This window comes from Astatotilapia calliptera, chromosome 11 (assembly GCF_964374335.1).
Source record: "Astatotilapia calliptera chromosome 11, fAstCal68.1, whole genome shotgun sequence".
NCBI classification, from domain to species: domain Eukaryota; kingdom Metazoa; phylum Chordata; class Actinopteri; order Cichliformes; family Cichlidae; genus Astatotilapia; species Astatotilapia calliptera.
The window spans coordinates 39,100,009-39,170,147 of NC_137432.1; the positions used below are offsets into that span (position 1 = coordinate 39,100,009).

General features: G+C 45.1%; 4 protein-coding genes and 1 long non-coding RNA gene across 11 annotated transcripts in view; 2 read left to right on the forward strand and 3 right to left on the reverse strand.

The window, feature by feature from the left end:
- Positions 1-4,223: 4,223 nt before the first annotated feature.
- decr1 (2,4-dienoyl CoA reductase 1, mitochondrial) lies at positions 4,224-18,147 on the reverse strand. 4 transcript variants are annotated; one of them, XM_026185689.2, is made up of 10 exons: positions 18,088-18,147; positions 6,403-6,602; positions 5,923-5,980; positions 5,758-5,844; positions 5,513-5,660; positions 5,241-5,340; positions 5,056-5,128; positions 4,819-4,965; positions 4,617-4,679; positions 4,224-4,516 (listed from the first exon to the last, which is right to left on the reverse strand). In XM_026185689.2, the coding sequence occupies exons 1-10, from the start codon at positions 18,130-18,132 to the stop codon at positions 4,457-4,459; spliced, it is 981 nt and encodes a 326-aa protein (XP_026041474.2). In that variant the 5' UTR covers positions 18,133-18,147; the 3' UTR covers positions 4,224-4,456. The 4 variants fall into 4 exon arrangements, with proteins under 4 accessions (XP_026041474.2, XP_080164330.1, XP_026041476.1 ...); XM_080308204.1 differs by lacking the exon at positions 18,088-18,147 and adding an exon at positions 17,123-17,350; XM_026185691.2 differs by lacking the exon at positions 18,088-18,147 and adding an exon at positions 16,939-17,119.
- On the forward strand, positions 17,043-19,349 carry pmvk (phosphomevalonate kinase). Its single transcript, XM_080308206.1, has 6 exons — positions 17,043-17,155; positions 17,451-17,767; positions 18,109-18,172; positions 18,565-18,717; positions 18,790-18,919; positions 19,000-19,349. The coding sequence occupies exons 2-6, from the start codon at positions 17,673-17,675 to the stop codon at positions 19,158-19,160; spliced, it is 603 nt and encodes a 200-aa protein (XP_080164332.1). The 5' UTR covers positions 17,043-17,155; positions 17,451-17,672; the 3' UTR covers positions 19,161-19,349.
- Positions 19,350-19,802: 453 nt separating this feature from the next.
- On the reverse strand, positions 19,803-37,537 carry LOC113032670 (uncharacterized). Of its 4 annotated transcripts, none has more exons than XM_026185696.2 (9): positions 37,223-37,537; positions 32,531-32,679; positions 24,218-24,351; positions 23,912-24,029; positions 22,855-22,925; positions 21,726-21,801; positions 21,511-21,573; positions 20,905-20,974; positions 19,803-20,593 (listed from the first exon to the last, which is right to left on the reverse strand). In XM_026185696.2, exons 2-9 carry the CDS (start codon positions 32,663-32,665, stop codon positions 20,511-20,513), a joined length of 750 nt encoding a protein of 249 aa, XP_026041481.1. In that variant the 5' UTR covers positions 32,666-32,679; positions 37,223-37,537; the 3' UTR covers positions 19,803-20,510. The 4 variants fall into 4 exon arrangements, with proteins under 4 accessions (XP_026041481.1, XP_026041480.1, XP_080164331.1 ...); XM_026185695.2 differs by lacking the exon at positions 21,726-21,801 and adding an exon at positions 22,488-22,563; XM_080308205.1 differs by having other exon boundaries at positions 32,531-32,676; positions 37,223-37,531.
- Positions 25,244-28,870, forward strand: LOC145431888 (uncharacterized). The gene is made up of 2 exons (XR_013912201.1): positions 25,244-25,388; positions 27,944-28,870. It is a non-coding gene; the product is annotated as an uncharacterized LOC145431888 (long non-coding RNA).
- A 5,274-nt stretch (positions 37,538-42,811) lies between the features above and the next one.
- The window catches only part of arhgef2b (rho/rac guanine nucleotide exchange factor (GEF) 2b), a 36,364-nt gene continuing 9,036 nt past the window's right edge, over positions 42,812-70,139 (reverse strand). Inside the window, exons 2-21 of the mRNA XM_026185688.2 lie at positions 58,687-58,849; positions 55,473-55,540; positions 53,840-53,903; positions 53,618-53,750; positions 52,579-52,682; positions 52,348-52,485; positions 51,763-52,013; positions 50,852-50,977; positions 50,585-50,702; positions 50,257-50,505; positions 50,099-50,178; positions 49,829-50,001; positions 49,025-49,305; positions 46,799-46,876; positions 46,646-46,701; positions 45,983-46,024; positions 45,288-45,338; positions 44,886-45,179; positions 44,482-44,638; positions 42,812-44,395 (exon numbers count right to left, since the gene is read on the reverse strand). Coding sequence (XP_026041473.1) covers positions 44,361-44,395; positions 44,482-44,638; positions 44,886-45,179; positions 45,288-45,338; positions 45,983-46,024; positions 46,646-46,701; positions 46,799-46,876; positions 49,025-49,305; positions 49,829-50,001; positions 50,099-50,178; positions 50,257-50,505; positions 50,585-50,702; positions 50,852-50,977; positions 51,763-52,013; positions 52,348-52,485; positions 52,579-52,682; positions 53,618-53,750; positions 53,840-53,903; positions 55,473-55,540; positions 58,687-58,849 — 2,661 coding nt within the window. The 3' untranslated portion in view covers positions 42,812-44,360. The remainder of the gene's footprint in view (positions 44,396-44,481; positions 44,639-44,885; positions 45,180-45,287; positions 45,339-45,982; positions 46,025-46,645; positions 46,702-46,798; positions 46,877-49,024; positions 49,306-49,828; positions 50,002-50,098; positions 50,179-50,256; positions 50,506-50,584; positions 50,703-50,851; positions 50,978-51,762; positions 52,014-52,347; positions 52,486-52,578; positions 52,683-53,617; positions 53,751-53,839; positions 53,904-55,472; positions 55,541-58,686; positions 58,850-70,139) is intronic.

Sequence of the window (70,139 nt, forward strand, 5' to 3'; positions counted from 1 at the left end):
CAGGGGGTCCTTCGTCCCTCTTTGGGGGGAAACTCCCACCGGGTTTAAATCTGGGACTCTCCACCATTTGATCCTAGAACTGAAGAAGCTTCTCGGATGAGAGGTGAAACGTCTTCAAGCAACTCAAAGAAGTCCAGACGCTTTTCTTTCCAAGCTCCTTAGACTACGAGGACCTGGATGACTGAGAACCTTCCCAGACCAATTGATGAAGGACTATTGATTACTGACTCAGGACGTACCACAATTCACGGATCATATTAACTTGGTGGACCGACACATCAAATTCACCAGGGAGGATATGAAAAGTGGCAGGTTAGCCTTCTTAGACTGAGATTTCCATCAGTAATGGGGGACATCTAAAAGCTGACGTGTACCGTAAACCTACATATACAGATCAGTATTTAAGGTTTGACTCTCATCATCCACTGTAGCATAAACTGGGCGTCATCAGGACGCTACAACACAGAGCGGACACCATCCCCACAGACACAGCGGCCAGGGAGGCAGAAGAACATCAAGAAGGCCCTGAGTAAATGTGGTTATCCCAGCTGGACTTTTGTCAAAGCTGGGAAGGCTCCTAAAGAAAGCTCCAGCCGATCCAGGAGAGAAGGACAAACTGTCATGGCCAAGGCCGCCTCGAAAGAGAAAGGATGCAAATGCTGGGCGCAGAACAGCACGTAGAAAGTTTCAGTGACAACGTTTGTTTTCTCAACAAGTGTACACAATCAGGAAACTGAAATGTGAGTTTAACAAGTACTAGATGCAACACCTAAACCTAAGGGGTTTATGCAGCCTGAGCTAAGTAAGCAATCTATCCTTATTCTTCTTCTTCTTTTTTATACTAAGTTAATATACTGTGTTGTGTTGTTTGTTACGTTGTGATGTGTCATATCGTGTCGTGTTGTGTTATATGTAGTGCCGACGTAGGACAGTTTTTCCAATTTCATTGTACTACTGTACTATGTATGACTGTGCAATGACAATAAAGAGTTATCTTATCTTATCTTATCTTATCTTATCTTTGTGTCGCACTGCTTACTTGCCGCGGATGGTCAGTAGTGGCGTGGAGGGGTGAGTGGTCCGGGTGAGTGGTCTGAAATCCAAAATCCCTGGCGTTGAGGCATGGAGGTAGGCAGGTGCATAGGGCGAGAAACCCATGAGACTGTCAGGACGTCCAGCGTCTGGATGGTTCAAGGTTCAAGGTTCTTCATTTGTCACATGCATAGTTATACAAGTATAACATACAGTGAAATGTAGCCTGACACGCTCCTCGACATGTGCAAAAATTGGGGGGGGGGGGGAGGGGTGTAGAGGAAGAACATTATATATATATATATATATATATATATATATATATATATATATATATATATATATATATATATATGTATATACTATATATATATATATATATATATAGTATATACACTGGGTTAATGTGCAGTAGTAGCAGCAAGCAGGTGAATTCTGTACATTAATATGAATAGACATCTGACTATTTTACAGGATAGACAATATAAACATATTTAAAGTTAAAGGAATTGAAATGTACATTGTGCCTTGGTTTAGTGTCTGGAAGAGAGTCCTGTCTCAGTCAATTATAGATGATGTCAGGATGGGTGTTCTTGAGTGGAGATTCGTGTCTGGCAACTTGGTGCGTGGCTGTGAAAGAGAGATACAGAATGAGATAAGGTAGTTTGCAAGTTGTGTACAAAATCACAGCGGTGGCCTGCGCTAACTAGGGTTAGCTGAGAATCTGGCGAAGAGAGGTCGTCTGCGCTGGCCTTATGAGTCCCCGGCTTAATTACCCACAGGTGCGAGCAATAAGCAGAACACAGCGGCTCCTCCCAGGGGTGGAGATGCCAGCTCGGAGGGAGAAACACTGGTACCCACCCAGACCATGACACAACCGCTGACTAAGTGAAAACCTGTAGGGATCCCGTACGTGTCAGGAGTATCGGAGCAGCTGAGACGCATTTTTTCTAAACACCAGGTCTCTGTGGCTTTTAAACCCTAAAACGCTGCGCTAAAAATTGGTCCACCCCAAGGATCGGGTCCCCCGACACAAACAAAGTAACATAGTGTACGCTGTTAAGTGCAGGAGGATTGGCAGGATTTATACATCGGGGGAACCAAACAACCTCTGGCTACAGCACAGAAGAGCCACCTCGTCAGGCCAGGACTCTGCAGTCTGTTTACACCTACAGGCCAGTGGACACTCTTTCAAGGATGAGGATGTAACATCCTGGACAGGGAGGAACGCTGGTTTGAGGGCGGAGTCAAGGAGGCCATTTGCGTGAAAAGGGAAAGACCATCTCTGAATCGAGGAGGGGCCTAAGGGTATGTCTATCACCATCTTACAATGCTGTGATTGTAGCCATTCCCCAACTTTCCTGGTTTACAGTGGTGTTCTGGTCTGTCCTGGTCTTTGTGGTCCCTGCTGATTGCCTCTTGGGGATAATGAAGAGACCCATGACTCTTGGTCTCTTTCAGTGCTTCTGTTGGTTTGTGTGAAGCATCAGGACGTGCTGTGAAATTGAAGCGTGTTCTTCTAAACTCTATGAACACTCCATCAGGAAAACTCTAGTGTGAGGAGAAAACCCCTAACATGTGACATCAGTGTAAATTAAACCTCATCATACAGGCTGATCAGCCTCATCAATGTCGATGCTAAATTACTATCCAAGCTATTAGTAAGGAGGCTTGAGGGCATTCTCCCACTTCTTATAAACCCTGATCAAACAGGCTTTATCCAAAATCGTTTCTCATCTACAATTAGACGACAATTAAATATTATACAATACTCGAATCAGACAAATTATAATATGTTATATCCTTAGATGCCGAAAAGGCATTTGACAGAATCGAGTGGACATACTTATTTAATGTATTAAAAAGATTTGGCTTAGGCGAGGGTTTTATTGGATGGATTAAAACTATTTACAAACTTCCAAAAGCTTGTGTCATAACTAATGGTGTACAATCAGCATTTCCACTGCAGAGCGGCACGAGGCAAGGTTGTCCCCCGTCCCCACTCCTCTTTGCATTAGCACTTGAACCTCTTAGTTGTCTGTGACAAAAAAAAATTACAAACGGAGATTAATAATAACCCAATTATTTATAATACAATAAGGGTTTGGAGGGAAATGCGTAAAAGATTGGGTAGAGAAGACTGCACTTCATTCTTGACTCCTTTACTGAGAAACAAAGAATTTGTTCCAGGAATGTCTCGCAGTATATGTTCGATGAGCAGCACAAAAATGAATTAATTAAGGGTAATTGGCGACTTGTTTCAAAACAACACACTGATGAACTTTGAGCAACTGTAGTCAAATTTTAATATTCCTAGAGACCATTTTTTGGGGTTTCTCAAGGTTTGTAATTTTGTTAAAAATTCCAAAATTCCACAGTCTTTAACATCGGTATTAACATAGGTAGATCCACTTTTACTTGCAACCGTTTGCGAGAAACCCAATACAAAATCCTACACTGCCTATACATAGCTCATAGCTATAGCTAATGTCTTGCATAAGATCACACCTCATATTTCCCCCTTCTGTAGTACATGTCAAAAAGAAACTGGCACTTTTTTTATTACTTTTGGGAATGCAAATTAATCAAAAGATTTTGGAGCTCCATATCTCAAGAACTAAGTAATATCTTTAAGAATCGGCTCCAAAGGGACCCCGGATATTTTCTCCTCAGCCTACCCTCAAAAGAATTAACATTAAATCACTTGCAGCGCAAACTATGTGATAAACTATTGGTGCTAAAGCTAGGAAATGTATTCTCATTAACTGGGTTAAGGATAAACCTCCCTCTTTGTGGCACAGGGAATTATTTAAAGTTGTTCCTCATGAAAGAACCGCTGCTGTTTTAGGAGGACATGAGGATCTGTTTCTCAATGTTTGGTCCCCTTTGCTTATTTATTTGCCAAATGATCTGTCCCAACTGTTGAGGGGGGGTGGCTGCTTTTAAGATGTCCTCAGGTAAATAGGAAGTCTTTTTTTGTTTCTTTCTTGTTTGTTTCTCTCTTCTTTCTGTTTTCTTTTCTTTTCTGTTTTTCCCCGATATGCGTATTTGCACAGGTATATGACTTTAATGCATGTGATTTCCTTTGGGGTTTTTTCTCTTGTCTGCTTTGTTATGTGTTTTTGCTTTTCCTGATCATGAATAAAAACTGTTAAAAGTAAAAACGCAAAAACAAAAAAGAAACTCAGACCTCAGAAGATGACCTTTTTTATTATCAAACTGTCCAAAGCATTTACACTGAGTATGTGCAAACAGTCATGTGACAGCCTCACCCCAGCTGTAAGCTAACAGGTTGGCTATTGAAGATCAGCTGATTGATCATTCATTCACTTATCTGAACTCCTGTCAGGTTTATAATTACATCGTCACTGCAGAGAGTGATTTGAATGACTGTGGTGGTCTTATGATGAGTGTCACTGTGCTTTCAGGATCCTTTGGTCTTTCTGATCATCGCCTCCAGTAGCTTCCACTGATCGGGAGTCACCTGAGACACAAAGAGTTGAACAAATGTTAATACAGTAAATAGGTGGAGCCACTGAATATTCAGGTGTGAAATTGGCAGAGGGACACAATGCGACACTCACACTGCGCAGTTCATTAAACTCTCCTGCGAGTGACACATACTCTCCTCCATCAAACCGAATCACCTGAAAACAAACATGCAGTTCCTGTTACATTCAGCAGGAAGTTCAATCTGACCAATTAGTGGCGCCTCGCAAATACACCTCATGAACCATCCAACCCTACAACTGTTTGACCTTTGACCCCAGGTCATTTTAAACTCACAGCTCCAGACATCCAGGAGGCATAGTTGCTGCTCACATAAGCCGCCAGGTTTGCGATCTCAGCTGGTGTGCCGAGTCGGCCCGTTGGGATGCGGTCGATCATGGCCTTCTCAAAGGCTCCAGTTGGGTCCAAACGGCTGAAGGCCCCCTGAAACCCCCCAAACAAGCCAAAAAACCTAAACAACAACAACAAACTGAAGATAACAAACACCAGCAGCTACAGTCACGTGGGTGGCACCTTTGTTCTGATTGGTCCAGGCTGGATGATGTTGAATCTGTGGCCATAGCGCCCCCATTCTGCTGCCAGAGACCTGAGACACAGCCACAACACTAATAATGCTAACCACAGGTGATGCTGTGAGACGTTCAAGGTCATCTAACCTTACAGAGTGACCTCCGAAATCAAAATGGAATTTAACCTACTTGTAGAGCGCCTCAACTCCGGCCTTTGCTGAAGCACTCGGGACCACAAAACCAGAACCAGACTCAGCATATATGGTGGTGATGGCAAGGAAGGATGCTCCTAAACAAACAACAATAAAAACCAGACCGCAACATACCTGATACACATGATCAGAGCGAGACAGTGAAAGACATCTGAACAGATTCTCGGAGAGAAGTCTCGAATGCCAAAAAAGGTGGCACTCTATGCCTAAAGAGCCAATCAACAGCTGGACAGCAAAAGGTTTCTCTACCTTTCTGGTTCTGGATCAGCCTCTTTCCGAGCTCCAAGGTGACAAACGCTGTCCCGTTCAGGACGATGTCGGTGATGGTCTTCCAGGCGTTTGGCGACAGACGTTCTGACGGACAGACAAAGTTTCCTGCAGCATTGTTGATTATTACCTGCACCAATCAGGATGGAAGGTTTGGGGTACGGGTCAGCCAATGAGGGGCCTCAGAGATCCAGAAAGAGGTGAGTGTTTGGTGTGTGTGTGCTTACATCAGGAAGTCCAGTCAGAGCCTCAATCTGATCAACACATTGAGAGACGGCCTGAGGATCTCTGACATCACACTGCACCGCATGCACCTGAGGACAAAGAGACAACTCGTTTGGACCAGGACAGATTACACAGAGTCTGTACTGGATCCAGATTCTGGTTCTGACCTTGTTTCCAGTTTGGCTGCTGATCTCCTCAGCTGTCCGCTGCAGGACGTCCAGCTTCCTGAAGCACAAACCAAGATGGAATCAGGGTTCAGACAGTGCTCGCGGCTGGTTTTGAGTTCTGGTGGCTGCTTGGTTTAAAGAGGAGATGGAGGAAGATCCGAATGTTGCTCTGATGAAAAAGGCACCGACTCATCTATAAAGTCAGGTTACTGAAGAGGAGAACTCAGAGGCTCTCTAGAGTTCTGGTCTAATGTATGAAAACAGGTTTTCCCTGCTATCAAAAATAACTGAGGTAAACCTCAGTGTGACGATTCTTAATAATGAGAGAGGAGAGGTTAAAGTTAACGGTGCGGTTTTAATGGGCCTCTCTTCACCTTCACCAGCTGGTTCTGTAGGATCTCTGCAAACATCGTGATGAAATCGACAGTTCCTGCGCTGACGATCAGATTTAAAACAGATTATGGTCATGTGACCTCTAACCTGCTGGCAATGATGCACTGCGCTCCCAGCTGCGACAGGGTGGCAGTCATGGCGCGCCCCAGCCCTGTCCCTCCTCCTGTGATTAAGGCCATACGGTTATTGAAGCTTCCCGAGGGCAGCATGGCGTCTTCAAGGGGCGGAAAAAAGTTGGCCTGCGACCCGGAGCGGAGACCTGTTGACCCGTGGAGCCTCGACTGGAGCTGCAAACACATACGATTAATCACTTCATCAATCCGGTAAAAGTAGTGATTGATTACATTGAGCATCAGTTAGCCTCTTTATTGATAGACTCTTCCAATTTGAACTCTCAAAATGTACCTGACAGGTGAGTCCTTCTAGTAAATAAGTGTGTAACTGAGTCGGGGCTTATTGAGCTCATTAATCTCCTGACAGGAAGTTCATCTAACCACCACCAATCGCATGCTTATTTACTCTGATGAAACTGATCAGTCTCATTGCTCTACGGAGTATCAGGGCCACGTTAAGAAAAACCTGTTAATAATCGTTTGGAGAATAAAGTGAAAATGTGCAGGTTACAGTAGTTGTGCGGCTGTTTCATATTGTGAAACCTGCTGTAAATCAATCTGAGGCGGACTAACTGTTATTTAAAATCCTCTGCAGGTTAGAGCAGGATAAACAGGTTAGTTTGCTGCACTGCGATGGTTTAAAGTAAAGAACACAGTTACATCAAGTGTAGCAGAGATTCATATGAATTTTAGCTGATGATGGTTGTATAGTGCAGGGGTCGGCAACCTTTCTGATGATGAGTGCCATCTAAAATTTCCTCAGAAGTCAATGTGCCATATGACTGCATTAGCAATAAATGTAATAACGCTTTATATGAACAGTTACACACTATATAGAACCACTTTATAGAATTATATTTGTTCGCAGATGTTGGCAGCTATCAGCGAATAGTTATCAGCTATTTTGAAACAAAAAAAGGATCAAAGGTTTTTATCCATAACATCAAATGAACTGTACAACAGAAAATCCAAATGCTATTTATGGTCTCCTCACAACAATGATAAGAAAAATAAACTGGGCCAATATGGCATGTTTGTTAATACAGAGTAGACTTGTAGTCAAGACCACCTAAACTGAGACAAAGACAAGACCAAGACAAAAAAAAAGTCTTTAAACTGCAGCCAGATGCTGCTTCGTTTACGGGTGTCGGGCATATTTATGTGTTTTTGCACTCGCATAGCCCTCCTCACCGCTGTCTACTGTCTCACTCATTTACTGAGAGGACAGACGCACGCTCCACTTGACTGTCGCATCTCTCACCCTCTCTGTATATTATCTTAGATCCTCGCATGTGACTGGCCACAATATGGAGGGATTGGAGCAAGGGGTGGGCGATATAAACAATATACGATAGAAACGATATAAATTTGGCCAACGATAGAGATTTTGACTATATCGCTCTATCGTGATAGCGCATGTTGATGATGTCATCAAGCTGCGCCTGTTTTGGTCGAAAGCATCGCAACGGCTGCAACCATTATCATCTGGAAATTATGGCGGGCGACAGTCATAGCAAAGAGATGAAGCACTTTTGAAATATGGGGAAAGCCAAAAACTGCGCTTCCTCCACTTCCGTAACATCGATTCATTAATGTTGAATTCTCTCGCAGCTGTTCTGTTCCCATGTTGTTGCAGTATATTAATAACTAACCTCGTATTGTGGATGAATAATCTCAGTTGTTCTCCTGACTGAAGTTTGGCCCGTGTATAGCATCCTGCTATGCGACTGCATTTGTCCCTGACCACCAGAATCCCTCACGTTAACTTTTATCGAGTGGGGAAAAAAGTTGGCTTCATCCTCCAGCTTCACTGTGCTAATGTTATGCTAACATAGCTGTGTCGCTAGCAATCACGTAGCACAACATTATATACCAGGTAGTCCAACTTCAGTAACCCTGCAAACGCCACTGCTGTTTAGTTTTCTGTCTTTATGTTAGAAGTGGCAGCAGAGCTGTACGTTTGAATTAGTTTCAAAAATCTCAGTCAGAACATGGTATGAAATGTTTAGGTGGAAGCTAGCGAGCTAACTTCCTGTTAACTTCTAACTCTGTGAAATTTAATGAATTCTGTTTTCATGGATGCCTGGATGTAAAACTTAATTGTTACACCTGGTAAAGCAGCAACGCTGATGATTTAATTAAAGATGAAAGAATTTAGACCGTTTTTAACTCTCAGTGTCTTTGACTTTGGGACCTGAAGGCGACGGAGTTTTGGACGCAGATTACTCCGCGAAGCTCCTCACTACGGCAGCCGTAATGCTCTGACGATCCATCAAGCAGTGCTGCTTACCAAAGTTACACTAAAACATTTTTAACAGATTTCTGCAGCCAAAATCGGTTCGAGGTCAGTAAGCACAACCAGAATTCATACATAAGGTACACTCTCGATTTTTGAGAGTGGGGGGGGGGGGGGTTAGAAATGACTGAAAGATTTATTAGGCTGTGTTTTGTTCTAAAAAGAATGACTTCATATAGGAAAAAAATATATATCACATATGAAGGGCACCTTAAACTAGTTTTTTAATTAAGCAGCAAGACAGTCTTTTAGTGCGCATGCGCCAACCAGCGTGCAGCCTGTTACAGTCGCTCCTGCTTTTTCTCTTAGTTTAGCTCTGTTTTCTTACGTATTCTTTTTTTCTGACTTGTATTTTCATCCGTTTATTATCTTTTACTCAATCATGTGGATTGAGAAAGTTTTTGTTCTTCTGGTGGCCGTGGAACTGTTACTTTTATCATGGAACGGGACCGCGGCACATCTCCTACACTCACGGACTGTTTACTCCAGAGATCAGCTGATCGCCCTGATGCCGGCCGGCTCGCTGGCCAGGCCCGCAGAAGTACCAGCTGAAATTTGGAGGAAAACACATCGGGGATGCAGAGGTCAAGGACAGAAGAGAAGAAAGAGACGGTGAGACAGCAGAGGCTCGAAGCGAGGAGGAGGTATAAACCGTGTCTGCCGTCTATCGTGATGGGAAATGTGCGATCGTTATCGAATAAAATCGACGAGCTCTCAGCACTGGTACGGAGTCAGAGGGAATACCGAGAGTGTAGCCTGATGTGTTTCACCGAATCATGGATGCACCAGGACATTCCCGATGAGAATGCTTCCGTGGAAGGCTTCCACACTGTTCGGGCGGACAGCGACAGCATCGCTAGCGGTAAGCGGAAAGGAGGTGGGCTTGCTGTAGTTAACAACCGGTGGTGTAACCCTGCCAACATAACAATCAAAGAAAGGATTTGTTGCCCGGACACTGAACTGTGTGCTGTTGGACTCAGGCCGTATTATTTACCCAGGGAATTCTCTCACGTCATCTTGGTGGCTGTTTATGTTCCTCCCTCTGCTAACCCCACAGCTGCATGTGACACTATCCACTCTGCCATAGCTCGGTTACAGACTCAGCACCCGAGTGCCTTTATTGTGATCTCGGGTGACTTCAACCATGTATCACTGGACAATACACCAACATTCAAACAATATGTGGACTGTCCCACCAGGGGAGAGAAAATTTTAGACCTACTGTATGCTAACGTCAAGGATGCATACAGCTCCTCCTCCCTCCCCCCACTTGGTAGGTCAGATCATAACCTGATTCACCTCACCCCCCGCTATGTGCCAATTGTGAGGAGGGAACCTGTGACCACCAGGACTGTTAGGAGGTGGTCAGAGGAGGCCTTAGCAGAACTACAGGGCTGTTTCGAGGTGACCGACTGGGAAACACTCTGTGAGCCTCACGCCGAGGACATCAATGGGCTTACTGAGTGTATCACAGACTACATAACTTTCTGCACCGACTCCATTGTTCCAGCTCAGACTGTTCATTGTTACCCAAATAACAAGCCGTGGGTGACTAAGGACATCAAAGCCCTCCTCAACAACAAGAAGAGGGCTTTCAGAGGGGGCAACAAAGAGGAGGTGAGGAAGGTCCAGGTGTTACTAAAGGACAAGATCAGAAAGGCTAAGGACAATTACAGGAGGAAGCTGGAGTGGAAACTCCAGCTTCCTCCTGGTGGTTGGATGCATCAGCAGGGATGATGAGACAGAGTACCGGGCTGTGGTCGACTCCTTTGTCACGTGGTGTGAGCAGAATCATCTGCAGCTCAACGTGGCAAAGACCAAGGAACTGATCGTGGACTTCAGGAAGACCAGGAAACACTTGACCCCTGTTTCAATCCAGGGGTTCAGTGTTGACATTGTGGAGGACTATAAATACCTTGGAGTACACATTGACAATAAACTGGACTGGGCTAAAAACACCACAGCACTTTACAGGAAGGGCCAGAGTCGTCTCTATTTTTTGAGGCGACTGAGGTCCTTCAACATCTGCCAGAAAATGCTGAGGATTTTCTACGAGTCTGTTGTGGCCAGTGCGATCCTCTATGCTGTTGCATGCTGGGGGAGCAGGCTGAGGGCAGCAGATGCCAACAGACTGGATAAACTGATCCGTAAGGCCAGTAATGTTGTGGGGATGGAGCTGGACTCCCTCAAGGTGGTGTCGGAGAGGCGGATGCTGTCCAAGATAAAGACAATGTTGGATAACACCTCCCACCCACTCCATGACATGCTGGTCAGTCACAGGAGCTCGTTCAGTGAGAGACTGAGATTACCGAAAAGCACCACTGAACGACACAGGAAATCTTTCCTGCCTGTGGCTCCCTGTACAACGCATCCACTTAACACACTGGTTACTGCAACAGCTACACCCTTCTTGCACATGTTCTTTTTCAGCTATTTATTAATAAGTGACTTTTATGTATATATATATGCCTGTATATATTGTGCTATTCTTAGTTAGTGTGTTGTCTGTCTTTGTTAATGTTTGTTTATAATGGAGCACTGTAACGAAAAATAATTTCCCCCAGGGATCAATAAAGTATTTTGATACTGATTGATTGAGAACACAGTCAGGGCTGTATCAAGACACGAGGACTAAACCCCAATTCAACCAGACCCAGAACTGATCTGGAATTAAAACAGGACTACAACAGTTCAAAATCAGGACTACTTAGGACTTAACCAAAACAGAACCAGAATCAAAACTAGACAATAGTAGCACTAAAAATAATCATAGACCTGCACTACACTTATTGTTTAATTATACCAAAGTCCACTATTTAGATTCAGAAACGTTTATATAATTATTTAGCCTTGTTGAGCAAACAAGCCTGCAAAACTTAATAAATATGAATTCGAAAAGAAACAAATGGCATCTAAAAAGGAAACACTAAGTACTGGATACATGTTCTGATGAGTTTTGGCAAACAACCATTTGACTAAATGGCCTGCATTTGTATAGCGCTTTCCTCAGTCCCTAAGGACCCCAAAGCGCTTTACACTACATTCAGTCATCGGGCTAGCGATTTTGCGAGCCCTGCAGGCTCTGTGTTTTGCCTTATATGCATCCACAGGTGTGCCACCAATTTACTCACATGGACTCTACTAACCTATCAGAAGCTTCTTCACTCACCCCGGTTCTATCAGCCGTCAGGGCTGGGGAGCAGGGGGGAGGTGCTGGCCGTCAGATTGGGGTCTGGGATGCGGGGCCTCCCTGCTACTGCAGATAAGGAGGTGGTCCGCTTGCCTCCACCCCAGAGAGAAGGGTTACATCTCCTGGGTCTAGGTGCGGCTTGCCCCTCTGGGGGCGGGGGTACCTGGACCTGGGATATAGAGTATGTTTGGGGAGTGCGACTGTTTGTGCAGTGTCTATTTGTGTCTGTCTACACGTTGGGTGAGTGCCGAGTATTTGGTTGTGTATATGGGGGTGGGAATGCACGTTTTATGTCTGCGTGTGCCTGTTCGTCTGTGTCTATATGTCAGCTTGGGTCTTAGACTTCACCTCTCTGGGAACATCTCAAGCTCTCCGAGGTACGGAGGCCTATCTCCGCTCACCACACTCCCTGCCAGTTGCTGATGCCCTTAGACGTTGGTGTGTTGGTGGTTCTTGGTGTCTGGGGCTGGGGGCTCATGTATGTACCGGCTCACTCCTGGTGGCCGATTGGCGGGGCCTGGCGCCTGTGGCCCGGCTGGGCCCCTTCCGGGGGGTGGGGTACAGCCTGAGGCCTGGTCCTCTCTGGCACAGCTGGCTGCCGGCAGAGCCCGCGGGCACGCCACTGCAACCCCCTCTGGCCTCTGCTCCGTAGCTGCTGGGTGACCTCTCCTTTGGGGCTATACTCAGCTCTTCCCAGGAGGGTGGCACGGTTCCCCCCCTTTGGTGGTCCTCCTCGGGTCCTCGTACTCTGGGGCCTCTGGATGTCTGGGGCCTGGAGCTCCTCCATACCTGCTTCATGCCCTGGGGGACGGGGCTATGGCTCCCCACACTTCCTAGCAGATCGTTACATGGAGAAACCTTTGGAATACAAGCATGCTGATCCACACAGGTGTGCACACAGGTGTACACCCGGGTGTTCACAGACGTGGACTACAGCTTTCTTGGCTGCTGCCTCAAAGCACATTGTGCGCTGTTTATCTTGCGTGCTGCACAATATCGTTTAATGTTTAGTATCTACTGATATCTACTGCTAGCTAGTTTATTGTGATGGTGCTGTTTTTTTATTATGTTGCTCTTTGTTGTTTGCTTTCTCTTCTGTTTTTTTTCCTCCATACAGGTGATCCAGGCATTTTTTTTCTTTCTTCCCCCCCTTCTCACCGTCTCTTCTCCCCTTTGGTTTTCTTTCTCTCCCTCTCTTTCTTTCATTCTTTCTCCCTGTCCTATCCCCCAGTCATGTCTGTCCCGTTTGTAGCAACCAAAAATAAAATAAATTCATAATTATAATAAAGGTCAATCAAATGGACCAATATGGCAAGGCCATGATGATCCACTTGGTAAAATAAATCCGCTTGGCATCTTTCTTGGCCTTAAGACAACAATTCTGATGGCTAAAGATCCAAACGGGACACACAAAAAAAACAAACAAAAAAAACCAAAAAAAAAACAACAACTGCCAGCTAGCAACGTCCCTCTCACCGGTAGGTTAAGTTATTTTTAGCCAATTACAAGTTGAACCTGGTAGTTGGGGTTGTTAGCTAAGATACCATCATTAAGAAGCGGCACAACTAATGCATTTTCATTTCATTTTTTTTATTTTTTTTTATTTTATTTGTTTCACACATGGTTCAGCAGTATTTGATTTCCTTCACACAAGTCCTCATTCATATTAATATAGCACCGCACCCATAGGTGAAAAGGAGCAGGAAGAGGAATAAATTGTTATAAGCACCTGCCCCCTATCTGAACTCCAATCAATCTTACAAGTGGGCGCACTCTAACATTTATCTATATTTAACAATGCAAAACAAAACAACAAATGAATATAATCAACAATATACAATTCTACTAATATAAAATACTACAAAAATACTACTCTTGCACCGGTTTTCAGCCAACAGGTCCTTAGACAGGCAGCCAAAATCATCAATGACCCCTCTCACATTCTTCACCCTGCATTTCAGTGGCTCCCCTCCGGGCGGCGCCTCCGCTGCATTTCCTGCAGGACTAACTCCAGCTGATAAGACCATTCCCCACACCAGAAACATAAACTCTTCTTATACTACCGACAATTCATTCACTTATAGTCACTTACAGTTATTTACTGACCTTTCAGTCACTTTAATTTTAAAACTGTAAAATTTTAAAACTGTGTATATACTGTATATTCTGTGTATTTATTATCTCACTTTTATTACCTGATAAATAAAGTCTCTCTGATTCTGATTCTACTTGATGGCACAGAAGAACTGTTCCTTCCACATTTAGCCCAGTTATCGTTTTAAGCGTGTAACACATTTTAAAACGGTGTATATTTGTACAACTCTTAAGATTATCATGAAGAGAATTCCATGTTCTTATACCGCTAACCGTCAGACACATTTGCCTTTGTGAGGTCCTAGCAAACTGATGCCTCAAATAAAATTTCCTTCTACAATCCCCACTTCCTGAACACAATACAAATAAACTTTGTAACTTCAGAGGTAATGTATTATTTTTTGCCTTGAACATGATTAATAATGTTTGTAATTTCACTAAATCTTATAATTTCAACAAATTCGATTTTATAAACAGATTATTTGTATGTTCTCTATATTTAACATTATGAACCATTCGTACCACTTTCTTCTGTAACAAGTATACAGGTTTTATATTACTCGCATATGTATTCCCCCGCACTTCAGCACAGTAACTGAGATAGGGGGAAATTAGTGAGAAATATAAAATACTAGGGCTGAACGATATATCGCATTTGCGATAATATCGCGACATGATCAAGTGCAATTTTCTAACCGCAAAGGCTGCGATTATACTCTGGACATGTCCAAATTCATGGGCTGCATTCTCCTGAGGCCGCATTTGTAGACCGATTACGTCACAGCGACGCGCCGAAGGCTGTCCAAATTCGTAGACTCCTCCGAATGTAGCCGACAAATGCGTCCTCCTTTTCCCCGAATTTGAAGGATGGGTCGGGTGTGTCCTTCGTGGCCCACCATATCCCAGAATTCATAGCGCGGCCCAGCCAAACTCCAGTTTCCAACAATGGCGGCCGCTACTAAGTTTTAAAATTACTCTTATTAATCTTTCTGGGTCACAAAATAAACTTTTAACATATTTCCAGGCGAGAAACTAGTTGTGTAAACATCAAATATCTGCTCGGTTTATCAAGATATCGCATATTTGCAAAAGTGCTTCGACGTTTTCGGAGGCGTCTGTTACCCACCAGCTCGACAGCTAGCCGGGAGCTCGAGGGTTACTGATGCGGCCGAGAACGGCACAACTCCCGGCACATCATTTTCAGATCACCGCGGAGTTTCGCTGCTCGGGTTAAACGTAATATATAAGTCACTTAGACAACCTAAAAATGTTATTGTTGGGCTTTTTTCCGTGTTTTGTTTGTTCGTGAGTAAATCGGTTTGGCTGAGATTAAAGTTATTAGATTAGATAAAATAAAACTTTATTAATCCCCCGGGTGGGTTCCTCCTTGGTTTTCACACAGCTGACTAAACGTCAAACAGAAAACTTATTAAACAGAAGTATGAGACAGTCGAGAATTTACGCCAGTGTCTGGTTATATTTTAGATAGCAAGAAGCAGACGGCCGAGTTTATTAAACTCCACCGAGACAGCGGTGACGCTAATCAGAAGGCTAGACCGTCCAATTTCACGGCCGTTTACATCCGGCCTACCCAACCGTCTGAGGACCAGTGCGGCCTCTTCAGCTTTGCCTCTGCCACTTGAAGATGTCGTGGAGGCAGAGTTGAATAGTTACCTGTTGACCCCTGTCATTGACGGAGAGGATGATCCCTTAGCCTGGTGGAAGGTGCACAACATTCACTTTCCACGACTGTGCAAGATGGCCCGCAAATATCTGTGTGTGCCAGCCACAAGTGCCCCCTCAGAGCGTCTGTTCAGCACTGGAGGGAATATAGTGACCTGCACTCGCTCATCCTTAAAGCCAGCAAAAGTAGATATGCTGGTCTTCCTAGCAAAAAACCTGTGAGCTAGGATGATTATGGCTAGCTGAGCCATACTCATTGTGCACTTTAGTTTGTGCTGTGTTGCTGTTACTTACTGCAGATAATCAAGATGTTCAGCCAGTTTTAATTTAAAGGCGTGTTTGTGTGTGTGTTTATACAATTGCTATTATGTTTGCACTTTATGTGTAATGTTACTGACTGCAGAGATCAGTAAGATGTGTGCATTTTTTATTTATTAGTTTTATTTATTTAATATTATTTTTTAATTTAATGACTGTCTAGTACCGGTAGTTCACAGATGTCGAAAAACTGAGTGTGGTAAAGCCACTGATTTTTTTTATGTATATTTCTGCAATCTGCACATTGCACTGACTTTCATTTTAATGTTTACACCAGGGTTCCTTGTCAGCACTTTATGCTCAGATGTTTGTAAGCTAAAAATAAACTATTGTGTATGTTCAAATATACTGTTGTGATTGAAGAAGTTAAATAAAAATGTCAGTCATCAATTCATGCATCACCTCATGTCATCATAACAGAGGTCTGTCTTCCAGGAAAGAACAGTTTAAAATTAATGTAATATAGTATTGGCCATACTATATGATGTATTGCTTGTCTTTGTTTAATAATACAGAAGACAAAGACCTTAAAAAATAATCGCATATCGCATCGCAATCGCAATATTGGGGCAAAAAAATCGCAATTAGATTATTTTCCATAATCGTTCAGCCCTATAAAATACGCATTGCCTTATAATCTAATATCCTGACATATACAGTGTACTGTCAGTGCAGAGGATGAAATCAGCCAGGACAGCTCAGGAAACATCTGCTCACATCTGGCTGAATTCATGGGAACTTCTAATCAACCACTCAGCTGCCTGTGCGCTGAGGCACGCGCCTCAGGTGGACATGCGATAGCTGGGTGAGAGGTCAACACCCTAAAAAACGTATTTACTCTATCATCGCTCAAACAGTCCGCTTTCTGACGTCACAGACGCCCGAGTGAGGGCATCAACAAAATGCTGCATAATTAAAGTTTCCCTCACGCGCACAGCGGAGCTCCTTACGACTGCCGCGAGCCTCCCTGTTCTCCCCACGACACGCGCCGCCATCTTCGTCGGCTCACGAAGGCGTCATAATGGGTCGTACTAAGTAAAGCAGGAGCGGCAGGAACGTCAAAACGGAAAAGCTCCCAGTCCGGTTAATGCTCGGGAATCACTCGGGACTGACCTGGATAAGAATTTGTCCATTTCTGAGTTAAAGGTTGTATTAGATTTGGTTCTTGATGACGACGACGACTATTATTGATCGCCTGGTTTTGTTTTGTTTTAAAATAATAAAGTTTCTAGTTTTAAGCTAAAATCACCTCTAATCTGTTTTTTAAATTTCAATTTTCAAAGTTTGTTTTTTTAGCCTCGCTCTTTCTTTCTTTACGTTAGCAGTGACGACGCCCCCTCCTCCCTGCACAGTGGTTCAGTCCACATCTGACGACGATCATGTGTTACCGTAATATCGCTATTGCGTTACACAAACCGAGCTCCGTTTTGTCCACAAACAGCTTGACGCGTCGCAGATCGATGGCCAGTCGGTTTGGTATTGATAATTGATCTGATGAAGCTTCGGTGACTGATGACCTGCGCTCGCGGAGGACTTTGGTTTTGTTCCTTCCCGTCTACTGGGCCAGTTACGGCTCCGGTCCGTCATGGTCCGACCGGAAATCTGAACTGATAAACAGAAGCTGATCGATGCGCGCGGAGCTGAATGAGAGGATTGATCAGCAATGGAGGACCGGGTCTCCGAGCCCAGCCTGGTTCTGGTCTTCAGCGGGAAGAGGAAGTCCGGAAAAGATTACGTGACGGAGCTGATCCAGCAGAGGTAAACACACCTGGAATATTTCGTAATTTATGGAAAATTCAGCAACAAGAGACATTTGAATTTTCACAGCAGATTTCGGACCCAGTTTCAGCTCCACTACAGCTAAAACAGAAACCAGAGAAGAACAAACTGCACTTTTTGTATAAGATAACCCACCGCCACCACCATCATCATCATCATTATTATATCACGATCCAGTTTTTAAATCCGCCTTTCTTAATGTTAACCTTGTATTTGTAAATATTTGTTATTTGTGTTTCCGAGTGTTTGTTGTTTAAAACACAAACACCTGGAACACTTGAACACCTGTCCATGTTTACCTCACTGCGCTGACCGTGCAGGTTGGGCCCTGACGTCTGCTGCATCCTGCGCCTGTCTGGACCCCTAAAGGAGCAGTATGCTCAGGTGAGTCTCACCTGCTCCAGATGCACCTTCACACAAATCTCTGCACTTTACCTGGAGGTCATGAGTTTAGATCCCTGGCCAACTGGTTCTCCTGGATTAAGGTGGGTGACCGTCCAGGTCTCGGAGCTCCTTCAGGTTTGCTCAGGCTGATGACGATGGAGGATGTGCGAGTAGGGCAGCAGGTTTGATCTCCAGAAGGTTCCTGGGAACCACCTCATGGACCACATCCTCCAGCAGCAGTTTATATTCATACTCAGACATGTGTGAGGTGTCCAGGTGAACCAGCCCATTCGGGGGTCACACCTCATCATACCTGCCAGTTTGCTACTGTACCTGAAGCTGATAAACCACAGCCAGACACTATACCAAGAAGGCTGCTTCTGGTTCTGCAGGAACACGGTCTGGACCTGGACCAGTTGATGGGTCCTGGACCTTATAAGGAGCAGTATCGAGCTGACATGATTCACTGGGGAGAATCTCGCCGCCGCCAGGACCCCGGCTTCTTCTGTCGCCTGGCGAGCAGAGGAGCCTGCCAACCAGTGTGGGTAGGTGAGCGTGGATCATGTTGCTGTGATGTCATCCTTCAGACAGCTGAGCTGTGCTCTGTGATTGGTCAGTTGGTGAGCGACGCGCGGCGGCTCTCAGACCTGCAGTGGTTCCAGGCAGAGTTTCCTCAACAGACTCAAAGTGTCAGAGTTCAAAGTTCCGAGAAGACCAGGTCACAGAGGGGGTGGAGCTTCACTGCAGGTGAGATTGAATCCTCCTACTAACCGTTTGTTTCTCTCACCTTTTTCCGTCTCACCTGTCTGCCCATCTCGGTCTCTCAGGTGTCGACGATGCAGAGTCGGAGTGCGGTCTGGACAACGGAGTTGAATTTGATTGGATTGTAATTAATGAAGCCGACGCCCCCTCGTTGGACGAGCAGCTGCGTCCAATCTTGCAGCTCACTGAGGAAGCAGCTTCAACATCATCAGTAAATCAAAGCTGATCATCAGTGACTGATCAGGTGGTCCCGCCCACAGAACTAACACGTTGACCTAACCTGCAGCTCAGGTGTTTCAGAGCAGCTGCTGCAGGTGGTCTGGCATGTTTTTAAAGAAGGGAGGACGGCATGCTTTCAGCAGAATGAACTACAAAACTATTGTTCAGCTGATCAATAAAGTTTTATTTAACACCTGTTCAGGCCCTGTGTTGTTGTGTTTAGAAGTTTGTAGTCCCCCTCAGCTGTTGCTGGTGTACGAGCACCCTCTGCTGGTCTGAGCAGGTTAAATCAATGATTTCAATGAGAAAGATGACAGCCGAGGCTTCGTTCCAAACTCTGCAGTTCCTACTTTAGTCCAGCAGATGTTGAATGAACGTGGCTCTGCAGCTGGAAGACAACGCTGGTGTAGTAAAAGGAGCCATTTCACCGGCTCTCAGCACACGCCTGTTCCACAAGCCTGAAAGTTTACCCAAGTTTGCACTTTCAGTCACTAGAACGTGACCAGGTTTTAAGACTGAGCCTAAAACTGACCTGGTGTCAGTTTTTAAACTCTCCTGCGGACGTGTATTTGTACTGCAGTACAACTTCACAGCTGCCTCACCGTTTCAGAGGAAAATGAGTCGATCGATCAATAACCCCCAGACTCTGTTTGGTTCTACATACGGTACTTTTATTTTATAAAATCCTGTTTCACTTTCACGATTTATTACAATGAACTGTGACATCATCAGTGATGACAGCACCTGCCTCCAGGTAATCACTTTTCTTAACTTTGATTCTGTCCTAAGGTCAAAGAAAACAGGAGGCGTGTCTGGCTTGTGATTGGCCCCTTTGTTCACCATATTTGGCAGTTGAATGCCTCCGTTATTGGTCACTCCAGTAAGCCACACCCCAGAAGACAAAAACAATAATTAATTGGCTAACAGAAGATTGGCTTTCATCAATCAGTCATCAATATTTATTGTGGCAAAGTGAACTAAAGTAGGAACAACAAACCGTTAAGACAAACACGCCATTAGTCATTAGTTAACGAGGGGCGGGGCTGTTAGTCACTCATTATTACAAAAACATGACTGGGGTGGAGGCAAAGCAAACTGTGCAGAAAAAGTTCAAAGTAGGAATGTGAGAAAAGAGGGGGAGGGGCCAAAGGTGAGGGGAGGAGCCAGATTGGAGAGGAAATATCTCCCACACTCCTCTCATAGCAGGATCAGAGGATCTAGTTTTTGACCTCCAGCAAGCAGAGAAAAGGGGAGGGGCCAGTGACAAAAGGGGTTGAGCCAGAGGAAGAAAGGGAAGAGGAATATTTTGGCCACAGAGTTTCCTGACATCCACGTCAGGTAAGGCGGAGCCAGAGGTTCAGCAGGAGTTGAGCTCCTCCATGGTCTGGTTCAGGGTCGCCTGGAGCTCCAGGTTTGCGTTCTTGGCAGAAGTCAAAGCATCTGCAACACAGAGAGGAGGGGCCAACCAGTCAATGACCAATCACATCAATCACAGGCTGGTCTCTGAGGTCTTACAGTTTTACTTTGTGACCTCAGCTGGCAGCTGATAGTGTAGTGGTAAGACTATATGCCTTTGGAGCGGGAGTTGCAAGTTCGCCCTGTATTCAGTAAGGGTCCTGCTAGAAAACCATGCTAAAACCTGGAATGGCGCAGCTAAGTCTGCAGGCTGTCCGCAGCTCGGACACATGTTGTACTGTGTATGTGACAAATAACACTTGTTGTCTGTGATGAATATTGATCGTGGGCCTCACCTTCCAGACCGTCGATGGTTTTCTCCAGTTTGGCCACCGAGCGCTCAGCAAACTCAGCTCTGGTCTCAGCCTGAAACACAGGAAGTCGGATGACAAAAGGGAAATACACACGGGGGAGAATGTGAAAAGCTGGTCTGTTGCAGAACCCTGATTGGTCGCTCTGGTTTGTTGTTTTGTGCAGGATAAATAGTCAAACTGAAAACGCTCGTACGTCCTGGTTTTATACTTTCTTAAACCCTTTCAAGATATTTTTTGTTTAGTTTTTTTCAAAATAAAACATCACACTTTATGGTCACATTAATCTTGTTTAACTCATTCACTGCCAGCCATTGGCAGTGAATGGGTTAGACCCATTGACTCATTCACTGCAATTGACGGCTATAGACGTCAATGGCAGTGAATGAGTTAATATTCGTGACCTCAGACAAAGTCTCAGACCTTAATTATAAAATTGAAAATACATTACACACTTAGCCTTAAACCGACGATTGGCTGACTTTATTCAGATGCTTCCCTCCATGCAGCTGACAGCTTTTATTGTGAAAAGAAGAAACAAATCGAGTTTCTCCAACAGGTCGTGACGTCACAGGTGAACATGACACTCACCTCCTTCAGTCTGTTGCGCAGACTCTTGATCTCCTCCTCATACCTGTCCTCCTTCTGAGAGTACTGACACACAGAGACAGCAGCCAATCAGAGAGCAGGTACACACAGGTGAGCACACAGGTGTGAGGCTGAACCGTTTCTGGTTCCAGAGACTGCACCGGCTCCGTTCCCCGGCAGAATTACCTGTGCCATGAAGCCCCACCCCCTCCTCCTACCTTGTCGGCTTGGGCCTCCAGAGACTTTGCACTTGTGAACACAGTTTTCAGCTCCTCCTCCAACACCCGGGTCTTGCTGCAGGTCAAAGGTCACATCAGAGGACACAGTGTGTCAGACAGGCATGTGGGCAGGTAGGCTCAGGTGGTGTCAGGTATCAACTACGGTACCTTCCGACTAAAGCAGGATGCACTCAGCAGAACCTGGAAATGTTATGAGCCTGACCCAACTGTTCATACGGTCCCCATCTTTAATGTTCCCGCCTCAAGACTTAGACGGAGCAGCACACCTGCACAGGTGCTGCTCTGAGAGATTGCCAGGTACGGAACTGATGATGTATTCTGTCGCCAGGCAGACAGGTGCAAGGTGGAACACCATAAATGTGATCTGTAGGCTCCGCCCCTTTGTTTTCAAGTCATGAGGATGCCAACAAAGCCATTGATTTACATTTCTACCTCACCTGCTGCTTGACATCCTGTTATCAAGATGGCTGCCGAGTGACGAGAACTGCTTCTAGAAGGATTTTAATCAACCCGACACCACCTGAGCACCCTATGAGTTTGTGTGTGTGTCATCAGGTGTGTGCGCGCGCACTGTCAGGTGTCATTGAGCCTGCAGGTAGATTCATGCAGAGCAACAAGAGGAGGAGGGTGAGGAGGAGGAGCTGAAGCAGCAGATAAAGGTCAGAGATCATGGAGGCAGTGGGAGGTCAGGAGGAGGAGCTTCACTCGGTCAGCAGGTCCAGGTCACGTGACCCTCAGTACCTTATCCTCGGACGCCTGCAGACTCTTCAGCGAATGATCGAAGCTCCTCAGCTGCTCCTCCAACCTCCGAACCTTACTGTGAGACAGGTGGAGGCAGGTAGCAGGGCATGCAGACAGTTGCCGTAGAAACAGACAGGGAGAAAGAGGCGGAGCTGTTACAGAAGCAGTGTGGCATCACATCAATGTGATGTCAAAGTTACCAGGTGTGTCAAAGCAGCTTCATGCTGTTACAGAGGCAGGTATGTCCACTTCATTAGGAACACCTACCCGCTCGAAACTCACCTGTGTGGTCCCCGAGGTGTTCCTAATAAAGTGGCTCTGAAAGTGTGTGTGTGTGTGTGTGTGTGTGTGTGTGTGCGTGCAGAACCTCTCGGCCTGCTCCGCTCGTTCTTCAGCTCGCTCCAGCTCTCCTTCCACCATCACCAGTTTACGAGCCACCTGTCAATCAAACAGCACACTGCATTCCTGTGTACGACACCACTATGTACTACTAGGGCTGGGTCATATCATACCGTTCACGGTAATACCGATAGATGTATAATATGGCGATAGAATATGGGTAAAACGTGCATGCGCTGTGCCTTTGTTTACATGCGCACATGGCGGCGACGCAGAACGAGAAGAGTGAAAGCGGATCGTTGAATGAAACAATGAACCTGAACTGGTTTGTAAAAACGCTGCAGCTTCACTGGTGTGGAACTGGTTTAGCTTTCGTCCGTCAGATACACAACAAAGCACTATTTTTGGTAGCGCATGCTAGCGGGCCGTCGTTATTACCGCGTTGTTTGGAAAATACGGCGCACTTAAAATCATCCTTTGATTTGTCTGAAAGTCGACAGAGCCCCTTATAATCCCGTGTGCCTTATGTATGAACTCTGGTTGTGTTTACTGACCTCAAAACGATTTTATGTGCACGGCGCTCGAAAATCTGTCAGATGTTTCAGTACGACTTTGCTGAGCTACAAAGCCGCACCGCTTGATGGATTGTCGGAGCATTACGGCTGTCGTAGGCGGAGCCTCGCGGAGTGATACGTACTGTGCTTCAGCATAATGTTACCGTACTGTGTGTGTATGACCTCTTTTTAAGTGTTGTGGATGTTATACATGGTTATGCTGAGGATATGTCGGCCAGTTTCCACTGGAAATGCCTTTTGGTTAAACTGTCAGCGAGGAGTTTGCATTTGCACTGTTACATTTTATATAACTTTAATGCAGATAAAACAGCTGCTTGTTTCAGTGAAAATACTTTGATGTTTTTTTTGCACTAATAAAGTTGTGGAGTTGTAAAGTATTTTGTCTCGTGTCAATTATATCGTCAATTATATCGTTATCGCAGATTTTCAGATGTATATCGTGATAAATATTTTGGGTCATATCACCCTGCTCTAACTATGTGGTAATGCCAGTAGCAGCGTGTGCAGTACCTCCTCATACTTGCGGTCTGCCTCCTCAGCGATGGTTTTGGCCTCCCTCAGCTGCACCTCCAGCAGCTCCATCTTCTCCTCGTCCTTCAGAGCTCTGTTCTCAATCACCTTCATCCCCCTGATTGTGGACAAAGTTATGTGATCACATTTAACCTTTGACCTTCTCAGCACTGCTGCTGTGTAAAACAGCTACAAACAAATCCTACAAATCCTGCAGTGCTTCTCATAGTACTGCCACAGTATTACTGTGTATTATTACAAGCTGTAGTACTTTGCAGTATTTGTGGAATACAAGCGCCCTCTGACCTCTCGCTCTCGTCGGCTACCTTCTCAACCTCGTCCAGCTTGTGCAGCGCGGCGGCGAGTCTCTCCTGAGTGCGGTCCAGGTTCTCCTCGCTGAGCTGCAGACGTCGACCGAGAGACGTGACCTCGGCCTCCGCCTGCGGGGAGACAGACACAGGTCAGCTGACACATCGACCTCTAACCCCCCAGGGGCGCAAACATCCGGTCATTCCCCATCCTGTTCCTTCCTTTCACAATAAAATTCCTTTTCACACACACAGGTGCGCGCACACACAGTGACAGCTGCACATGAAATACTTAAAGCTAAAAATGTGTTTTTACTAGTTATGAAACATTGTTATTGTAGTAATAACAAGCTTGCTCTGGTTCAGGAGCACAAACAGGAAATGACACAGGAATCATCTGTTTTATAAATAATGTTTCTGATTTCATGATTCACAAACAAAAACAAAGCTTAACTGTAGTTTGTCTATTTACTCTTAAATTATGAAACTCGACTTTAATTCTGCTTAAAGTCGAGTTTCAGCAGCAGAACGCACAAGCAGACTGCGGCCTTTTTAATCCAGCACCTTTAATCTGGAGGTAACAGGAAGTGAAACGGGTCAGGTTTCCTGTACGCATCAGGTCACACAGCCAAGTGTGTGTTATCAGCAGCTTCATGCTGCCGTTTATCAGCGCGTCACGCCCTGATACACACACACACACACACACACACACACACACACACACACACACACACACTGTACTGCAGTACTCAGAGTACACACTCCGCTGACAGGAAGGGTACTGGATATTTACTGTAACAGGTAGAAATGAGGCTGTGCACACTGTGAGGGAGGAACCACATGTGAGCCACCTCCAGATGTGCGTGAGTCAACGCACCTATCAATCATAGGCATTTTCACAACACTTTGATAATCGGAGGAAATGATGTCGCTGCAGCACAACAACAGTAAGATAAATAACAGGATATTTGTGGAGTCCGGTGACGTAGGCGGTCAAGATGGCAGCTTGAATAGAGATTGACAGACCACGCGACTTTCGCACATTGCATGCTGGGAACTCGTGGCAAAACAATCCAAGTACCGCATCACATGCAAGCATTTGCAGCACCGCAAAACGTTCATTCTCCGGTTCCAATACCTTCTTGGTTTTTCTTTGCCGCCCAAAAAAGGTATGTACAAAACGAAGGAGAACAATGCCGGTCCGTACAAAGACAGACTCGACAAAAGGGCAAAGAAAAGATATGAGGAAAAAAAAAAAATCAAAGGAGTGAAAGGGTTAGACCCTTACGAGCACACAGAGTGGACAAAAGACGTTAGCATGCTGCCCAACTTTCACCACGCTCATATTTATAATTATACGGTTCTTGGAGTGAGTGCACTTGTCACGGACAAACGAGCGGCATTTAATCCCTGTAAACGGCTGCTGCACCAAAGGAAGATAAAGTTCTCCCTACTGTTCCCAGCGGTGCTGGTGCTGAAAAAGGGCACACGTGAGTTTACCGACACAAAAAAAAAAAAAAAAGCCCAGGACTACATTCTGTCTTTACTTTAAGGGAGATATTTACAGTCAGGGCTTGGATTTAAACACTACCCTTTTTCTTTTCCTTTTTTTTTCTTGCCCTAGCTTTAATTAACATGCTATACACGATATACTTTGCACCTCCTAACTGTTTAGTTTCAATATTATAGGGCTTCGCAGTTTTATTTGAGTTATTCAGTTGTGCTGCTTCTGAGGATACGAAGCTCACTAAGACTATTAAATTCCTGTAAGTTTTTCAGTTGTTATGAAGCCCTTTTCAGTTTGTTCAGCTAGCTAAGTCCCGGAATGACTGTTTTCCTCATATTACATTGATTTAATATGCTGCTGGCGACAGGTCCTGTTTATGACTGTTCGACTGGTTAGAGTCACGGACCATAAAGTTTATGTTTTGCTTTCTGGGGCTCATAGCCCACCTGAGGGTGACTAGTGTTCTCGGTTGCCCCAGACGTATCTGTTTAAATGTTTATCAGTTGGTATTTTTATTTACTTCCACCCCCCAATTTTTCTTACAGCCAGCCTTCCAAATATTGTCCACTCAGTACTGAACTCCTGGTTCTAATAATAAGTTACCCCACGGTTATATGTCCGACACGTATTGCATGATGGCGAATAAGCCACAAAGGGCCCTTACTTTAATGACCTGGAATGTAAAGGGCCTTAACCATCCAATCAAAAAAAAGAAATCATGACATTTATCAAATCAAAAAAAGTTGACATTGTCTTTCTTCACTTGTCTCCCCAAGAGTCAGATAAACTTTGCCGTGATTGGGTTGGTCAGGTATTCTTTTCGTGTGGCAGCAGTCAGAGTAGGGGTGTCGCAATTTTAATTCATAAGCAGTTACAGTTTAAATGCTCCCCGATGGTTAAGGATGAAGATGGGCGGACATTGATACTCTTGGCTGAGATTCAAGGCCATAGGATGATTTTAAGCAATATCTATGCACCAAACATCAACGACCCCACCGTTTTTGGAAACTTGGAATGCAAAATTTGTGATATGGGCGACTACCCAATCCTGATAGCAGGGGACTTCAATTTGGTCATGGATGATATACTGGATCGAAGCACTCCCTCACAGCGACACTCTAGATCAGCGTCGGTCGCTATAAAAATGTGTAGGACCTTGGGTTTGGTGGACGTATGGAGAGTATTCAACCCATCCACCAGAGATTACACCTTTTATTCTGCCCCCCACAACACTCTGTCAAGAATAGATTATTTTCTTGTGTCAAATTCTATCATGCCCTCAGCAATGTTCTGCTCTATTGGTAGAATACGCGTTTCTGACCACGCCTCTGAGCTCATTTGGTAGCCCCCCCAAGTCTCCCAGATGGAGGCTAAACTCAAGCCTTTTACATGATCCCAACTTTTTCCACTCCTTAAGAGAGCAGATCAATTCTTATATAGAAATTAACTTCTCTACAGCTCCCAGTGCAGGTGTAGCATGGGAAGCTTTGAAAGCCTTTATTAGAGGGTTCATCATCCAGCATGCCTCATATAAGAAGAGAACTGCTCTGACCAAGCAGATAGACCTGGAGAGGAAGATTGCCATAGCTGAAGCCGCTTTTAAGGCAGACATGAGCTCGGCAAATCTGACCCACCTAACTAGACTTAAATATGAGTTTAACTCAATTTTGACTCAGAAAATGGAGTTTTCTCTATTTCGGGCAGAAATGGATGGAGATAAACCTGGCAAACTACTTGCAAGATATATTAAACAAAAAGAAGCTCAGACTATCATAGCAGCAGTTAGAGCACAGGATGGCACTATGGTGTCAAAACCCTCTGAAGTGAATGAAGCCTTCAGAGATTTCTATATGCAACTCTACTCCTCTACTCTAGCTCCCCAACTGGGTCTAGAGAGTATTTTAAATTCAGGGAATTTAAAATAGAAAGTAGCTCGTCCACAGAAGGACTGGTAGCTCCCCTTACGATAAGGGTTCAGATCGCGCGAACAGGTGTGAAATGTGTGTGTTTAGTTTGTTTGTTTGTTTTAATCAATTTTAAATCGTGCTTTTTATTTGTTTTTGTTTCTAATGTCTCTGTAAAGCACTTTGAATCACCTTGTTGTTGAATTGTGCTATACAAATAAATTTGCCTTGCCTTGCCTTACTCAGAAATACAAGCAAACTCTCAGGAAATTAACAGTTTTCTCTCCCCCCTCAACCTCCCAACTCTCTCTAGGACACAGGTGGACTCCCTGGACGCCCCAATTTCAAAGGAAGAGATCTTAAGGGTAATCAAAAACCTTCCAATTGACAAGGACCCTGGGTTGGATGGGTTTACAGCCGAGTTTTACAGGAACTTTGCAGATGAGCTCTTCCCTTTACTCCTGCAAATGTTTGAGGAGGCCCTGGATAAGGGCAGCCTGCCACCAACACTGTCAGAGGCACTTATTTCGCTTGTCCTAAAGAAAAACAAAGACCCGCTTGACTGTAAGAGTTACAGACCAATAAGCTTGATCAATTGCAATTGCAAAATTTTAGCTAAGGTACTAGCAACCAGATTAGATGAGGTCATGACTTACTTAATACACCCCGACCAAGTTGGTTTTATTTGGACCACAGCTCTGCCGATAATATTAGACGCCTAATTGATATTATGTGGGCAACCCAGGATAAATCCTCTACGGGGGACTTTTCTCCAGCTATAGCCCTCTCCCTGGATGCAGAGAAAGCATTCGACAGGGTGGAGTGGCGTTTTCCTCTGCCCCCCTCTCACGGACAATAACCATATCCAACTTCTTAATAGCAATGAACTGGTCTGCATTGGTGCATCATATCTTTATTCTCTTCCCCCTCCTGCCCCCCCCCCCTCTTTCTTAAATAGATAACTATCATATCTGATATCATATCTCACAGTACAATAATATTGAATGGGTTGCATTGTTGTATTTTGTCATGTTTCTCAGGTCTTTGTCTGAATTTCTACGAACATTATTGCTAAGGATTGTCTTATTGCATTGGAGTCACACTGGGTTAAATATGTACACTTGGGTTTTAAGGGGTATTTATTATTTTCTTCTTTTTTTTGGGTTGTATGGAAGCCCCAAACGCAATTTCATTGTTCTTGACAATGACAATAAATAAATAAATACTAAAATACTAAAAATAGTAAAATACTTCTATTTTGTGTAATGGAAGCATTTGGCTTTTGCCCAAAATTCATAAGGTGGGTCAAACTTCTCTACAACAATCCAAGAGCATCAATACTAACGAACCGTATTGTATCACAGTCCTTCGACCTCCACGGAGGTACAAGACAGGACTGCCCACTGAGTCCTTTGCTTTTTGCTCTAGCTTTAGCTCTAGCTGCCTCTGGCAGCAACAATACGTAGAGACCCTGATTCTCCAGGTATCCAGGTCCACAATAATAATCACAAGTTGATGCTCTATGCTGATGACGGCCTGGTCCTAATATCGCAGCCAGAACGCTCTCTACCTGCTCTCTTAAGAATTATTAACCGGTTCTCTAATATATCAGGATATAGACTAAATTGGTCAAAGTCTGAAGCGCTCCCTCTGACAGCCTTCTGCCCCAAAACCCTGTTCCAGCCGGGGGATTTCAGCTGGCCTCAGACTGGTATTAAATACTTGGGCATTACATTCCCCCGTTTGTTATACAACATAGTTCAGGCTAATTTTGAAGCTCTATTGGACAAGTTCAGAACCGACATAATTAGATGGTCCCCTTTGTTCCTCACCCTTTGGGGTAAAGTTAACATCATCAAAATGAATTGTGCTCCAAAATTTAATTACCTACTACAAACACTCCCGCTAAAAATCCCATCAAAATATTTTCATCAATTTGACAGATTGTGCAACCAATTCATACGGAACAACAGACGCCCTAGAATAAAGCTTAAAAAGCTACAGCAGCCAGTGGAGTCGGGAGACCTGGGGGTCCCAGATTTACTGTTTTACCATTATGCTTTCAGTCTGAGACACATGGTTCACTGGCCCTCCCTCCAGAACGAGCCCCCCCATGGTTTAGTCTGGAGAGTACTTTGTGCTCACCACTCCCTCTGATGCACATTTTAACCACCAAGCTCCCACCAGATATACAAACCCACCCCATTCTTCCGGTTCTGCAGACGGTCTGGAAGAAGGTGGCCTTGCTATTAAATTTTAACTCCCACCTTCACACTGAGGCTTCCATATGGCTCAATCCCAAACTCTGCATTAATAAGTTTCCGTTTTTCTGGAGACTGTGGGTCCAGACTGGGATACTTGTTCTCGGAGACCTGTATCAGGGGAGTATTCTCAAGTCCTTCAACGACCTTAAAGCAGTTTTGGTTGCCACAGAGTCAGTTTTGGAGGTACTTGCAGCTCCGGCACTTATTGCTCAAAACTTTTGGTTCCCCCTAAACACCACCTCCAACTATTGAATATCTCAGCTACATCAAAAAAAATCTTTGGGGGAGGTCGTGAAGTCTCTAAATATTACTCAATGCTTGTTAAGGGCACGAGTAAAGGGCTACCCGCCCTCCAGTTAGCTTGGGAATCTGACCTTGGTGTGGCTTTTACAGATCAGGAATGGACTGCAATTTTGCAGAATAGTAAAAAGGTGTCCAGGGAACTTAGAAGGACACTAATCCAATTTAAATTACTACACCGAATTTACTGGTCGCCACACAGACTGTATAGGGCGAACCTCATGCAGATGTCAGACTGGGGTAGGCACATTGACCCATATGATTTTGGAGCTGTCCTAAAACCCAAATCTTTTGGACTGAGATACATGACTTTATCAAATCAACCATACGATGGGATATTCCTTTTTCACCAAGACTATTTGTTTTGGGGGACCCATCACTCCTTAAATATGCTCCGCCTAAGGCTGCTGTGGGTACAGACTGCATTGATGCTGGGGCGTAAACTCATTATTTCCCAGTGGAAGGCCCCTTCCACCCCACCTGTCTCTGTATGGCATATTCAACTAGGGAGACTTGCTGCACTTGGACAACTGTCATACAGGCTTCTGAATAAAGTGGAGAGTTTCCATCTGAAGTGGGATCCATATCTGTCCAGAATAAAACGAACAGACTAGAACTTGGAGTGGGACTGACATTGACATTCTGACGAAGCACCCTCAGGGATGTCAGGGTGTGGCATGCAGTAAGACCCACATAGTCAAAGGCTGGCTGTTTTTGTTTGTTTATCTCTTGCTTTGTTTGTCCCCCTCATTTTGGTTTTGTATTCTCTACTGTTCTGCTGCTATGCTGATGCTTTTTTTTTTATGTGATGTAATCTGTCTCTGCAGTGGACTGTAGTGTTCTCAAAGCACAATAAAATATTAATCACAAAAAAACAAAAACAGGATATTTGTAAATGTTTACAAACATAAGAGCTCAGTTATAAACATCCAGAATATTACAGAGGTGAAATATATCTGTGTTTAAAGAAGCAACAGGAACGTGTTCATCGAGCTTCATCACTTCCTGTTCACGCTGGCCGCCGGGTTAACGCATTCTCCTCCAGCATCATCAAACACGATCAGCATGTTGTCACGGACAGCTTAAACAGCCAATCAGAGTAAAAACAGCACCATGCTGAGCCAACCAAGTGGCTGGACCAAATATTCACAAAAACTCAGGCGACTGTGTCAGCGAGCCCACAAACTTAGAAAAGGTGAGCGCCCTCTGCTGCAGCCCTGCTGGAACTACACAGCTCGCCTGATCTCGCCCTGCTTCAAACACGCCGAGTTCGCTCTAAACTTCAGGCTGTACACCAATCAGAGCCAGCCGCATCAGGCACACTTCCTGTTTTGTGACTGAAGTCTGATTGCGAGTAATGGCATCACTTCCTGTCTGACGGCAGGTAAATGCAGTGCCACATAAGCCTTACCACAGAACCAAGTCCGCCAGAGCTTATCTTTATATTTTTACAGGCTGTGGAGCCATTTTTGGGAACATTTCAAGTTGCTATACATCAATACAACAGTTATAGCCCAGATTTTAATAACATGTATGCATTAAGTCCATAGTAACTACATAAATTGCAAAAAAGTGCAATGAACAAGAAAATTGAAAATTGTTTTTGATTTTTTTACATATATTTCTAGTTAGAGAAATTTTTATAATTGTTATATACTGCAGGAAAAACAAAAATAAATATTATAATGCAAATTTGCAAAAGATTCAGCATGTGCATCAAAACAAACTATTTCCAGCAGTGCAGTTTGAGTTGTAAGCATCCCAGAAACTATTCAGAAAAGCATAACACTAAATATGACTTTTAAAAACACCAGTATAGGCTTATAAGGCCCTGAAGCTAAAAAAACCGACATTTTCCACGAAAATGACATCACTTCCAGTCTCGGCCAGGTAATGGCGGACATGCGATTGTTCGCGCTGACGTCTATTCCAACGTAGGAAGTGTTTTGAACAGCTGAAAGCGTGTTTCTGGAACATTATGTTTTTGTTGCTGCAAGTGCTTTTTATGCAGTTTTTTCAAAGCGTTATGTGGAAGGAAACCGTGACCTAGGGCAAGCTGATGGCATAAGATGCAAGTACAACTCCTCCGGTTTCATACGCAAAAATTTTTTGCGCTAGCTTACATGGTTCCAGTTCTACAGAGATTTAAAAATAGTTACGCAAAACAGAGCGTGCCCACTCCGACCGGTTTTAAAGGGTTAAACCCACAATGACAAATGCACAGCAGTACAGGACTGTGGGAGCGCAGCCTCGTGCCATCTGACAGGAAACAGCTGTGAAATACGTGATGTCATCGCCTGTGACTTAAGGACATCGTTCGGGTGCGTGTGCCGTACCTCCTCCCGGGTCCTCTTCTCCTTCTCCACCTCCCTCTGCAGTCGCTCTGCCCGCTCATCGGCCTCCTCGGCCTGCTCCTGCAGGACTTTGATCTTTTTCTTCACTGCCTCGATGCTGTTCATGCCGCCACTCATCTTTTCTTCTTCTACTGCACAGAAAAAGTTTATTACACACTTTTCACAGTAAAACAGAGCGCCGCACATACCTATTCTGAAATAAACTATCAGCAGGAAGTCCGTTCAAATGACGTTTTGTAAGAATGAAATAATTACAGCTGTGGTCAGAGGGAGGCCCTCTATCACTGAGCCGGGGAGCGAACACAGCAAGCCGCGGTGTGATACACAACGTGGAGCTTTTCAGAGCTCTGTGTGTAAATACATGAATCCAAAAAAAAGGGGCAAGGGGAGCTCACTTCTACAACCTGTTAGCGGTCCGGACTTGTCCACGCCAGTAAACACGACTTTACAATAACGTAAACACAAACGCAGACCAAATGTCTCCGTTTAGAAATGATCCTGAAAAGAAAAACAAGAATAAGGCAGAATTTACACGTCAGTCGAAGCTCAGAGAAAAATCGAACATTGAGGCAAGAATTCAAACACTGAGCTCAACAGCTGGAAAGAAAGAAGCCAAACCTGAGCCATTTCAGGAAGAGCTCTGTGTTAGTGGCCTTTAAAACAAATGTCGCAGCGCCAGTCACTAACCCGGGTTAGAGTATCCAGCTGCTGAGGCTCAGTGACAAATAGAGCTGCATGTCATCAGGGGGGTTCAGAGTGGACTCAGATCATCATCCATTGGGCGTAAAACGTACAGCTTATTGCACCAGGAGCATCTGCTCTTATAGAACTATCATTAGCTTACAGCTTTAAGTGTTTAAGGTCTGTGCTAACTAAAAATAAAGACAAGATGATAGTTTATTAAATTTTAATGAAGTTTGCAGATTGTTTCAGTGGAGTTTAATAAACTCCTTGCTATCTAAAATATAAAATAACATATTCTCGAGCATCTCACACTTCTGATAATCAGCTGTCTGCTTGACGTTTATTCAGCTGTGTAAAAACTATAACTTTAATCTCAGCCAAACCGATTTACTCAGGAACAAATAAAATACTGAAAAAAGCCAAACAATAACATTTTTAAGTTATCTAAGTGACTCATATATCATGTTTAACCTGAGTAGCGAAAGACGGCGGTGGGTTTGAAAACGATTAGCCGGGAGTCCGGTGTTCTCACAGCTCTAGTGAGCCTAGCCCCCGGCTCGCTATCGAGCTAATGGGTAACAGACGTCTCCGAAAAGGTCGGAGCGCTTTTGAAAATATGTGGTGTCTTGATAAACTGAGCAGATATTTGAGGTTTACACAGCTACATTCTCACCTGAAAATATGTTAAACGTTTATTTTGTGACCCAGAAAGAATAATAAGAGTAACATTAAAACTAACTAGCTGCCACCATTGTTGGAAACTGAGCTGGGCGCTATGAATTCTGGGACACAGCTTCTTCTTCTTCGGGGTTTAACGGCAGCTGGCATCCTTGTACATGCAGTGCTGCCATCTCCTGTTTCAGTCCGTTATTACACTCTTAAATCCTGCTACTTATTCCTGCGTCTTTTGTGATCTTACAAAGCTTCAAACGACGCGTCGACTATTAAATCAGTCGTCGACGATTTTGATAGTCGACTAATCGTGACTAGTCGACTAATCGTGACTAGTCACGATTAGTCGACTAGTCACGATTAGTCGACTATCAAAATCGTCGACGACTGATTTAATAGTCGACGCGTCGATAGTCGACGTAATCGTGACTAGTCGACTAATCATGGCAGCCCTAGAGACCAGTCTTACTTGTTATCATCTATCGTCCACCTGGGCCTTACACAGAGTTTCTGTCTGATTTCTCAGACTTTTTATCTGATTTAGTTCTGAGCTCAGATAAAATAATTATTGTGGGTGATTTTAACATCCATGTAGATGCTAAAAATGACAGCCTCAACATGGCATTTAATCTGTTATTAGACTCAGTTAGCTTCTCTCAAATGTAAAAGAACCCACCAAGCTTGATGATGACACCATCAACATGCGCTATCGCAGTAGAGCGGTATAGTCAAAATCTCTACTGTTGGCCAAATTTATATCGATTCTACCGCCCACCCCTAGTTACAAATTATCTTCTTATTGACTCATCTCACAGAGGTCCTGCTAGACCTCAGTGCAGCGTTCGATACTGTCGACCATAATATCCTATTAGAGCGATTAGAACATGCTGTAGGTATTACAGTGGTTTGTATCATATCTATCTAATAGACTCCAGTTTGTGCATGTAAATGGAGAGTCCTCTTCACACACTGAGGTTAATTATGGAGTTCCACAGGGTTCAGTGCTAGGACCAATTCTGTTTACATTATACATGCTTCCCTTAGGCAGCATCATTAGAAGACATAGCATACATTTACACTGCTATGCAGATGACACCCAGCTCTATCTGTGCATGAAGCCAGATAACACACACCAATGAGTTACACTGCAGGAATGACTTAAAGACATAAAGACCTGGATGGCCGCTAACTTTCTGCTTCTTAATTCAGATCAAACTGAGGTTATTGTACTCGGCCCTGAAAAGCCTAGAAATATGGTATCTAACCAGATTCTTACTCTGGATGGCATTACCTTGGCCTCCAGTAACGCTGTGAGGAACCTTGGAGTCATTTTTGACCAGGACATGTCCTTCAACGCACATATTAAACAAATATGTAAGACTGCTTTCTTCCATTTGTGCAACATCTCTAAAATTAGAAATATCCTGTCTCAGAGTGACGCTGAAAAACTAGTTCATGCATTTATTACTTCCAGGCTGGACGACTGTAATTCATTATTATCAGGAAGTCCTAAAAACTCCCTGAAAAGCCTTCAGCTAATCCAAAATGCTGCAGCAAGAGTCCTGACAGGGACTAGAAAGAGAGAGCATACTTGAGCCTGATTCTGCCAGAGGTTTCTTCCTGTTAAAAGGGAGTTTTTCCTTCCCACCATCACCAAAGCCCTTGCTCATATAATTGTTTGGGCTTTCTCTGTTTTCCTCGCATTATTGAAGGGCCTTTACCATATATGGCACCTTGGGGCAACTGTTCTTGTGATTTGGCGCTATATAAATAAAACTGAGTTGCATTAAACCAACGTGTGTATTTTTGAGTGACCAAGCCGTACGGAAAGCAGTGATCAGGCGGTTCTCGAATGTGTAAGAAAGATTAGTGATATGGTGTGTTGCTGGTGATACGTGAATGGCTCGAACTCATGAAGAACCAAAACCTGCTTTTCCTGGAACGCGTCAACTCTGAAGCGACATGACTGTCAAGTTCTGACAGCCAATGGTAACATGGATGGGACATAGCATAACATAGGGCTGTGTGATATGACCAAACTCTCATATCCCGATATAAGACATCTATCGTCCCGATAACAACAACAACAACAATAATAATAATAATAATGGATTGCATTTATATAGCGCTTTTTCGGGATTCAAAGCACTTTACAATACCACTATTCATTCACTCTCACATTCATACACTGGTGGAGGCAGCTACAGTTGCAGCCACAGCTGCCCTGGGACAGACTGACAGAGGCGAGGCTGCCATATCGCGCCACCGGGCCCTCTGACCACCACCAGTAGGCGGTAGGTGAAGTGTCTTGCCCAAGGACACAACGACCGAGACTGTCCGAGCTGGGGCTCGCAACACCACAAAACAAACGATTGCGTAAAATGAAACGATAGACGTTTTTATATTGTCATCCGATATATATCGATATATCGAACAGCCCTAGTATAACAGCTTAGCTCAGACAGAAGGCGGCGTGGTTATTTCTGCTGTCAGATCCCAGTGGCATCCTGCAGCCCATAGAGAAACATGGGTTTCGCGCTCCTGAGATGAACGAAGAGGGCAGAGCAATCTCTGCTTTAGATCATCTCCACAGAACAGCGTCCTCTGGGAGGACCCGATATTTGGATTGGGTGTCAGCAACGAGTTGATCTCGGGGAATTTTCCTCGCAGTCAGCTGACACAAATCCGCTGAGATGGGTAGCCGCTGTTCCACCTGAGCACCAGTGGCTCTTTCTTGTGCTGCATCAGCCTCTTGATTCCCAACACCGCCAAGCTGAAGGCTGTAAGAACGACTGCTACACTTGAGCTCAGCTCAGAGATTCTTAGAGTACTCTGATTATTCTTAATAATCTGATTTCCACACACTGCTGGGCCTGAGCAATGACCCATCCTCCAAGTGTGATTAATGTACAGGGTCATCACCCGTATTTTTGACCACTGCTTAAATTGATCAAATCGGAAGTGTAGGTCAGAGTTGAAGCTTTGACCTGAAGAGACACGTTCAGGGGGCGGTTCTAGTTCTCTACCCCTATGATTGGCTTTTTAAAATAAAGTTGGTCTGAATAAAACTCAAACTTTAGTCCCTCCCTGTGCCCGCGCACCTCTCACGTGCTCAGGTCGTTTATCCATACCTCATCGATTATTACCGACTTTATCGGAAGCACGTTTTTCACACCTGACTTCCTCTTGTGTGCGCCACTGTTTGTTCCGTGTTAGCACGTTAGCGCCGGAAGCTAGCTGCGGACACCGCCCTGTTAGCGGCTAGTTCGTTAGCTCAGCTCAAGTGTGCTCGGCTTTACCCGTGTGTCCCCCACTTACCTGTCCGAATCCTTGGAAACAGTCACACCTGTAGCTCGCGCCCTTCTTCCGCTGCACTCACTTCCCGGTCAGCTAACTGTTAGCTGTTGGCGGCTAATGCCTCACTCTCCGTGAAGTTTGACGAACTGTGAATCGCGCTCCGTCTCAGCCTCCGCGGACTCGAGTGTCGTGTCGGTCCTCGTGCTCCCTGTTTGGGTGGTGGTCTCGATTTCTGGTCTAGGGTTCTGGTCGCGCTGAGTCTGGATTCCGGTTCCAGCCAACTCCCAACTCAGGAGACTTCGCCCTCTTCCGGGTTAAATTCGCTCCACGGGAAGTGATGTTGCACGATGTCCTCTTCAAAGTAAAAGTCCGAAAGAAGAAGCTGCCGAGTATCAAAGTTTAAAATCAGACTCCTGAGCTCTGTGAATACCTCCCGGACAGCTGACATTAACGCTCTCTATCAAAACTAAAGAAAGTGTATTAATTCTTTGTGCAAATATGACTGTTTTAAATGAATTAAAACGTACTTTTTACTTTTAATTCCTCTCAGACAAACTGCAGATTTAATAATGGATTGGATTTATATAGCGCTTTTCAAGGCACCCAAAGCGCTTTACAATGCCACTATTCATTCACTCTCCCATTCATACACTGGTGGAGGCAGCTACACTTGTAGCCACAGCTGCCCTGGAGCAGACTGACAGAAGCGAGGCTGCCATATCGCGCCATCGGCCCCTCTGGACAGATTTGCTTCAGTTTTACCGGTTTTAGTGACTTTCCTGAAACTGAATGGACTCTTCAATCTCTGGCTGTGTTCTGTTTTGTTTTTGGGTTTTTTTTTCCCTGAATAAGTTGTTTTTGAAACTCCTTAGCTGTTAATCCCCTCTCATTGTGATTGAATATTAAACCTTAGAAAGCATAATGACAATTTTTTTTTTAACAAACCAAACCAGAAATCTTCTCCAGCTTGTTCTTCTGATGTGTTATTGCAATTTGGCTCTAACTAAATCAATTAAATTAACAGCAGCAGCCACCTCGAGGTGGGAAGAAAGTGTAGAAGATCAGAGAGGAGTGACTCTGACAGGTGTGCACAGGTAGCTCCAGCGTGATGTTAAAGCAGACTGTGTGCTGGCCAGCAGGAAGACCCCCACTTTCGTGCTGTAACAGCAGCGATCTGTGGTCCTGGGACATTGATCAAGCCGCTCTTCTATGGAACCAGCTCCCTGTTCGGATTATACAATTTTCTTCCTGTTAAAAGGGAGTTTTTCCTTCCCACTGTTGCCAAGGGCTTGATCAAAGGTTGCCATTTGATTATTGGGTTTTCTCTGTATTATCATAGGGCAGTGTGCCAAACAGACAATGCTGGGGGCCAGAATTGGTCCGCAAAGGATTCGATTTGACCCACTGGACCAAGGGCGGATCTAGAGAAATTTTCTTAGGGTGGCATGAGGGTGGCAAAATCAAAGCCCTTTTTTTCAAACACACATGCAGGTGGTTACATATGGTTAAAATGATTCAAATGCAGTAAGTATACACGTTTTTCATAGAAATATAGTCCATAACTTAATTATTTTCTGTAGCCCCCATAATTAAACACTTTAGTGACATAAAACATGTGATGTTATGTACTGTATAGCCTGGATAATAAATAAAGATGTAACGCTGTAAGTATACGATCCAGAAAGCTACACCACATGGGGCGGTTCATTTACCAACACAAGTCTAACTTAAGTTTCACTGTTTATTGTTAGAAAAAAAGGTAAAATCGTTACAGCTTAAATTACACAAAATGTCAGAAATCTGCACTGTCATGCACAAAAATCTAAACCTAATTTTTCATGATTTGTTGGATTAACCCTCTGAGGCCCAAAATATAACCGGTCATTTTTGACTTCTTTTGATTTCACGTTTGTATTTCACCTTCAAATTGTGCCATTTTATTTTTTCCCCTCTTTGTTTGGTATCATTCTTTTCAGCTTGACCTCACGTGTCTGAATTTAGTTGTTTTTTCATTGACATACTGTGTTAACACAACTGATCTGAAATCACACAAACTTCAAATCCTAGTAGTATCTTTTTTACTGTAAACAAAAAAACAGACATGTTGAGTAAATTATTCTTATAACTTGAAATGTAAATATAAATTGTACATTTTGAAAACTTATGCACACATTTTGTAAACATATACAACTATTTATCTAAAAAATGCAGCCAATACACCTGCCGTTTTTTTATTTTTATTTTGTACAACCATTTAAAAATATTACTCAAACTAAAATCAGGTGTCGCAATAAGATGCCCCACAAATTATGTGTGACAGTAAAAAGAAATTGTTTGTCCACCACAAGACAGGAGAACAGCACAGGGATAAACCTGCAGGCCTGACAACAGGAGGTGTATCACTCCGCTGGTTTTCTACTTGGTGACAGTGCTGGGCCATATCATACCGTTCACGGTGATACCGGTGTAATGTTGGGCAACGATAAGAAAATGAAATATGGCGATAGAATATGAGTAAAACGCGCATGCGCAGTGCCTTTGTTTACATACGCACATGGCGGCGAAAAAAACAACTCCCTTTTAACAGGAAGAAACCTCCAGCAAAACCAGGCTCAGGGAGGGGCGGGGCCATCTGCTGTGATTGGTTGGGGTGAGAAAAGGAAGACAGGATAAAGACATGCTGTGGAAGAGAGACAGAGGTTAATAACAGATATGATTCAATGCAGAGAGGTCTGTTAACACATAGTGAGTGAGAAAGGTGACTGGAAAGGAAAAACTCAGTGCATCATGGGAATCCCCCAGCAGCCTACGTCTATTGCAGCATAACTAAGGGAGGATTCAGGGTCACCTGGTCCAGCCCTAACTATATGCTTTAGCAAAAAGGAAAGTTTGAAGCCTAATCTTAAAGTAGAGATAGTGTCTGTCTCCTGAATCCAAACTGGAAGCTGGTTCCACAGAAAAGGGGCCTGAAAACTGAAGGCTCTGCCTCCCATTCTACTTTTAAATACTCTAGGAACAACAAGTAGGCCTGCAGAGCGAGAGCGAAGTGCTCTAATAGGGTGATATGGTACTACAAGGCCATTAAGATCAGATGGGGCCTGATTATTTAAGACCTTGTATGTGAGGAGCAGGATTTTGAATTCTGGATTTAACAGGAAGCCAAAACAGGAGAAATCTGCTCTCTCTTTCTAGTCCCTGTCAGGACTCTTGCTGCAGCATTTTGGATTAACTGAAGGCTTTTCAGTGAGTTTTTTGGACTTCCTGATAATAATGAATTACAGTCGTCCAGCCTGGAAGTAATAAATGCATGAACTAGTTTTTCAGCATCACTCTGAGACAGGATATTTCTAACTTTAGAGATGTTGCACAAATGGAAGAAAGCAGTCTTACATATTTGTTTAATATGTGCGTTGAAGGACATGTCCTGGTCAAACATGACTCCAAGGTTCCTCACAGTGTTACTGGAGGCCAAGGTAATGCCATCCAGAGTAAGAATCTGGTTAGATACCATATTTCTAGGCTTTTCAGGGCCGAGTACAATAACCTCAGTTTGATCTGAATTAAGAAGCAGAAAGTTAGCGGCCATCCAGGTCTTTATGTCTTTAAGACATTCCTGCAGTGTAACTCATTATCTGGCTTCATGGACAGATAGAGCTGGGTGTCATCTGCATAGAAGTGTAAATGTATGCTATGTCTTCTAATGATGCTGCCTAAGGGAAGCATGTATAATGTAAACAGAATTGGTCCTAGCACTGAACCCTGTGGAACTCCATAATTAACCTCAGTGTGTGAAGAGGACTCTCCATTTACATGCACAAACTGGAGTCTATTAGATAGATATGATACAAACCACTGCAGCACAGTACCTGTAATACCTACAGCATGTTCTAATTGCTTCAAATAAGCCATTCCTCTGCAGATGATCAGTTAGCTGTTTGACAACTACTCTTTCAAGGATGTTTGATATGAAAGGAAGGTTGGAGATCGTGGCTCAAGAGTTGGCAGTTCGTCTTGTAATCAGAAGGTTGCCAGTTCGAGCCCCGGCTTGGACAGTCTCGGTCGTTGTGTCCTTGGGCAAGACACGTCACCTACCGCCTACTGGTGGTGGTCAGAGGGCCCGGTGGCGCCAGTGTCTGGCAGCCTCGCCTCTGTCAGTGCGCCCCAGGGCGGCTGTGGCTACAATGTAGCTGCCATCACCAGTGTGTGAATGTGTGTGTGAATGGATGGATGACTGGATGTGTAAAGCGCTTTGGGGTCCTTAGGGACTAGAAAAGCGCTATATAAATACAGGCCATTTACCATTGGCCTATAATTAGCTGAGACTGCTGGGTCTAGAGATGTTTTTTGAGTAAAGGTTTAAATACAGCTAGCTTGAAGGCCTGTGGTACATAGCCGATCATTAGAGATAGGTTGATCATATTTAAGATTGAAGCATTAATTAATGGCAGGACTTATTTGAGCAGTTTTGTAGGAATGGGGTCTAAAAGACACGTTGATGGTTTGGAGGAAGTAATTATTGAAGTTAACTCAGAAAGATCAATTGGAGGAAAAGAGTCTAACTTAACATCAATGGTACTAAGAGTAGCTGTAGATAATATTACATCTGTGGGATGATTATTGGTAATTTTTTCTCTAATGATAAAAATGTTATTTGTGAAGAAGTTCATGAAGTCATTACTAGTTAACGTTAAAGGGATGGTTGGCTCAACAGAGCTCTGACTGTTTGTCAGCCTGGCTACAGAGCTGAAGAGAAACCTGGGGTTGTTCTTATTTTCTTCAATCAGTGATGAATAGTAAGATGTTCTGGCTTTGCGGAGAGCTTTCTTAGGCAAGCTACAGTTGTAGCCACAGCTGCCCTGGGGCAGACTGACAGAAGCGAGGCTGCCATATCGCGCCATCGGCCCCTCTGGCCATCACCAGTAGGCGGTAGGTGAAGTGTCTTGCCCAAGGACACAACGACCGAGACTGTCCGAGCCGGGGCTCGAACCGGCAACCTTCCGGTTACAAGACGAACTGCCAACTCTTTGAGCCACGATCGCCCACGATGGACTAAGCCTCCATCTTTAAGGAAGATGCACGATGACAGTCAACGTCAAATGCTTACTCCAAGCCGGTAGCGTTAGTTACTTTAGGTGAAAGTGGATTGTTGGTTTTGAAGCCCGCTGATTGTGTGTTTGGTTTCAACCTCTCCCAGGAGATTGGCACGGAGAGGAGAATCAGGAAGCACCATTCAGACACGGAATTGCACGGACGAAGCTGCACTTGGGGATTAAGGAGGAGCACCTTTGGATTAGCACCTTTCACTGTTTTTTGGCACTACCTTTGGAAACGCACACTTTTTGGCCAGAGCGCCGCATTTTGGGGTCCTCTTTCTCCTGCACCCGTGACACTTGAGGCGACTGTTGTTGTAATTTGACACTATATAAATAAAACTGAATTGAATTGAATGTCAGCCATCTTTGTTTATTTTTAGTTTCAGGAAATAAATTTTCCAAATGAAGTTTGTGTCACTGTGTGCTTAGTTTATCAATTCATTCATTTCTGCATCAGTAATCAAAATCTGAAAGTCATGTTTCATCTGAAGCTAAAAGTAAAAACAAATACTCGAAGAGCAGCTGATTAGATTTATAAAGAGTACAGCAGGAATCACCTACACTCATCAGAGATCAATACAATTACTTCAGTCCATTGTTACTACAGTTAAAATACACTCAAAAGAAATGTTACAGCGGCACATCTGGATGTGAGGCGTGCATCCTGGCGAGCTTTTTTGCATAAACAGAAATGTTTTGGATCCCAAAGCTTCAGATAAAAAAAACATAACAAAACAGTGATGAATCACACTGTAGAAACTTCCCAGCGTTAAACCTGAACACAATCAGTTATTCAAAAACTTCAAAATCACATTCAGGTCCTGATGTTACAAATTCATTTTTTTGTGTTTCCAAAACCTATAGAACATCATGTGAACTCACAGGGGGTGGGACCACTGTCCATAAAACACCTGATCAGAGATGATCAATCACACATGATCAGGACAGAGGATACCCGCATTCTTCGGTAACGCTTTCTGCTTTATCAGCGCCAAACTACAGTTCCTCTACTGTCCAGCAGAGGCAGCAGTGAGTCAGTCCCAAAACCCTTACATGTTAAAATAAACATGCTTACAGCCTGATTCACAAACTGGTCTCTATAGATAACACTCTCCTGTCTGAACTGATTAGAGTTTGCATTATTAGGGGCATGGCCTCTTTGACTGATCGCAGACTTGTTAAACTTGCTGTAGTCCACCCCAATATGATCGCATGATTACATCATCACCGGCGTCTGTTGTTCTTTTTTGTAAATGAACAATTTTCTATGTCAAACACTGTTCCATCATCATCATCACCGGACGACACGAGGAGCTGACATCATCACCTCCATGCATCAAAAGAAACAAGCTGATTGGTCAATTCAACCAATGTCCTACACAAGTATAAGAGACACAGCCATGCTAACATGCTAATAGAAGGAGCTCTGTGCTCCTTAAAAACACACCTGACCTACAATCCAGCACTACGTGAGTCCCGACCCCCAAAACCCACATCTGACCACACCAACCTCCAATCCCTCCCCATAATCCCAGTCCTTTCAATGCTTACATACTGGTAATGGTTTCTGTAAATCAGACACCATTAAAATCAAAACTTTAAATATGAGATGGCTGCTGGTCCAAAGGCATTCTGGGTAATGTAGTGTGGTGTGTCTCAGATTCAAAGAATAAATAAAAATCTGTCTGCTTAAAACAAACTGTGAAAAATATCTGGATCAGACCAGATCCAGATCCAGGTCCAGCTCCAGATACGCATGCTCTGGTCCCATTTACAAACAACAAAGAAACAAAGAAACAAAAAACATCAAGGGCACAGATCAAACCAGTGATCTAATCACATGACCCAGTTTGTTTGAAGCGGAAAATAAGTTGCCAATTTAACCTCGCCCTTACCCTTTTGGCTCCAAGTTTTAGAAAATGTTCCAAGAACAAAAGTCTGATTTGGTCTAAAAACTGTAAAACAGGCAATGGCATTATATCCAGGGCCTTTAACAATAAGAGTCCGATGTGTGTCTGTGGCATCGCAGTGACAACAGCAGAGGTCCCTGAGCTGTAGGTGGGGCGTTAACTCTCGCTCTCCTCTGGGATGTCCTGCAGGTCTGAGGGGTCAGAGGTAATAGGTTACCATGGAGACCATCATAATGCCATGGGCTTTCCATATTGATTGTTGATCAGTGGTACTAACCTCTGGGGCTGTCAGAGCGAGGAGAGATCTTCATCACTTCCTCCTCTTCCTCTTCATTTCCTTCTTGGACGCCATCTAATTGGTCGACTGGATCCTCGGTGGCTAGTGGGGCGAGGGGGCGAAGCTCCAGTTCCCGACTGCTACGTCTCTTGTTAACCTGCCAACAGACAACTCGGATTTATTTCAGTTTTGTCGACTCATCACGCTTTAGTAATATAATGTGTGCGTGTTAGTCCCCATAGGGAAATAGTTCCTCTGCATTTAACCCATTCACCCAGTGAAGCAGTGGGCAGCCACCAATGCAGCGCCCGGGGAGTTGAACCCCCGACCTTCCGATCATGGGGCCACCACTCTACCTACTGAGCTATCCCTGCCCAGTAGGTGAACAAGTGAACCCAACTCACCTGTTCTCCTTTCATAACATCACTCTTCTCTCCATTTTTGCTCCTCCTTCTGGTGCCTGGCTCCACTCCCTCCCAGTTTTGGTCCTCCTCTCGCAGACGGAGGCGTGTCACTTCCTCCTGTAGCAGCTCCACCTGCCGCCGCAGCAGCACCGCCTCCCCGCTGGCTTCCAACCCTGTGTCACGTGACAGTGACCGGCTGAGGCGGGGGCCAGGGGCAGAGCCAGGGGTGGTGGAGGGGGTGGAGCCTGCACTGACCAACAGCGCTAGCATTGAGTCCTGACGAATCACAGCAGCCTGCAACATTGATAACATAAATACTGAATAAATGAATCACTATTTATACATTTATTTGGGTTAATTGCAGGATGTATAAACAAACAATACTAGAAATAAGTTTCAGACCTGCAGGGCGTGAAGCTGTGTGCTCAGACCGATCAAGCGCTGATGGACGTCCTGCAGAGAGGACAGCTGAAGATGTTAGAACTGCACAGGCAGAAACTTTGTACATCAAAATGTATGAAACGGTGCATGAGCTGCATCCCAACACAGACAGAAACATGTCGATCTTCAAAGCGAATCTAAGCCCTTTTGGCACCTACTCAGATCGACTTGCTTTTATTACAGTCCAGTTACACCTAATGTGCGTGTTCGTCATCATACCGACATGTCCGAGTGTCCCGTGATTAATATGCGACGACTACAACAAAGGTGGACGTGGAGCCAGCAGTATAGCTGCTGCTGGGTCTGTGGCTTTTCGTCAGACTCGTGCACCTTGTGTCGGTTTTTGCAGCCTTTTTCCTCGTTGTCGGGTTTCAAAAATGTCTGTTTTGATTTTCGTGAACGAGTTGCTTTCGTGACTCTTTGAATGACGCCACTGACCAGCCAATCGGTGTCACGCAAACTGACATCACATTTTAGTACCTGCCCGGGTCCCTTGGAACCCGGGCCGAGCAGGTACTATTGCAGTATGTGGTGCCAACCCCGAAAACCGGCGAACTGTGGCAAGGCGATCCGAGTAGGTACTGATGGAGAAGGGGCTTAGGTCTTTGACTTCTTGGTATCAAGAGGTTACTCAGAAAAGAGGAAGTAGGTGTTACCTCGTTCAGGGTTCGCTCCTGCAGCTGGTTACCATTTCCATCCTGAAAGAGAAAAGAGCTGAAACTGAGAGACGTGGAGACAAGCTGACCTTCTCTTATTCTGAAGGTTCACTCAGACATATGAAAACATACAGTTTATATAAAGAGGATTTATTTGAAGAACTGTGGTTCAGCAGACAAACATTTAAACACAACTGAAGGTTTGCATCGTGCAGATGCAGGTTCAGCTTCACGAACCACCTGAAACTTGCGGACCAATCAGGTGGAGCCTCTGTTGTACCAGCTGCATACGATGATGTTATAAATAAGAGAAATGTTGCGGAACGTCGACCATGTAAGTGAAGAAGTAGCTCCACCCGCTCGTCTGTGCAGTGAGACGTAAACGAGCCCCTCAGAAAAACATTCTTCAACATTTACTTGTTTTTTACTGTCACCTGTATCTTCATTTCTGCTCCAGTTTCCATGGAAACAAAATCCACCAAAACCCTGCTGTGACATTGGGATCATATGACCAATTGCTCACTGATTGGTTAAAGACTGTAAATAACTTCCATGGAACCTCTGAGCATTCAAACATTTTAGCTGTCAGAAGAAAAATGAAGGGTTGAAAGTTTCACTTCTTTAAGACACACACCTGAGCAGAAGGTGAAAGGTGAGCGTTACCTTTGAGGACTTGTCGTTCAAGTCAAAAGAGCCGTTCAGAGAACCAGAGTCACCATCTGAGAGAAAGAGACAGGTTATCAAACAGCAACAGAAAGATGATTTCTGCATCACGACACGAAGGGGCGGAGCACAAACACGCGACAGGTGACTCACCGCTGATCTCCTGGTTGCCGTTGGTTATGGAAGATTTCTGGATGCTGGCATCTGACAGCAGCTCCGTCAGTCTGTCGACTGAAACAGAAAATATGGTGAGCCTGATGGTGAGCAACCGGCAGCCTGGACCGAGTCTCTGTTAGCGCTGGAAGCTGCTCGGGGTGGAGGCTGTCTCGGAGAACGTTTCCTTTAATGCTCAGTTCTTCTTTGTTCCCAGATGTTTATGTGTGGCACAAAGACCTGAGGTGTGATGGCTTCATCCCATAAATATCAATTTTAAACATCGAACCAGGTGAGCTACATCCATGTAACCACGGCAACATCTGACCCCACTTCCGCAAATCCCTTTATTGTGGCGGGAATGAACCCTGTATAAGTTCCGGGTCAATCAGCTGCATGTCCCCTGCTCCTATGGACTAAATTGAACTGTTGATACACACAGGTCATCCATCCATCCATTCGCTTCCGTTTATCCTTTACAGGGTCGAGGGGGGCACTGGAGCCTATCCCAGCTGTTTTAGGGCGAGAGGCGGGGTAGACCCTGGACAGGTCGCCAGTCTGTCGCAGGGCCGACACACAGGGACAGACAACCATTTGCTCTCACATTCACTCCCACATTCAGACCTATGGGCAATTTATTTTTTAATTATATTTGGATTTGGATTGGAGAAGAAAAACCGTCTGCACAGCAGTATATGAATAACATGGGAACAAAGTCCTTCCAGGTTTTAGATTAAGTCCAGGAGAGCAAATGATGAAGTGATCAGCGGGTGCATATTAACCGGTGGAGGTTAACTAGCTATTACTAGGAGAGTTGCTCGCATGCTCTCCCGAAGGAGATATATAGAACACATTACATGGAACTATAAACACAAACTGGGGGGGTGCCCATGCTGCAATCATGGTGAACAAATAAGTAAATAAACAAGCAATAGTAATAGAAGTAAATGTAATAAATAAATAAATGAATAAAACAAAAACCAACCAAGTAATAGTGAGATCAAGTGAAGTCAGCCCTCGTGGGGGTGATGAATTGGATCCAATTGCTCCAAATGTGGTAGAATTTGGCTTTTTGCTTTCTTAACAGATATGTAAGTTTTTCCATCCTAAATATCTCTAAAATGATCCCAAACCAGTCATCCAGGGTAGGCTGGGCTGGGCTGAACCATCTTCTAGTAATTGTTTTTTTACTCGCCACCAAGAGTAATTGCACCAACTTAATCTCACTCCTACGTTCCAGAAAGGGGACCAAACTCATGTATAAAACCTTGAAATCTAAAGGTATTTGAACGTTAAAGACTGCACTTAAGGAGACCTGAACACCTATCCAACAGTTTTTTAACTTGGGACAGTCCCAAAAAACATGAAAATGGTTAGCAACAGTCGAGCCCCTTTGTATCTCTCCTGATATGGAGTCTTGAAGCACCTAATAATATTCTTCCAGCCATGCTCCTTCCAGCTCATAGAACTGGACGTGGACCACTGGCAGTACCAAACATTTTCCCACTCCCCCACAGAAATACCAATTCCTGATTCCCTTTCCCATTTATCCTTAGTGTATAAAGTGTTATCCTTGCTGCCACTAGAGAGAGCTTTGTATAGTTTAGAAATAGATTTAGTAGGGGTCATGGTTGTGGCATTTTTCAGGATGAGGAAAAATGCAACTCAACATCATTGATGCCTATGGGCAATTTAGATTAACCAATTGACCTATCCCCACTAACTGCACGTCTTTGGACGGAAGCCGGAGTACCCGGAGGGAACCCACGCAAACACGGGGAGAACATGCAAACTCAACACAGAAGAAACCGGCCTGATGGGGGAATTGAACTCAGGACCTTCTTGCTGTGCGGCAACAGTGCTAACCACCGTGCCACCGTGCTGTCCTATCACAGGTCAATGGAACAAAACTGATCTCACACTGGACTAAACCTCGTCCCACCTCCTTTTGGGACCTAATAAGCTGTTTTGTGTTATTACCATTATTTCTGTTCGTGATATATATGCATATATTTATTTTCTGTATACTTTTGAGCTCTATTTCTGTTTCCTGTGTTTTATTCACACACTCAGGCTCCGTAGCCTGATTAGCTCATTATCTATGAAGCTGCAGTTAGGCGCCCTGGTCCTTTACCGCGTTACACCCTAATCTCCACCAAAGGTCACATGATCTGTTAAAGTCTTAGTCCATCGTTCTGGACCTAAGAAGCATTAGCACCTCCTCACCTTCACCGATGGCAGCGAGGAGGAGTGGCTCGGCCTGAGGTGCCTGAGGAGTGTCAGCTCTAAAAAGGTTCCTGCAGGAGGAGGAGATCCTGACCTCCATGTCTCCTTCTTCTTCTGCCTTTCCTCTTCCAGACGCCTCCACCAGATCAGAAAACAGAGTGACGCGCTCCTGTAAGAGCTCCAGCACCTCCCTGTCCTTCTGCTGGATGTCAGCTCTGAGTCTGCGCAGCAACGCTTTGTCTTCTGTCTCAATGAGAGGAAAGTCGTCTCTGCACGGACAGCTGCAGAAAAGAATTCATCAGTAACTAAAGTACACAGTAACTACAGTAACTACAGTTTGCAGTAGTTACCACAGTAACTAAGGTCACCAAAACTAAGTAGAGGTGCAGAAGGTAACAAATACAAATACCAGTTTCACAGGTTAAATATCAATTATATATATTTGGCCTCTGTAATATTATGGATATTTATAATTGAGCCGTTTGTGAGTATTAGAGCGATTTCTTATGTTTGTATTATTTAACTGGTTCAGCCTGTTGCTCTTAAATACATCATTTCATTTGATAGTTGTGATTCTGATTCCTGCAGCACGTCATATACTAAAGAGAAAACCGGACATCAAAACTCCCACAAATACACGATGCCGTGCACTGGTCGAGACACTCGACTGCAGGAATATGACTGTATTATATTCACTGAATTTACAGGCGCTCTGTATTGTGATAACTGTCGTCATCGGGGCAGGAAATGACGCACAGCCAGAGCACTTCGTTTCCTCAGGACACACACGTGTGTCTTGCTCACCTGGTGGCGGCCTGCTGGATGCGGCTCATCCAAGTCTTCCTGTCTTCTTTCGATGAGGCGTGCAGCTCATACATCTCCGGGGGGGTGGAGTCACTGATCAGGTACATCCCTCTCTCCTGATTGGCTATGTCTCTGACAATCAAATTAGTCAATGAGACCACTGGAGACTTGTCCTGAAACGCAGGTGAGCAGACAGGTGAGCAAACAGGAAACCTTGAACAGAGCTGAAGAAGGTCAGGGGGCTTTCGAATGTTATCAGGCATGACTCACCAGTGACACAACAAAGGTGAACTTCTGGTCTTTCTCCTGGAGGAAAACCAAGATGTCTGACATCAGCAGCACCTGCACATCTGGAGACAAACACAGTCGTGACTTGCAAGCTCTGCCCACACGCATGTTGCACCACAGCAGGTGATAAAGCCCACTACCTTTCATCCTGGTACCCTGGACCTTGCAGAGGAGTGTCCCCTCGTGCAGGAGCCTCCTCCTCAGCAGCTCTCCACCTCTGAACACACCTCCTCCCCGGACCTCTGCCTGGGCACGCGGGTCCAGGCGGGCATGGATCTCCTGCAGCCTCCTGCTCCGGTCAAGCTCCAGGACCTCTTTGTCCACAGAGCTGATCAGCTCCTTCAGGAGGCCCAGTGCGCGGCTCAGAGCCTGTGCCTCCTCTTCGCAGCCTGCAGGAGGTTATGGATTCATCACAGTCATAAGTCAAAGGTCATCAGAGAATCCTAAAGGTCATAAGTCACAGATTACCTTTAGTGTTGTCCAGGATTCGCTGGATGAGGACGGGGTACTTTGTGATCCGCTGCGTCACCAACAGGATGCACTCCTGGACGCCGTGACGCCGCAGCAGAGGACCGCGAGTCACACGCTGAGCATTGTGGGAAAGGATGGAGACAGGAAGTCAGCATCAGAAACACCAGCCGGCCCCGGGCCGAACCAGCTTGCAGCAGCGTAAATCAAAACACAATGACCATGACGGTTCCAGGATCAGCCTGAAGCCACAGGTGAGCGCCTCACCCTGATGAACTGCTGCAGTCTCCGGTCGCGAGCCAAAACTTCCTTGTAGAGTTTCACAGCTTTCGGATGTCGACTGCAGAACTCTGAATAAACTTTCTTCCAGTCATCAGCAGTCTGCCCTGAGAACTGCACACACACACACACACACACACACACGTGTAGGTTCGGTGGATAAACTCAGGTCTTTGGCGTGTCTTTGTAGCGACCGTCTGGTGAATGCCATTTTAAAATCAGTGCCAAGTGGTTGGTTTATGTTGACAAACGTGACGTTCAGTTCCGGGCAAACAAGCCTCGGGTTTTATTAAATAAATCCATCCATTTTTTTGTCTGTTTTTTGTTCACACTACAAATAAAATGTGACAGCAAACGTGCTCTAGTATGAACGTCTCAAAGCGGCCTGCATGTGCAAAAGAAGACGTCACACACAATGCGCTCTGTTCACAGTAGGTGTTGTTGCAGCAGTCTACCAATTTCTGCACAGTTGTAACCGACAGAATTTTGACAAATTAATTAGAGAAAGAAGGACACTGAGAAAACAGAGAGCCCGTGCTTTAACAATGGCCTTGTTTGGAGCAGTGGCTGCTACCTCCGTGCAGATGTATATATGGACACGGAGTCGTTTGTCTTCTCCAGCGCTGATAATTGGGATCTGTCTTTTGTCAGTGACGTAAAAGACTAATTTAATGCGACATGACCATCAAACAGCAGTCACTTTCTAAAACATCAGATATGTATCGGATTCAGTACCACATACAAAAGGTCGCATTTGAAAATGTCGGATTTGTGCTGTTCAAACTGCCATACCATGATCGGATATGGTGGATTTGATGCGCTTTCGCCTGCAGTGGGAACGTAGCCTTAGAAGCCCTGTTAGAAGCAAGGTGCGGGTGCAAGAGGTGGAGTCGTCGTACCTGTCGGACCAGCAGGTCTCCCAGCTTGCGCACCGTGAAGTTGGTGGAGCTGCCCTCCACCAGACCCGCCTTCCTCCTGTTCAACAGCTCTGACAGGAAGTGGGAGTGAAGCTCCAGCAGTTGGTCCAGACACGGGAAGATGGTGTGGACCACCCCCGCCTCCAGCATCACCTCCTCCAGCATCCCCCGCCGGTACACGCCCTCCATGATCCTCAGCGTGCGGACGTGGTGAAACTCGGTCTGGATCAGCTCTGAGGCAAAGAGAGAGCTCGGTCACGTTTCTTCTCCAGCTGTGGCGAGCACACGCACAGCTGTAGACCACGCTTTAGTTAAGGTTTTAGAATTGGCTACTTCGTTGGGACTGTAGGAAAACCCGACCCCGCCCACACAGAGCACTGACACGTCAAACACCTTTGGGAGGAACTAAAACAGAGACGCCAAGTGCCAGACCTGACAAAAGCTCTCCTGAACAAATGGGCAAAAATTCCCACACATCTGGAAGCTGTATGAGCTCCAAGTTTAAATCTCCCGCAGGTGTAACGAGTCCACATGTTGTGTGTGTGTGTTTGGTGACTGTTGCTGTACCGTAGATGACGTCCTGCTGCTTGATCAGGTCTTTGTGAAGTGTTTGCAGGAAGTTGGGCTCCACAGCGAGGCTCCAGCTGTCGACCTGCACGCAGCTGCCCTCCTTCTGCAGCTCGTCCAGCAGAGGGCTCCACTCAGCTGCACACAGAAAGAATGAATCCCATCAGGTTACAGCGCCACCTGCTCACAGAATTAAGATCTGATAGTAATCAATAAAAGTGACTAACAGACCGTCATCAGTAAGAGACTCCATGGACAGAGTCCTGCTCCTGAAGTTCAGAGACTCTGTGGACTGAGACAGGATCCTCTTGAGACCTGCAGAGTCCTCGGTCACACTGAGGACAGACAGAAAGGTGACTTATGATGCTCTGATGGTGTGAAGATGCAGAGAAGCAGGTGAGCATGTCAGCTGTTGACTGCCGTGGCAATTAATAAATGTCTGAATGTCTGAGTGTGTTGAAGCTCGTCATATCGAAAACTTTTTCAAGTCACTGAAGCTGCAATACTCGATTACAGTAATCGAGTACAGTAGAGTACATTAGTTTAAAGATAGAGAGCTTCAGTGTTTTACTTTTGCCCCACAGAACACTGAACTAGTTTCACTGGATGCGATTTAAAAGCTTGCTTCACCTTCCCCACAAATTGATTCTGTTCATCTGGATGTTTTCAGCGGGAGAAACGTTTCTGTGGGCTGGTTTCAGTCACTGAGCAAATGTCCTGTTTATGAGGCTGGAAACCTGCAGTCAGCTGAGACTGAAGAAGTCACCTGGATGAGTGACGAAACGTTTCTCCCACTGAAAACATCCAGATGAACAGAATCGACTTTATGGGATTTACTCACCTGGATGACTGAGCACGCATCAAGACCTCACTTTGTGATGGGTGGCGGTTTGATGATGTCAGCATCTGGATTAATTTTTTTATGTTTTATTCTTAATGAACTCTGCGTGAATTTATTCTTGCATATAATGAATTTTACTTCTTTCGCTCTGCGGCCATATCTCTAACCCTCCCAGCAGCTGCTTCCTGCAACCACAAGAACCACAAGATGGCGATGTCGGAGCCGAGCAAACCGGAGCCTCGTCTGTGACCTGGAGGTTTATATTTTAGCTCAGCTGAATGTTTCCGATTTCCAGTCTTTCCACACAAAGTGGTCAGTTTATTAGGAACACCCATAATCAATTTAGTCTGTACATTTGCTTTTCCTGTTTCTGATGCTCCTGCTCAACCACAACAGCCAGCAGCCAATTAGCTCCGTGCTCAGCCTCACCCTGCGATGTTATTTGTGGAGACACTTTTGGCGAGCGAGAGGCCAGATCGAACGCGTCTGGAGCCGAGCAGCGACTGACGAAGGCTGTCAGAAGGATAGATGGCTGAGCTCGGTCGCTCCTTCATCATAGGCGCTGAAGCAGAGAAGAAGAAAAAGTCATCATTGTGACAAACAACAGCAAAAGAAGAGGAAAAGGAGATGTTTTTAGGTGACAGGACTCACTTTTGCTTCTCATGGCGACGTTCTGCAGAGCTGAACTATTTCTCGCTAACGCCAGCTTCTGTTGCTGTCAGAGAGAAACACAGGTCAACCTTGGAGCGACCAAAAAGAGAGAGAAAGCCTGCGTTCATGAGCAACACAGCTGCTCCAAAAACCCGGGTCACCGACGTTTGTGGCAGTTCTTTTTATAACTTCGCTCTGTGTTTCACTATGGGAATCGCCTTGGTGTGACCAACTACAGAATCTCCAATGACACCATGTCTGTCCATGACAGACCTGGCGAGCCGTGCTCAGGGCTCCACCCCCTCGTTCTAACACGGCCGACCAACCCCTGCTGACTCATTCTTGCTTTCTTCCTGTGAGAAACTACTTTGAGCTCCCTCAGCTTCTCCAAGCTAACTTGATTAGCTGCTTAACAGTTAGAATGAGGGGGCGGAGCCCTGAGCCTTTGGCTCTGTTGATCTTTACTCACTCCTGGCGCGCTCAGAGTCGAGCCCCACATATTCCTGCTCCACAATAATATTGCAAGCTTACTCAAAGAGACAACTTGAACTGAGCAAGGAGAATCCTGAGACAGGACGCACACATGGAAATATCCTGTTTTCCTTTTTCCAGCGATCAGTTCAGTGTTTTCGTCAAACTTCTACACAAAGATCAGTGCACAATAAAAATTACACAACATTTCTCAGTAGTGTGCACACAGAGCATCATTCATTTTCTTTCTTTTACTATCCTCAGTGCAGGTGAATGCCTCATCTGTGCTATCTTTCACCAGCTGTCACACAACTTCATTATATGCAACAGCACAAAATGCTGTCAGCTTAAAGAAAGAATTAGTAAATATTCCACTACAGGATGTCCCAAAGAAAAAAGTATGCTTTGATGCCATTTATTTTTACTGCAGTGCATCAATTCCCTTTTTTCCCCACACATCTTTCCTCTGTGCAAGAACGGAGGCATCTTGCTCCATTCACTGAATTCAACAGTAGACTTTCAGATTTTCAGAGTTAATAAATATGTGAAAGTAATATGTTTTACCACATCATTGTTCTAACTGTGAACGGTGCACTGAATGACGGTCAGGTTAGGGCTGATTTTTTTCACTCAGTGGTGTGACACCTATCACAGCGGCTGCACCATCCGCTGCAAAGCCGCAGAGATTAACATGTATGTGTTGATCTCTGTCTCTCTCCCACAGCATGTCTTTATCCTGTCTTCCTTCTCTCACCCAAACCGGTCGCAGCAGATGGCCCCGCCCCTCCCTGAGCCTGGTTCTGCCAGAGATTTCTTCCTGTTAAAAGGGAGTTTTTCCTTCCCACTGTCGCCAAAGTGCTGCTCATAGGGGGTCATATGATTGTTGGGCTTTTCTCTGTATGTATTATTGTGGGGTCTACGTTACAATATAAAGCACCTTGAGGTGACTATTGTGGTTTGGCGCTGTGTAAATAACATTGAATTGAATTGAAGTTAATGTAACCTTTTTTTTAGAAAGACCCTGATAGCAAAGCTTTCTGATGTAAGATGTAAACCAAGAGCGAACCATTGTTTTCCCCAGTGTGACTGTAGCCTACCAGGACTGGGACAGGTGTGTGCAGACAGACAGGTAAGAAGAGAGAGAGAGAGAGACTGCTCTTACCTTCTGCTTCATCTTAGCACAGCTCGCCAGACTGTCTCTGCAGCGATTGTGGATGGTGACATTACATGCTATGAGACACACAGGTAAAGAGAGACACGGGTGTAAATGGGGTGACTCAGCATTCTTAGCTAATTATAGGCCAATCTCCAACCTTCCTTTATATCAAAGAGTAGTTGTCAAACAGCTAACAGATCATCTGCAGAGGTTTATTTGAAGAGTTTCAGTCAGGTTTCAGAGCTCATCACAGCACAGAAACAGCTTTAGTGAAGGTTACAAATGATCTTCTTATGGCCTCTGACAGTGGACTCATCTCTGTGCTTGTCCTGCTAGACCTCAGTGCAGCGTTCGATACTGTCGACCATAATATCCTATTAGAGCGATTAGAACATGCTGTAGGTATTACAGGTACTGTGCTGCAGTGGTTTGTATCATATCTATCTAATAGACTCCAGTTTGTGCATGTAAATGGAGAGTCCTCTTCACACACTGAGGTTAATTATGGAGTTCCACAGGGTTCAGTGCTAGGACCAATTCTGTTTACATTATACATGCTTCCCTTAGGCAGCATCATTAGAAGACACAGCATACATTTTCTTTGGTATACAATGAAAATGTATATCTCTGAAATTCGAAACAATGAACAGACGCTGAAAAACTAGTTCATGCATTTATTACTTCTAGGCTGGATTATTATTATCAGCACTATTATCAGGAACTCCCTGCAAAGCCTTCAATTAATCCAGCAGGAAACAGTCTGTAAACGAGCTTCTTACAGTCTGAAGTTTACAGAACAGAATCTGTTGTGCTGCCGGACTCTGTGAAGTCCAACAGAAACTCTACAACTTTTTTAAGATTCAGATGCCCCGCCCCTCCCTGAGCCTGGTTCTGCTGGAGGTTTTTTCCTGTTAAAAGGAATTTTTTCCTTCCCACTGTCACCCAAGCGCTTGCTTACAGGGGGTCATATGATTGTTGGGTTTTCTCTGTATTATAGTAGGGTTTACCTTACAATATAAAGCACCTCAGGCAACTGTTGTTGTGATTTGATGCTGTATAAATAAAAAAGAGAAGCGAGAGAGAGAAACCCAACTACCACAGTGGTACTGGAACCTGCAGAAACCAGGCAAGAAAGAGACCACTTACATGCTAAAGACACACATTTCTTCACTGTGCTGACCTCACTTTTTCCACAGAAGATGTCGCCAGTAAACCACAACACACACACAGTTAAAAATACTCTGTGTTCTGGGTGTGTAAGTTTCTTTTTATAAACTTTCTTCAGTCTTCGAGTTGCTCTACACCAGGGGTGTCCAACTCCAGGCCTCGAGGGCCAGTGTCCTGCAGGTTTTAGATCTCCCCCTGGGTCACCTGAATCAAACGATCAGTTCATTACCAGTCCTCTGGAGAACTTTAAAACGTGTTGAGGAGGTAATTTAGCCAAATCTGCAGGACATCGGCCCTCGAGGCCTGGAGTTGGACACCCCTGCTCTACCCAAAGATTTGTCTGTCTGTATCGTTCTGTTCTGTCTGGTGTTGCGCTGTCATTGTTTTGTTTTTTTGCAGTTTTGACATATTTCACTTTATGTTGTCTCGTGTTGATTGGCTGTCATTTGTAGCACTGTGGTCTTGGAGGAACGCTTTCTCCTTTCACTGTGTACTGTACCACTGTACATGGTTGGAATGACAATAAAGCCACTTGACTTGAAGTCTGTGTACACACACACACACACACACACACACACACACACACACACACACGTAGACATAGTCCCCTTGACCCACTTCTCAGGGTGCATCTGCAGCAGCCAATCAGAGTGCAGGACAACAAGGTGTGTAGGCTGACACACACACACATACACACTGGGTGAGGGGCTTGGGGGGATGGGGCGGGAAGAGGGGTGAGTCTTCTTTCACCCGCTCCTGAGGTCTACATGTGGTCACATGACCAATCTGTTGTGTTCAACAAGGAGATTTTACTGTGTTACACTGATCTCAGCTGACTCTGTGTGTGTTAATCCGGAGGTACATCTGTTCATTGTGAGGAGGATTAACACACCGTCTGTCATACACACAGCAGACAAGCCCCCCCCCCCCCCACACACACACACACACAAGTTTGATCAATCTGTAAATCGACTGTATAAATAAAGTTTCCTGTGTGTAAATGAACTGTAAACCCTCCCTCTGTACAGTTGTGCTTAGGGATGGGTATCAAAACCCGGTTCTTGTTGAGAACCGGTTCCCACTGTTTCAGTTCCTTGGAATTGTTTGCCATTTTTGCAAACGATTCCCTTATCGATTCCAGTCGCCCCGAATGATGTCACCACGTTGCGGAGCATCATTTACCTGGCAGGAAACACGGCGGCTCAAACGCTCAAAAGTTTGGTTACACTTTACGAGAACGGATGACAACAGGGCAACTTGCAATACTTGCAAAGTAGATATTTCATTGAAGGGAGGAAACACTACAAATATGCAAAAGCATTTGCTCACAAAACACGCGATGACCTTACATGAACGTCGTGTTTTTAATTCCGCTCCGGACTCGTGAATCTCAACCCAGCAGCAGCGGTAACGTTTGCACGTCCTCTCCCGTTAATGCGGCAGGTAAATAATCAACTAACATATTATGTTAGCGCGATCTGCCTTATTACAAACCTGCCATTACTGTGCATTTAGTGACCATGATGAGACAGACAGAGTCTGGCTCAGATGCTGGCAGTTCTCGCTGCAGTCTGCCGGTAGCGTCTCCTTTCAGGCAGGATAGATGAACGTCACCGAGCAGTGACTCAGTTTGTGGTCAAAGGTTTGCACCCGTTTGCCACAGCAGATGATTTTCAGTAAGTGAATGTGTTTAATTGTAGGCAGGGACATTACTGGATATTCTTGTGTTATTGCTGCAGAATAATTTATGTTATACTTTGTTATTGCTACAGAAGAATATTTATTTTATTATTTTACATTTACAATGTTTTTTCCTGGGGACCCTGTGACACCCCATTGAAGAGCCGCAGGCTGGATCTCTTAAGATCTCACTGCTGGGTTTGTAAGGCCATGTTACTCCTAAATTTCTATCTTGTTCAAAGAGAAGATATAAAACAAAGTTCTGAGGTAATCGACCTTAGTGTTCTCCTTTTTTAAAAAGAATCGATAAGAGAATCGAAAATGGAATCGAATCGTGAAAATCTTATCAATACCCATCCCTAGGTGTGCTTACCTGGGCAGCTGAGCGCCTCTTTGGCCGTGATGCTCCTGTTGCAGGAGGAGCAGAGGGTGGTGGAGGACACTGTCAGTGAGGTAAACAGGTGGCCATTACTGGAGCGCACCTCCCTCTCTCTCGCTTCCTTCTCCCTCTCTTTCAGGCGCTCCTTCTCCTTATTCTGAGAAACAGATGAGACAGAGCTGTATGAGGGGACCGGAGCACCTGCTGAGAACAGCCAGCGGATTCAAACCCACGACTTCTGATTGGCTGCAGACAGACTGTTTCACCAGCCAATCAGAGTGCAGGGCTGAGTATCAGTGGCTCCACTCTGAAATGAGTCAATCAAATACTTGGAGGCCCACCACGCGTGGGAATCACACGCGGTTGTCAGCCAGAGTGATTAATCAGCTATCAATACAGACGTGAAGGCAGCGTGAGGCTTAAATGAGTCACATCTGTAACCGAAACCACCGTCAAGTTTCAGAGACATCTTCACTAAACTGCTCCAAAGTCACAGACTCAGACCTGATCAGTCGATCCATCGGTAACAGCAGAGGGAGCAGAGTTTAAACTGAAAACACTAAAAGTGACGATTCATCAGAAACATGTTTCATGTTCCCAAAAGCTGAACTTCTGCTTTCTGCTTTCTGCCCTGGGAGGGGCAGGAAGGGGAAGTGTGTGAGGACCGTGGGGGGTGGGGGGATGATGTCATCACAAACACAGAAGTACACATGGGTGTGAAATCCACCAACAACGAAACACTTCTGCTTTTCCTCTTCACACAGCTGCAGCTGAACATCATTATTGAGTCTAGATTATTGGATGCTGCAGGTTGAAACCCGACACGTCACAAAACACAACCACCTCTCGAGCTTTTGCAAGAAAATGTGAAACAGCTGCAGGGTGTTTTGCTGCAGCCTCGTCGCGAGCTCCCCCAAGCAACAGCTGTTTTTTGTGTTTAATTTTACTTTTCCTTTATTTTTTCACGACTAGCACGTGTCTCCTTGTGTACGACCGACAAACCTTACTGGACATAAAAGACGGTCTTTCTTATAACTTTCCGGAGTTCAAGTTTTGCAACACGGACGCTCCGTTTGCAGACCCCCCATTCATCTCACCTGAGACGCCTTTGTTCTCTGTCCCTGGAGGCCGCAAACGCCGACGCAGAGGGAGAAGACCTGGCGTTCTGGTTCGACTGAGACGGCGCACTAACAGACCACCGTTACCCAGTTTATTACTGGCTAATGTGCAGTCTCTGGAGAACAAGCTGTGCGAGCTTCGGGCACGGATCTCATTCCAGCGAGAGATGCGGGACTGCTGCGTGATCTGCCTCACAGAAACCTGGCTATCGGACAAGGTACCGGACTCCGCAATACAACTACCGGGGTTCTCCGTGCATCGCGCGGACAGGTCACAGGATCTTACTGGGAAAAGCAGAGGTGGTGGTGTGTGTTTCATGATCAACAACAGCTGGTGTGATTATGCGAACGTGCACCCGGTCAAATCCTTCTGCTCACCGGACCTGGAGTACCTGATGATTAAGTGCCGGCCATTCTGGCTACCGAGGGAATTTACAGCAGTGATTATTACGGCTGTTTACATTCCCCCACAAGCCGACACTGACCGAGCACTCAGGGAACTGTACAGCGCGATCAGCAGCGAGGAAACCGCACACCCAGAGGCAGCGTTTATCACAGCCGGAGACTTTAACAAAGGAAACCTGAAGAAAGTTTCACCAAAACGCCACCAACACATCCACTTCAACACTCGTGGAGACCGGCTACTTCACCACTGCTGCACCTCTTTCCCGGGATGCGTACAAAGCCCTCCCCCACGCCCCATTCGGCCAATCAGATCACTGCTCCATCCTGCTCCTGCCCGTCTACAGGCAGAAGCTGAAACAGGAAGCTCCAACCATAAGGGCGGTGCACAGTTAGTCGGACCAATCGGAGTCTGCGCTGCGGGACTGTTTTGATCACGCAGACTGGGAAATGTTTCACGTGGCTGCTAGGGACATTGATGAGTACACAGACTCAGTCTGTGGATTTATCAGGAAATGCGTGGAAGATGTCGTCTCATCCAGAACAGTTAAATCCTTCCCAAATCAAAAACCCTGGATTAACGGAGATGTTCGCGCGGCACTGGCGGCACGGAGCGCCGCCTTTGCCTCCGTGAACACATCGGACTACAAACACGCACATTACCAACTCCGGAAGACGATCAAAGCAGCCAAACGTGAGTACAGGGACAGGGTGGAGCAACAGTTTGACAACCCTCGGAGTATGTGGCAGGGACTAAACACGATCACAGACTTTAGAGGGAAACCAGCACACCGCAGACCACGGCCTCTCTGTGTGAGGATCTAAACGTATTCTACGCTAGATTTGACACAGCGAACACCATGAGACCGGACAGTGTGCGCACCGCCTGTAATTAAAATTTAAAAACTTTAAAGTCCGAACTTTCAATGTGGCTGAAACAGAGACTCAGCGTGGCTGCAGCTTGTTGCTGTGTCACTCACAGATGTGTGCTCACATCAGTCATGTGATCTGGAGGTGCAGCGTGTCCGTGGACCTCAGAGGGTTAATAACACTCACCTTCCTTCCATTTCCAGAGTGTAACATCCACCCACCTGTGTGAAAAGCGAAATTCCCATGGTGTTGTTCAAAATGTGCTCTGGCACAATCATGAGCATCGCTTGCTACTGAAAACAAGAAAAAAGCCGGTCCTGCTTTGGGCTGAACCATTTGTTGGTGGAGGGGGGGAACACTATGCAACATATTCAGTTTTAGCATTTATATTCACTGCTGACTGTAACTACGCTCAAACTGTTAATGCTATCTTATTTTAATAAACAACACTGTCAAATGCAAAACTAGGGTGGCACTTGGGGTGGCAAGGGATCATTTTAGGGTGGCACTTGCCACCCCATGCCACCCTTCTAGATCCGCCCCTGGTCAGCGCGCACACTGTGTCTGAGGAGGATGTGCGGAAGTTCACCAGGAAGGTGAACGCACGCAAAGCTACTGGTCCGGACGGGATTCCCGGCCGCGTCCTCGAGTCATGCGCGGCTCAGCTGGCTGGAGTGTTCACACACATCTTCAACCTTTCCCTCTCTCCGTCTGTAGTCCCAGCCTGCTTCAAAGTGGCCACCATCGTCCCTGCACCCAAATCCTCCAGCATCTCCTCATTGAACGACTGGCGACCTGTAGCCCTGACCCCCATCGTGAGAAAATGCTTCGAGAAGCTGGTCAGGGACTTCATCTGCTCTGCACTACCCGACTCACTGGACCCTCTACAGTTTGCATACCGCCACAACAGGTCCACTGATGATGCCATAGCCCTGACACTACACACTGCCCTGTCACACCTGGAGAAGAGAGACACGTATGTGAGGATGCTGTTTGTAGATTACAGCTCAGCATTCAATACCATCGTTCCCTCGAAGCTGGACAGGAAACTGCAGGATCTAGGACTGAGCAGCTCCCTCTGCAGCTGGATCCTTAGCTTCCTGTCTGACAGACGCCAGGTGGTCAGACTGGGCAGCATCACCTCATCCCCCGTCACACTGAACACTGGTGCTCCACAGGGGTGTGTACTGAGCCCTCTCCTGTACTCACTCTACACCCATGACTGCACGGCCACTAACAGCTCCAACATCATTGTGAAGTTTGCGGACGACACTACAGTGGTGGGTCTTATCACCAATGGTGATGAGGCGGCTTACAGGGAGGAGGTCAGCACCCTGACTCACTGGTGTCAAGACAACCATCTCACCCTCAACGTCGCAAAGACAAAGGAGTTGATAGTGGACTTCCGGAGGTGCAGAGAAGCACACACCCCCATCACCATCAACGGCGCTGCTGTGGAGAGAGTGAGCAGCTTCCGGTTCCTTGGCGTACATCTGGCTGAGGATCTTACGTGGTCAGTACACACAAACAAAACAGTGAAGAAGGCGCAGCAGCGCCTCTTCTTTCTCAGGAGACTGAAAAGATTCGGCATGAGCCCCCGCATCCTCAGGACCTTCTATCACTGTGCCATTGAGAGCATCCTCACTGGATGCATCACCACCTGGTATGGCAACAGCACCGCCTACAACCGCAAAGCTCTCCAGCGAGTAGTGCGGTGCTCTGAACGGATAATTGGAGGTGAGCTTCCCTCCCTCCAAGACATCTACAGGAAGCGCTGCCTGAGGAAAGCGGGGAGGATCATCAAGGACTCCAGTCACCCCAGCCATAAACTGTTCAGACTGCTTCCATCAGGAAGGAGGTTCTGCAGCATCCGGTCCCGTACCAGCAGACTGAGAGACAGCTTCTTCCACCAGGCCATCAGACTGCTGAACACGTCATAGACACCTCAGCTTCACTACTGGAACTTCAACATTATGCACTCCATACTGTATATAAATGCCACTTGTTTTGCACATATTCAACTCTGTATATTTTAATATATTTTATTTATTGTTTACTCTATTTAATTTGTAAAATGTCTATACACACACACACACACACACACACACACACACACACACACACGTAGAAAAACATATTTAGTATACACATCCAGTAATGCATACACTTTTATATTGTACATATATTTATTAGTCTCAGATTTAGCCATTCTTATATTTTGTTTGTTTTATGTTATTGTATTTTTACACACCTCTGTTGCTTGTGAAGCTCGCACACAAGAATTTCACTCGCATGCACTGTACCAGTGTACCTGCACATGTGATGTGACAATAAAAGTGATTTGATTTGATTTTGGGATGAAACATGCAAACGCACGTGTCCAGTGTATTTCTAACTGTTTATATCCCACATAGCAAGCAGGGGTCCGTTCTTCGTACGTCGCTTACTACATCCAAGATCAAATGACACATCCAAGATCAAACCATCGCGCTAACCATGAGCTCGCTAATCCGGTTCCCCGAACACACCTGCTGTTGACGATTAGTACAGCTGGACGCAGTAATGTGACATCACTGGGTGTCGTAAAAGGGGCTACGCATCGATAGTAGAAACATTGATCGGCAACCCGCTGATTGGTCGGCGAAAATGTCGAAGGGGCGTGCACGGTATTTTCCGGCAGCAGAGCAAGAACTCATGATTGAGGGATTTCAGGAGTTTCAGAGTTTAATTAAAACGCAAGAGAACACTGCAAAGGCTGCAAAAGCAAGGAGAGAGGGCTGGCAGGAAGTTGCTGACAAATCAAACTCGTAGGTAATTTAATAATAATAATAATAATGGATTGGGTTTATATAGCACTTTCCAAGGCACCCAAAGCGCTTTACGATACCACTATTCATTCACTCCCACATTCACACACTGGTGGAGGCAGCTACGGTTGTAGCCAGGCTGCCATATCGCGCCATCGGCCCCTCTGGCCAACACCAGTAGGCGGTAGGGTAGATCTATCATATGACACTACATTGTCCAATATTATATTACATTATATTATATTATAATATGTTATATTATATCCCCTTTCACATTAGAGCCACAACAGGACCCACAAGAACATGGGAACAAGTAAAAGTGGAATACAGGAGTATTCTACAGAATGGTAATATTTATCTCTTAGATTGCTTTTCGTCTCTTGGCAAGGTAATACTGGCCTGTAATACTCTGTTAGTTTGTTCATAACAGCAACCAAGAAAAGGGCAGAGCAAAAAAAAGACAGGTGGTGGTCCTGCACCCCCTCGTCAACAAGTTGGTTAAGTAAAGTCGCGCTGAGCTAAAGGATCCTGTCTGTCCCGCAATATACGCTGGATTCTGAGGACTCTCCTTATCAATCTTGCACCTTCCGCAATGGGCTGCTCGCGTATACGGACAGGACATGGCTGCGACAGGCTTCCCAAATCCACCTTCGCTTTTATAGCCGTGGTCTCTCATCTTGATTACACGAAGTAATTTACAATTACTACTCTGAAATATGACTTACATCTGTAATAATCACATACATGTAATAGAATGTTAATAGTTCATTTCCCTTTTTTAGGAAATGACGTGTATGTATCTGTGTGACATCAATAAAAGGATCAAGTGCTGCATTATCTTTAGTTACATTGATAATATTTATTTATGGTGAAACAGTGGAAAAATATCGCTGTTGCTTTCGTATGAATGACGCGGACATACCTGCGTGGCCGCGATCTAATCCTGTTTACATAAAGTAAGCCTGCTCCCGAGCAGGTTTACGCTTACGGCTCTGTTGCTATGACAGCAAGTCCCGGATGAGCTTCGGGGAACCGAACGATCCAGGATCACGCGAAATCGTCAACAATCTAATCCAGCTAACTTACTTAGCGAGGTACGACGAACAGGCCCCAGGTCTGGCCTGGATCTGGGATCAAGCCGGCACTGCTGACTGACTTCTGGAATGAAGTCATCCAGATGTGGGCCAGGGCTGGCGTAGATGGCACTGTCTATGTTATGTCATGCCATATCTGGCTCGATTGTGGTTTGGTTTATGTGGCCCAGGCTCATAGAAAGCAGGTCTTCCTTGGATCCAGCATCAAGCTGGCACTTCTGACTGACCGGTGTCATGGCAGAGTGTATGTAAACCAGATGTGGGCCAGGTCTGGCAATGATGGCACTGTTTATGTTCCTATTTTCCTATTTTAGTTAGAAGACCCAAATGCCATGTTGCAATACTATACTATTATGGTAGCCAACGTTTCAAATACAGGTTTCACAGGTTTGTGTCAAACCGTGCTCTTTATCCAAAACATAGTGAGGGTTTACTCATGTTTACCACTGAGTGGCTGTAGCTCAGGAGGTAGAGCAGCCTGCTGATTGGAAGGTTAGTGGTTCGATCCCTGGCTTCTCCAGTCTGCATGTCAAGAGTGTGAATGTGTATGAATGTAGTTAGGAAGCACTCAGTTTAGAGAAAGTGGGTGAATGTGGCATGCTGTATAGAGCACTTTCAGTAATCCGGAATAGTGAAAAGTGTTATATAAGATCAGTCGATTCACTGTCTGAACAGAGTTTTGTCATGTTACTTTTGCACTATTATGCACATGTTGTTATTACATGGCTTGATTAAGGTACACATTAGGCTGACATCTGGGGCCACGGCTGAAACTGTGTGTTTGCAACTGGCCTTGTGCTGGCCCATGTGTGGGCCACCCCTGGCAAACCAGATCTGGGCCACACATGGGTGGTAATGCGTGAGCAGCAGACGATCAGTTGGAGGTCTGGATCATCTCCCAGGTCCTCTCTCGTGTCTTTATTGGGTTTTTTTACTCCTGTTACGGACGTGATACTGTTCAGCTACTAGGGTCACACTGCTGAAATATGCTGAGTTTTCAGATACCAGCTCTTTGGAATTCACTGTTTTGGTGCAAAAATACTAAAAAAATTTTTTATTTCCAACCGTGTTATCTTTAACATTTTTCATAGGTTCAGTAAAGAAATGTGAACAGGACACTGGTAAGAAAGAGCCTAAAGACACTGGGGTGTCTTATGTGTGGATACAACATTGGTTCATCGTTGATTTATTATCCTTTTTATGTTTGAATGATTCAAAGGTCAGAGCTACGAGGCTAAACAAACACAGTGGTCAGGTACATGGACCAGACTGAAAAAGCAGCCAGTGTCCAAAATAACTTTACTGGAGAACTCCTGCTCGAGTCTGGCTGCTTATGAGCAAAGCATAAAGAACGAGACGTTTGCACAGCATCAAGATATCCATCCTTCCACTGCCCCACTTCGTGTCCGTCACAAACAGCAACACTGTCAGTGGAAATAATCACAGATTTAACTAATGATGGTGATGATTATAGAAACACGGTTAGTTCTTCCTGCTTGACTTTTCTCTGCATGTGATCAGTGTTTCTATTTGAGCTCATGCCTGAAAATAATAACTACTTCCTGTTTCTGACTCTGAACTTCTTCTGGTCAGATATAAATTAAAGGAAAGAAATCATGTGACTAGCAGCCAGCCAATGACAGAGCGCCTGTTTTAAACTGTCTGTAAAGTTAAAGTTTTAAGGTAAACAAACTGCAGCAGCTGTGATGTGAAAACCGTCTCAGCATTGACAAGAAAAGCATCATAGTCACAGAGAAACTGGTGACAGTCACTGATCAGCTGATCAATAAATAAAGAGCTCAGTGATGAAGACGAAGAAAGCGAGCTCTGTGCTGTGGAGTTGGGGGGGGGGGGTGTCATGTGACGGCGGGCAAGTAAGCTGAGGTTAGAGGAGAGACGGGAGAGACAGCAGACTCAGTGAGGACAGAAGAGAAACAGGTAATGCTTCACTGGAGTCTGACCCATGTGACCTCACCGCGTACCAGCCGCAGAGCTGATAACACGCTGGTGAAACGCAGTCTGTGCTGGCCTGACTTAATGCTTCATGTCCTGAGCATTGTGTTTTCCTTTTTCCTATGTAGTGTTTAGTGACTACTCAGTAGTATTTAATTTAGATTGACTTGAGGCATGATTTGATGGCATAGTTCAGGTTTGAGCACAGTTTGAATTGTTTTGGGGTGAACGTTTTGCAAGAAGAGTCAGAGGTTTTGTGAATGTAGCTTGAAAATTGGGTTTTGGACACCAAGGTCAATCACTTCTTTCTGGGGTAAATCGACATGGTAACTAGACATCGTCAGATATGAAATAACCACCTACTGACCAATCACATCTCCAGAAAATAGGATCACAATTGCTAGAAGATCCCTCAGACTTCGACGTGTGAACGGTCTGTGTTTGTGAAGGTTCTCAGTCATCCAGAAAGCTCCTTAGAGCTTTCTTTCCAAGCTCTATGGAGCTTGGAAAGAAAAGCGTCTGGACTTCTTTGAGTTGCTTGAAGATGTTTCACCTCTCATCCGAGAAGCTTCTTCAGTTCTAAGGTCAAATGGTGGGGAGATTTACACATTCACATCCTGGGCCATCTGACCTCAGGAAATCACATGATAGGGTGGGGCCAGGTTTCACAATGAGCTCACCTGAAACCTTGGCTGATTGTGACCCACACCCGCTTTCACACCTTGGCTCACGTGATTAGGTGGAGGATCATCAGGGGGTCCTTTTGTCCCTCTTTGGGAGTAAACTCCCACTGGGTTTAAATCTGGGACTCTCCACCATTTGACCTTAGAACTGAAGAAGCTTCTCGGATGAGAGGTGAAACATCTTCAAGCAACTCAAAGAAGTCCAGATGCTTTTCTTTCCAAGCTCCTTAGGTCTGTGTTTGTGTTTCCCTGATGAGCATCAGTAATAAATACCAAATAAAGATTTTTTTTATGCAACTTTATTTCTTGACAAACACTTTTACAGCAGTGTTGTTCTAAGCACATTAATTGATCCTACAAGAGAACTCCTACACTACACTAACGTCTTTGCTCTGAAACCCTTCAACGAGTCTGCAGCTGACAGAATAAAAACGAAAGCAGCAGGTTACCAAAGTTTTGGTTTAAAATTAGCTAGAAGGGTTTTCACTGATTATTTTATTACAGTAGATTCTTTGCAGGGGGAATACGTTTTAAAACCACTGTGTGAAGCACAAACTGCTCTAGTCATGTGAATTTGCATGAATTAATCTGGTGATTTAGAAAATGTCTACATTTGGTTCTACTTGATTCTAATCTGCTGGCAACACAGAACAAACACCAAGATCAGCTGTTCTTTCCACTTTGATCTGCAACAAGTTGAAACGATTTTCATCATCAGGCTGTGAGAAGCTTTCGTGTTTAAATGGATCCAGTTTCACTACTCTAACTACCTTAGAAGTAAAAAGCACCGCTCTGAGCACGCTCAGTGAAAAATTAGAGAATTACAGAAACTGTGTGTGTGTGTGAGAGAGAGACTGTGTGTGTGTGTGTGTGTGTGTGTGTGTGAGAGAGAGACTGTGTGTGTGTGTGTGTGTGTGTGTGTGTGTGAGAGAGAGACTGTGTGTGTGTGTGTGTGTGTGTGTGTGTGTGTGTGTGTGTGTGTGTGTGTGAGTGTGTGTGAGAGAGACTGTGTGTGTGTGTGTGTGTGTGTGTGTGTGTGTGTGTGTGAGAGAGAGACAGTGTGAGTGTGAGAGAGAGAGAGAGAGAGAGAGGTAGAGAGAGAGAGACAGTGTGTGTGTGTGTGTGTGTGTGTGTGTGTGAGAGAGAGGGAGAGAGACAGTGTGTGTGTGTGTGTGTGTGAGAGAGAGACAGTGTGTGTGTGTGTGTGAGTGAGAGAGAGACAGTGTGTGTGTGTGTGTGAGTGAGAGAGAGACAGTGTGTGTGTGTGTGTGAGTGAGAGAGAGAGACTGTGTGTGTGTGTGTGTGAGTGAGAGAGAGAGACTGTGTGTGTGTGTGTGTGTGTGTGTGTGTGAGAGAGAGACAGTGTGTGTGTGTGTGAGAGAGAGACAGTGTGTGTGTGTGTGTGTGTGTGTGTGTGTGTGTGTGTGTGTGTGTGTGTGTGTGTGTGTGTGTGAGAGAGAGACAGTGTGTGTGTGTGTGTGTGTGTGTGTGTGTGTGTGTGTGTGTGTGTGTGTGTGTGTGTGTGTGAGAGAGACAGTGTGAGTGTGAGAGAGAGAGAGAGAGACAGTGTGTGTGTGTGTGTGAGTGAGAGAGAGAGACTGTGTGTGTGTGTGTGTGTGTGTGTGTGTGTGTGAGTGAGAGAGAGACAGTGTGTGTGTGTGTGTGTGTGTGTGTGAGAGAGAGAGACTGTGTGTGTGTGTGTGTGTGTGAGTGAGAGAGAGACAGTGTGTGTGTGTGTGTGTGTGTGTGTGTGTGTGTGTGTGTGTGTGTGTGTGTGAGTGAGAGAGAGACAGTGTGTGTGTGTGTGTGTGTGTGTGTGTGTGTGTGTGTGTGTGTGTGAGTGAGAGAGAGACAGTGTGTGTGTGTGTGTGAGTGAGAGAGAGACAGTGTGTGTGTGTGTGAGTGAGAGAGAGACAGTGTGTGTGTGTGTGTGTGTGTGTGTGTGTGTGTGTGTGAGTGAGAGAGAGACAGTGTGTGTGTGTGTGTGTGTGTGTGTGTGTGTGTGTGTGAGTGAGAGAGAGACAGTGTGTGTGTGTGTGTGAGTGAGAGAGAGACAGTGTGTGTGTGTGTGTGTGTGTGTGTGTGTGAGTGAGAGAGAGACAGTGTGTGTGTGTGTGTGTGTGTGTGTGTGTGTGTGTGTGTGAGTGAGAGAGAGACAGTGTGTGTGTGTGTGTGTGTGTGTGAGAGAGAGAGACTGTGTGTGTGTGTGTGTGTGTGTGTGTGTGAGAGAGAGACTGTGTGTGTGTGTGAGTGAGAGAGAGAGACTGTGTGTGTGTGTGAGAGAGAGAGAGACTGTGTGTGTGTGTGAGAGAGAGAGACAGTGTGCGTGTGTGTGTGTGTGAGAGAGAGAGACAGTGTGTGTGTGTGTGAGAGAGAGAGACAGTGTGTGTGTGTGTGTGTGTGAGAGAGAGAGACTGTGTGTGTGTGTGAGAGAGCGAGAGAGAGTGTGAGAGACTTTTCACACAACTTTATTTACACCACATTAAAAAGAAAAAACAAACAACACCAAAAAGTAACACA

Coding starts and splice junctions, on each gene's coding strand:
- decr1 (XM_026185691.2), bottom strand. CDS start 17,004: ATGGCGGCGCGTGTCGTGGGGAGAACAGGGAGGCTCGCGGCAGTCGTA. Junction 4,966..5,055: donor CTGGACCAATCAGAACAAAG/GTGCCACCCACG, acceptor GGGGGGTTTCAG/GGGGCCTTCAGCCGTTTGGA. Junction 4,680..4,818: donor CCTCCTGGATGTCTGGAGCT/GTGAGTTTAAAA, acceptor GTTTGTTTTCAG/GTGATTCGGTTTGATGGAGG.
- pmvk (XM_080308206.1), top strand. CDS start 17,673: ATGGAGGACCGGGTCTCCGAGCCCAGCCTGGTTCTGGTCTTCAGCGGG. Junction 17,768..18,108: donor ACGGAGCTGATCCAGCAGAG/GTAAACACACCT, acceptor CTGACCGTGCAG/GTTGGGCCCTGACGTCTGCT. Junction 18,920..18,999: donor GGGGTGGAGCTTCACTGCAG/GTGAGATTGAAT, acceptor TCGGTCTCTCAG/GTGTCGACGATGCAGAGTCG.
- LOC113032670 (XM_026185696.2), bottom strand. CDS start 32,665: ATGAGTGGCGGCATGAACAGCATCGAGGCAGTGAAGAAAAAGATCAAA. Junction 24,030..24,217: donor GTAGCCGACGAGAGCGAGAG/GTCAGAGGGCGC, acceptor GTCCACAATCAG/GGGGATGAAGGTGATTGAGA. Junction 21,574..21,725: donor TGGAGGCCCAAGCCGACAAG/GTAGGAGGAGGG, acceptor TCTGTGTGTCAG/TACTCTCAGAAGGAGGACAG.